Here is a 72,089-nt window from a genome sequence, read left to right as displayed (position 1 = left end):
ATGAGTTACCACATCTATCTATACTCCTTCAAGTGCTGATCCCCATAAGTTTCTGGCTGTACCCTAAGGTGTCTCCTCCTCTCAGTCTACCAACACCATGAGTAGGACTTTTTCTTATTTTGTCTTTCTGTAGTATTAGGAATCACCTGGGACCTCACACAAACTAAGGAAAGACTGCCACTGAGTTAGAAGTTCAGCCTTGAGTAGTTCTTAGCAAAAATTATAATAGTGCCATTTGTTGCATTTTGGCCTTTTAAAGGAATTCTTGCTTTATTTAGAATACAACTTCTCTTCCATTTTACCTGGATCATATCAACATGATGTACAAGACTCAAGCTAGAGATCCTTCTTAAAAATGAAGTGTGCCAGATCTGCTCATTTATAAATGCTGCTCTGGAAATTCAGCTCTGGCCCTTTTTTTCAGGGCCATTTCTGGCCTGTCTTACTTGTTTATTTACCTTTTCTATGTTATGTTTGACTTTATACTTCCATGACTTTTGTTTGCTTAATAATAAAATAAACTGAAGTTTGTTGTAAGTAAAAAAACTCTGCTAAGAATTTCCTTTGAAACTTTCTTTTCTTTGAGTTGTAAACTTAGCCACTTCAGTGTGTCCTGATCCTTTTTTCTCTTATTTTTCTAAAGAAAACAAAAATTATATATATTTAGTATATTTATATTATTTTAAATAACGTATACATCATGAAATAGATAAATTAAGCTAACATGCATTATCTTGTTTGTTTTTGTAGAGAACACTTAAGATCTATTCTTATAAATTGTCATGTAAATGATGTAGACAGCTTTGCAAGATGGAAATTGTTATCTATGTTGTTTTAACAGAAAATTGAACTCAAACCAGCTCAATACGATTTTGTCAAACAAGCTACCGCAATTTGCCCAAGTTACACATAAGCTAGAGCTTTCTAAATATGATAGCAAGTTATCAGTGTGACTCTTTAATTCATTAAAATATGTCAGAGGATGTGGCTCACTGCACTCATGGTACTGTAATCACGAGTCCATATCACAAACATGGAGTTCATTTGTAGAATTACAGGCAAACCTCAGATATTTCAGTGGCTTCATATTTCTGTGAAGTTTGTGTGTTTCTTGACACATATGTTATAAACCACTTACAATGTTCCATCTTATACTATTTTCTATACATTAATGTTCTTAAGCTTCACAAATAATGATACTTAAAGTACATCCATAGACATCATTGTAGAAGTGATTTTCTCATCAAAAGATGAGGCTCTGGTGGTGAATGGTGTGTGTGTGTGTGTGTGTGTGTGTGTGTGTGTGTGTGTGTGTGTGTTGTGTGTGGGGGGTGACAAGTATGAGAGAAAAGTTAGGTGCTATTGGCCTTGAAAAGGACCAATCTTGAGTGAGATACAGGGGATTTTGTGTTTAGCCAGTCTTTATTTGAAGTCTGTATTGCGTACTGCTGTGCAGGAACATGACATCCCCATGCTTCCCTCTCAGTGTTCTAAAATCCCCTCACTAGCATCTTATTCGGGCCCATTTTCTCCATAAATATCTCCAATCAAAATGTTCCAATAACATGTGATTCTCAGAAAATAACTTTTAATCTCTAGCAATGTGTTGGTATAATCCTGATGCACATATAAGAAGGTATAAAGAACACTTTTGATTAGTGCATTTATTTATGACCTGTATGATGTTATCTATGATTGATCTCTTTCCACTTACCTCCCCTTTCTTTAGTCTTCCCAGACATACAAGGGAACAGCAACAGCAGCAACAAAAACAACAAAAATTACCTCCGACCTGGAGAAATGGCTCAGTGTCAACAGCACTTGCTACTCAATTATGAGAACTTGAATTTGGATCTCAACATCCAAGTAACAAGTTGGACATCCCATAAATACCCTAAACATCAGTTTTGAAGGACCTGATGTCCTTTGTATACATAGGAATGACTGTGTGTGCACATTTACACTCTCACTCATTCTCAGGCACAGATAATAAATACAAATTAAAAGTAAAAATCAATCGAGTTAATTCCCTGGGTATACTGTTTCTTGTTTACTTCTACTCAGCTTTGGACACATGCTGTTCCAACAGCTTGGGAGATATAAGCCCCTCCCTCTACAGTCTTTAATGGCCCAACTCTCACATGTCTTCTAAGGCTGATTACTATGTCACTCCAAAGAAAGATTTCTTTATCCTTTCTTTCCTGAAATGTTATCTGATTGAAGATCATGTCTCTTTTCTGCTATCATTCTAATCACATTTTCTTTGAGCAACAAAATTAAAAACTGATCCCAAATTCGTGTCTTAAAAAATTCTTTTGTTTACTAACATGTATTAGAATTGGGCTCACAGTAGAATTGATTCCCTCACTGGTTGCCCACTGGAAAGGCTAGATAGATAAGGGCTCGGATAATCTGAATTATTTTTACTCACTGGTGTTGACGCTGACTTAACTAATGCTCTTATATGAGCTTTGTCTGTTGGATGGACCACCAACATGTGATCTCCCCATGGGATTTAGTCTTCTAGGTGTGGTATCTGGGTTCCACAAGAAGGCTGCAAGCAGAACATTTACAAATTAAGTTAGAAATCAATGAATAAGGATGTAGAAGAGTAGATTTCATTTCTTAATGTTAAGAAATTTCATTTATTGAGCTACATTTCTGCTGACATATTGGGGCAGTATAATTTACCATACCATTATGTATTATATCCATCAATATCCACCTGTAAAAAGATAATTATATGAGAGATGTGATTTATTCAACCTTCTATATTTATTGAGTAAACAAATACTTATCTTCTCTATTTCAAGCATTGGCAGAAATAGCAAATTTATGAACTGATCTAGTTACATAAGGCATGAGTTACCCTATCTCGGATCTGTTTGGTCTTCACACTGTAGACAATGGGGTTCATCACAGGAGGGAAAAGAAGGTACACAAAGCCCATGACCACTTGCACCAGATGGGGTGCCTGCTTCCCAAAACGGTGGATTACAGACAAGCCAATCATAGGAGTATAGAACAGAAGCACAGCACAGATGTGTGAAACACATGTGTTGAGAGCTTTGAGTCTCTCAGCCCGGGAGGCAATGGACAACACAGTGCGCAGGATGAGTGCATAGGAGAAAAGGATGAGCAGGGAGTCCACCCCCACTGTGGAAACAATGACAAACATGCCATAGATGCTGTTGGCCTTGATGTCTGCACAGGCCAATTTCATCACTTCTTGGTGCAGACAATAGGAATGTGAGAGGACTAGGGAGCCACAATAAGGAAATCGTTTGAGCATAAAAGGCAGTGGGAAAATGAGTGCAACACTACGGCCCAAAGAGGCCAGGCCTATTCTGCCAATCACTGTGTGAGTGAGAATGGAAGCATAGTGCAAAGGACGACAGATGGCCACAAAACGATCAAAGGCCATAGAGAGAAGCACAGAGGATTCTAAGAAGGACAAACAGTGGATGAAAAAGAGCTGGGTAAAGCAAGCATCATGACCAATGTCTCGTGCTCCTACCCAAAAGATGCCCAACACTGTAGGGAGGGTGCAAAGAGACAGACCCAGGTCAGTCAGAGCCAGCATGGACAGGAAGAGGTACATAGGCTCATGGAGGGAGGGCTCTGTCTTAATGATAAAAAGAATTGTACAGTTGCCCAAGATGGAAACCAGATACATGAGGCACAGTGGGAGGGAGATCCAGATGTGCATGTGCTCCAGCCCAGGGATGCCACTCAGCAAGAAGGTAGAGGACATGCTGCCATTTCCTAGGGGCCCTGGTGTCATTGTAAATGGAGAGAATGAATGAGCTGGACTCTGTCCAAAATCCTGAAATGAATTGGAGAAATGTCAGTGATGGATTGAAACTGGCAAAATTGAAATTCAAAACCAAAAAGATTAGAACCATATAATCCTAGAACTGTATAGTTTCCTCAAGAGATTATTTCTATCTTTTTCTGGTTCCCTCTTTTTATTAAGGCAGAGTCTCCTGTGTACCAGGCTGACCTCAAACTTGCTATGTAGCTGATGATGACCTTGAACTCTCCATCTTCCTGCCCATTCTCCCCAATATTGAAATTACAAGCCTGAAGCATCTTGCTGGTTTATCAATACCTTTTTGAAGAAAATATTTGCAGTCACAGTTTCAATGAGTAACAAAGACACAATAGTAAAGAGACTTGTTATTAACCTGTGCAACTTCTGAGAGCTGAAGTAGAGAAGTTTTTGTGTTGATGAAACTCCTCTCCCCTTTCTCTCTGCTCTGGCTTCCAGACCAGCTCTTTTAACCCATGGATTTTTAATTTTTGAATTATGACATTGCTATGTTCCCAGACTAGTTTGGTTCTTGAGTTGAAGCAATCCTCCTGCCTCAAGCTCTTGAGTATCTGGCCCTTCAGGACGTGGCACTATGCCTTTGGGATTTTTATTATGCTTTGTAGCGTTTCACCATGACGACCATGACTTTTTGGGAGGAGGGTCTTTTGCAGCAGCTCACCTCCTTGGCTTCTAGGAATTTCTCTGTTTGCTCTTCTAGAATAAGTGATGTTTTCTTCTTCACAACTCTGTTGAGCCTACATCTTATGAATGTATCATTAGTCAAAACTCCTCACATACCTTTTCTATCAGATCTTCTACTAAGGTTCCCGCTTCTTTTCTTTCATCTTCTGTTTCCTTTATTTATGCTACTGTGTTTCCTTTCCTGTACTTTGATTTTCTTACTTCCCTGTCTTTTCTGTGGCAATTTTAACCATTGTATAAAGGTTATGATACTTACAGTCCTTCACTTACTTCTGCTCTCTAATCTTGCAGACATGGAAGTCTCATCAGTTCTAGCTCATAGATCATGCCCAGTTCACAGGATTCTAGATAGACCTGGAGGGTGTGTCGCAGTGGTTTGCCAGACTATACCTGATTTCTACAGTGTGAAACCAAAGTCCTTCACTCAATCAGCAGCAGATTCACTAGAGGTCCAGGAATTTGAGTGATGTGAACCTAAGTGTTAGGATATGACTTCGTCCCCTCTTACACACTGAGTATTTGAAAGTCTATAGAATAAAATCCAATGATGCTGGTAGGCTCTATCTTTCTATAGATAGAAAAATAACCACATGCCAGTTGGTTCCTTGACTTCTACTGCAATGATGCCCCATTCCTAATATTGATAAAATATGAGCTTAGGCAGGGTGGGCTTTGCTTTATTCACCTCTGTAAAATATGACAAGTGATAAATATATTTTCCTTTCATGGTTGAAAGTTAATTTTTGCTTGGTTAATGATTAATAACTTGAAGAAAGTTACAATGATTTCTGAGACTACAGAGATAGTCAAAATGGAATGTAACAACACTTTCTCTTTGAGCGTAGGTTCTTGAATAGCTGCCACACTTTCTGTCACATAATGATAATTTAATGACAAACAGCAGCAGTTAGCATAAAACAAAAGGCCTAATAAACCTTTAAAAATATTGATTCCTTAATAAATTTAAGAACTTGCTGCTGGAGGTATCAGTTTGGGGGCCCTTGCTGAGTTCTCCAAACTTTTCTGCTCCATAATTAGTTTACATTATTCATCAAATTTAACCCAGAATAGTTGCTATATAAACTTACTTGTCAGGGACAATAAACATTCAATATTCAAAGCTTTGTCAGGTAAAGACTGTCGAGGTAGGGTGAGTCATTTTTCTTCAGGGAAATGGCTCCTGTTAGGTGGTCCATGCTCCAACAGATGGCTCTACATTTATGCATACAAAGACAGCATTGATTAGACTCAATAAACTATGATAAAAAAATCAAGAGGTTGGGAGAAGGACGTGGCTAGAGAAATTTGGAGTTGGAGGAGGAGTAGGGATTGACTTAAAGCCTTGAAGACTATTCCTACTTTTGCAAATTAAGGCAACAACACTAACATGCAAAACTTTATAAGATTCCAATAGGATTATTTGTAGACTGTTACTGGCAAAAATTAGATGTTCATCAGGAATTATATTTTTTCTTCTTCATGCTATTCCATTTAAACATCAAAAATCTATATTGTTTGGTTTTCTTTTTTTAGTTACAAGTTTTCTTCATTTAGAATTTTTAAGCCATTGATTTTTTGAAAATCACATATGTATTATGATCATATCAACTCCTACATCAAGTATTCACCCAGAAAAACAATGGAGCTTTAATTCAAACTTAAATCTTCAGAACTAAAATGTTCATAGTGAAAACTGAAAAAAAAATTGGCCAGTGAACATATCCAGGCAGACACTTAGCAGCGTGGAGTGTCTGGAGGCTAAATAACAAAGGACATAGAGATATATCAGGTTTTTCATTCCTACCTTCTATTTGTTAAAAGCTCAAGTCAGATACACTTTGGAATTGGAAATTGTCCTTTTCATTGTGAGAGGGTAGCACTGAATAGAAATCAGCAAACATAGTAAGGATAGGTTGGAGTAGGGGAAATAGAGATAAAATAAACCCAGAAAATGAAGCCAAGATACATTAACTTTAGAATGAACATCTTTTAGCTGGCTTGGGGTTTGGCAAGGATTGAGGCTTTAGTAAGATAACTATTAAGAGTCAATGGAACAACTGTCAGAGTGTACTTTTTCCATCTGAGGGAAGTTTTATTGCTCTTCGTTATTACTAAAATAGTTGTTATAAGTAAGGTTGGGAGTGGGGATAGATTTAAGTCATGATCTTTTCTATAGTTTTTCTGCTCGGAGATCTCTTTCTGAATGAAATTTAGCAACTTTGATGGTATCTATTATTGCTAATTCTGTGGTGGCTCAGGCAGTAATCATTTCATCTTACAGAAAAGATTTTCTTCCAGGAAGTCAGTTAGTTTCCTAGACACCTGAGTTTTTCTTTCTTAGAGAGTTCCCTCAGGTGTGTTAATCTTGTTTGTAGATGAAGTGGTGGATGCTGAACTCAGAATAGCTAGTCCATCTCATTTCAGCACTTCAGTTTTACTGTCTCAACTTGTCTGTCCACTTCTCATCAGTATTTCTGCTATTTCCATATAAAAGGCAACTTCCTGGGCAGGACACTGGGAAGTGGACAGTTATGAGGAAGCTGTAATTTGCTCTCTGAGCTAGCTCTGAGATCAGACCTGGGATTCCACACAGTCAGGAAGACCTGCTGCAGCAACTGTCATCTTCAGGAGACATCCTTGTTAATGTTTTGTGGTCAAAGTCAAGGTCCCTTTTCTGCCTCTCCAAAGCCAGGGTGAGTCTTCCAGGATTTCTTAGTGCTACAACTGAACATGAAACAATGGTCTATTGAACTGACTCATCACACACCAAGGTTCAATCCAGAGGCTGCAGACCTCAGGCAAGGAAGAACGAAGCTGAAGCTAGAGGCCATGAGCTTAGAGAGAGACTGGAGAATAGATATAGAAATCACTGATTTTAAGTAACTAAGGTGCCAGTGAGACATTTCCAATTGCTTTTAATCATCTCCCCTCTGAGACTGGGCTCTTGGGCCTCATTAGCTCAGACTTGGGAAGGGAAAGAAAAGAGAGTAGTGAGCTCTTGTGAGATGAGCATCTCAGTGTGTGCCAGGCACTTGGACCCAACCTGAAGGATATGGAGAAAGTTTTACACATTCTCCACAACTCCAACAAAGCAGAGTAGGTGATGTTGGTAATATTTTATGTATTATAGGGCACACTACCATTTGAGTACATTAAACATGGCAATATGAATGCTAAGAACAGATAATCACATATATTTGTAAATGAAAGATTTGCTATAAAGGGGGGAGGGGAAAATAGGAGAGGGACTTAACTGAAGATGGTGCAGAGTAACACAGAAGGAGAGTGAGGCAGCAGAGATAAGTAACATTAAGGATATTTGAAAAGGAAGAAACTATTTTACAAGATTATTTAAAATTATATTAAATATATAAAATTGAAGCTATTCCATACAGGGTAATAATGTTTCATCCAAGAGCCATAAACTAACAATACCCAGTGCTAAAAATGGAAAACCTCCCTCTAGTAGTTGGTCAGAGGGTTGCAAGGAACCCCAAACAATATTGCCTCCTAGAATGTGTCAGTAAGTCCCTATTGCTGAAGATACCACCAACATTGAACATAGGACTTGGAGGAATTGAGCTTGCATTGAACTGGAAGACTCTTCCTTGAGGGCTAGCTCTCATGTATGAGAAGACACTATATAAGCTGTCAAAGGAAAAAAGTAATCAATAGTCTTGTTCAGTGGTAAAGCCTATAAAGCACAACAATGACCACTCCCAGAAGATACTCAGAATGGTGCACTAGTGATTATCATATCCTGGGACTAACCAATAACTGTCTAGTTGGAATAAGGGTCTGATCAGTACTATAGTACTCATGCCTGGTACTGTAAAGCTAGCCAACTATCCATGCCTGGAGAGATCATAGACCCTTGAAGAGAACCTGCTACTGCTGTTTTCCCAAATAAATACAGCTTCTAACTGTATTCTAAATATATATCCTTATACCTATATATAAATGTGGCCCTCACCTCTCATCAAAGGAACTTCTTTTGAAGCAGTTGGAGGTGACTACAGAGATCTATAACTGGTCAAAATGCAAGAGTAAATGACTATGAAGTGTCTAGCCCCAACTGATACATGACCCCTACACCTAAGGCTCAGAGACATTGAGGAAAACAAGGATAGAACATTTCCAAGAGGTAAAGGATGCTTTTTGCTAGATTGTGTCTTCTAGACCTGTCAGGGATGTGGAACCCATGAAACATCAATGGTATGGTGGCCTAAAAAAGAGCTGACTACTAACCACATGAATTGACATGCCAATGTGTATGGGGATAGTCCACAAAGTCCCACCCTTAGAAGGAGAACTGCAGGAGGAAATCAATTACTTCTGGGGGAGGGAGAAAGTTTTCTCCATGTATGATCAACTTGATAAATTATCCAACTATAAGTGTTCAGCCCTAAACACATATACATATGAACAACATTGAATTGACTTAGTAGGGTATGTGTGTGTAGTAAAATAACAAAATAACACAATATATACTATAATAAAATTGATAATACAGTCAGAAAAAGAGGTCACAAACTTGGGAAGGAGTGAGGGGTTATATGGGAGGAGTTGGAGGTAGGAGAGTGAGGGATAGAAATGATGTAAATATAGTACTCATGTATGAAATTTTCAAAATACATAAATAAATACAATCACTTCTTTTAGTGAGGTAGCCCAGAGAGACCAATACCACCTGAAAGAACTCCTACACAGAATCTGAAAACTTGGTCTTGGCAGTGATGAGAGCATAGTAATCTCCAGAGGCTGATGAGTGTTATGTTGAATTAGATGGGGAAAGGCTAGCTAGTGAGATCAAACTATTGTGTGGGAGTAGACATGAGTTCTGGTGAGATATTGTGCAATAAGGTGATTATCTCAAAACTGAAAAGAAGTTGGAGGTGGTATCTCAGTCATAGAATTCATGTTTAACTTTTATGAGGGCCTGGATCCAATCTTGGGTATCAAATCCAAGCAAACGAAACCATTATTTTGATATGATGATACAGGGATATAAAGAAGTAATCCTTTATTTTCTGACTCTGGGAAAGATGATGAAGAAGCCATTATAGACAGAGAAGCAAATACCCTTTCAATGTTTAGTAATTACTAAACCAATTGTGAATATGAAGAAATTTCTGAGTCCCCAGCCCTGTTGCAGTTTATTCCTATCTGGTGATTTAGCTGATATTTTTGGGATGTAAATGGTTCCTCTGTGGCCACAATCCACTATACTTTTGGTTAAGCACACTATCTGCAGGAGGGTGTTGTGAAGCAGTGTTTATTCAAATCACAGTCCTCCAGGTAATCTGGACTGGACTAGAATGGACTGTCATGCTTGTGATCACACAAATGTCAGCCTCAACACAGTGCATCAGAAAATTTAACATTGAAGAACATTACAAAGACTTGAGTGTTTTTGTGCATGTTTGTATTTGTGATTTATTCCAATTCTGATTTAAAACTTTTATTATAAAATAATAATGAAATTATATTTATAAAAAATTAGTAGCTTCACATTTAGTTTGGAGTTGTTTCCAAACCCAAGAACCTGCTATATTAATTAAAGGATGACATAACTAAATACTATAGATTAGGGAGCTTTATAGCAGCAGTTTGTTTTTCCCACAGTCTGAAAGGTATCAAAATCCAAGAATAGGATGTATACAATTCTGATCTTCTCTTCTGGGTTTGCATGGGTCATCTTCAAACAATGGTCCTTACATATTTTACCCTGTGCAGATACAGCCCTGCCTTCTTTTTAAGTGTTAAAATCACTTCTTATAAGTACATCACTTATCAGGTGTTAGTTCTACTTTATTGACTCTGTTTTATCTCAGTTACCTGCTTCATGACCTTGTGTCTAAATATAGTTACAGTCTCAGTTCTTAGAAGTTAGAAATGATCTAACCTACAGCACTTATATATCCTCAATCCAGCCACCCTTTTATTAACATGTTTAACACATTTTATAGCAAAAATGTTTTGTATGCAATAAAATAATGCATTTTATTCTCTACTTCCTGTGATAATACTTCTTTAACATCTCTAAACCTGAGCTCTTGAATAATAAAACTAGTCTTAGAAATATTTTGGCTAAGTTTGAATGGCACATTATGAAGTGGGAGGGAAGGAGAAAAGAAAGGGAGATAGAGAGAGAGAGAGAGAAAGAAATGTGATTAATCTTTGATTCACCTTTAACAATTTTAATTAGAAATAACATAGAGAATGATTTATATCACAGACAAGTTTATCCTGTCAGCTTTTTTTTTTCTTTTTTCTTTTTGGTTTTTTCGAGGCAGGGTTTTGCTGTGTAGCTTTGCGCCTTTCCTGGAACTCACTTGGTAGTCCAGGCTGGCCTCGAACTCACAGAGATCCACCTGCCTCTGCCTCCCGAGTGCTGGGATTAAAGGCGTGCACCACCACCGCCCAGCTCCTGTCAGCTTTAAGACTCCATGAAGCTTTTGTAAAGAAAAATAGAATACAATGTGGAAAAACTAGAGTTCACTAAGCCTAAAGTACCCAGCTATAAGAAGTGCAGCTTTTTAAGTAAAGCAGATTTGGGTGTGGTTCTAGGCTCTCTTTTATTAGATATATATAATATTGGTTACAATAGTTAATTTTACTGTTTCTTGTCTCTAAAAGGCTTATGTGATAATTGGAGAGGAAATAATCCCTTTCATGGTTGTAGATGTTACCAAATAAAAATAATTTGAGAAAATTACAATAAAAATGATTGTTTTTTGACATTTTATTAGATGAACATTACAACTATTTTAAAATTACAAGCATATTTTTAGGTAATATTAATGTTAATAGCTTATACAGAGAGTGAAAAATCAGAGCCATTCAAAACAAGTTATGGTGAAAATAATAATAAATTAATTTGAGGAGTAAGAGTCCCCATATACTTCAAGAGCAGTGTAGAAGGAAGGATTAGATATGAAGATCAGTGCCAGAGGTTGTGCATAATATGCACATAGAGCTGAGTTAGTTCCATCTCCAGAATTATTAAAAAGAAGAAAAAGAGTAATCGAGGTTAAGGCAGAAGACACATTCATATGAAAGCAGCTACTAGAGTCTGTCCTGCAGGCCGCTCTGTGTAAGAATGAAGGAGGCGGGAATAAGAGTGGCAAACACAGCAAACATACAGTGACATTGCAATGCCTTTACTGGAGTTGACAGTTGGGTGAGAGCTTGCTAAGTTCATGAGAAATTGGTGTTGGCAGAGGCATGGGTGCTTGCATGCAAGACAGGCATTACTTTAGATAAGGAAGGGACAACACCAACTCCTGACTCATAGCAGTCCTCTCTCTGGAATTCTGATAACAATGAGCATGGAATATGTCTCAAATGGTAGGAAGTGATCACTGGATGGTCTTAGGCCATCACAAGAACTGAAGAAGCAGGCAACATAGACAAAGAAAAGCTGATTCATCAGGCATTTGCAGTAATCATATGATGATTGACCAAAAGGCAATTGGACCACACAAAGGGTGGAATACATTAGGATGCATGTTCATAGGAATCTATATATTTTAAGTGCTTAGGCTCTACCTTTGTCTTTATTGCTAGGCATGCCTATGTATGTTATGCAAGCATGATTACTTTCATAGTTTTATTTTTTGTTGCCTTCTCTACATGTGAAGGGCCAACACCTAAAACTGATCATGTGTAAATGTAGTAAACCTTGTAGCGTTGCTAGTTTTATCTTCTTTCTCCTCATAGTGAAATGTTACATCTTTTTGTTTCTCTTAAAATAGCTTCCTTCATTGTATCTGAAATTAGCCTGCTAGACAGAAAGAGATGGTTGAACCAAACCATTTTAGTTCTCATGACTCTAAAGGAAGTCATAGAAGATGATTGTTCTGTGTCTCAATATAAAATGTCATCGTTTGCTGTTTATGTATATAGACAATGTAATGATAGACAAACTGTTTCACACAAACTGGGCAACAGTGAAATAAGTACCAAATACAAACAATCAGAGAACAGCAAACATACTCACATAGAAAAAACAAGAACAGTAATGTGTGTGCGCAACAGTATGTATGGGTGTGTGCACATGCATGTTGTGTGCATATGTATGCATCATTGATTTGAGTAGACACAGAAGATAGGAATATTTTGCAAAGAACAACAATACTTTTATCTTTCAATTTCTCATCTGGGTTGTACCTACAGTAGGTAAAGGAAGAAGTCAAGTCCCTTGAGTACTTACTCAGTTCATGAGTGATAACCCCCTGCTTCCATGACCTCTCCTGAAGATTATCCATTATTAAATCTTATACTGGTTTAATTTGATATCTTTCTTCAAAATTTGAGGACATCTGTTCCCTTGGTGTACGTGTGTCTATGTGTGCGAGTTTGTGTGTTTGTGTGTGTGCACATGTACACATGTGTATGCCCATGTATATGCCTGTACATGTATGAATAAGAGGCATCCTCATGAAAATTCATTACTGTGAGTGTGGGTATGGATATGTGTAAATGAATAAAAACTGTTATGATAATAAGGCAATAAAATACATAAAAAGATAAATTAAAAAGAGAACCACTAATTAAATTTCACTGTCAAGAGAGGATTGAAAGAGGAAACGTGCCAGTTTGCACTTTCTCACATTATAAACATTGGTATACATGGAGAATTATATATTTGCCAGGCACTGTGTTAGAGATTTCTGTGAATTGCCTCATTTAATATTTGCAACATCCCCATGGGAAAGGAAGGTATTATATTTATTTCTATGTTCTTTCAATTGTGAAAACTAAAGAGTCAGAGAGGTAAGTAACTCCCTCAATGTTACACAGACTGTCAATTATATACCTACTATTTTTTATTTTTGTTAATAAGTGAGATCATGGTATTTTCCCACAACATAGATGAAACTATAATAAAGTGGCCTATATGGCCAATTTTTTTTTCTAATTCTACTGAAAACACCTAGGTGACTTTACAAACTCAAACTTCTTGACAATACGCTGGCGTATTTGCTTGGTCTTGATGCTGTAGACAATAGGGTTCATGAGGGGTGGTACCAACAGATACACATAAGACATCAGAAGGTGTACAATGCGGGGAAGATGCTCACCAAAACGATGCACAAGGGATAAGCCAATCATGGGGATGTAGAATAGCAGCACTGCACAGATATGGGAGATGCAGGTGTTGAGGGCACGGAGGCGTTCCTGGCGGGAGGCTTTGCCTAGTACAGCATGGAGGATAAGGGTATATGAAAGGAAGATGAGCAGGGAGTCCAAACCCACAGTGCAGGCCACAACAAAGAGTCCATAGATATGGTTGACAATGATGCTAGAGCAGGCCAGTTTCATGATCTCCAAATGCAGACAGTAGGCATGGGCTAGCACATGAGAGCGGCAATAATGGAAGCGCTTAAGGAGGAATGGTAATGGGAGAATAAGGAGTGCACTTCTCAGTACTGAGCTCAGCCCCATCTTCACAATTCTTCTGGGTGTCAGGATGGTAGAATAACGCAGTGGGTTGCAAATGGCCACATAGCGGTCAAAGGACATAGACAGTAGAACTGATGATTCCACTAAAGACAAGGTGTGGATGAAGAACAGCTGAGTAAAGCAGGCAGGGATGCCAATCTCTCTGGCATCAAACCAGAAGATTCCCAGCACAGTGGGCAGTGTGGAGAGGCAAAGGCCCAAGTCTGTGAGGGCCAGCATGGCCAAGAAATAGTACATGGGTTCATGGAGGGTGGCATCAGTTCGGATGACATGGAGAATGGTAAGGTTCCCTAAAATCACTGTCAAGTAGATGGAGCAGAAGGGAATGGAGATCCAGCCATGGAGCTCTTCCAGACCTTGGAAGCCTGTCAGGAAGAAAGTGGCTTTTTGGAGACTGCTGTTGTAAATGGTGACCATGGCTTTACAATCTTATATTCGCCAACCTAAGGCATAAGATATATTCCACATAAATGATTGAGAGAACTGAATCCACTGTCATCTAAATGACTATCAAGTCAGGAAGAATATGCAGATGGGGACTTCATCTAGTACCCTTTCTATAGCAGCAGGGTGGATGATCATAATGGATTGCTATAGCTTATGGATTCTATGAAACTTAGCCTTATGGTAGCATGTCTTCTAGTGCTGGTCTCTCTAATATTCAATGAGGCAACCTCATATATTACATTTTGGTGTGTTTATCCCTTAGAAATGTTGTCTATTTAATAACTGAAGCATTCACAATCACCTCATATGCACGATGAACTCAAACTAAAAAGTACAATGCAGAAATATCTACTAGGGTTAGCTGGACACAATATGCCTTCAAATATATTCACTTGCCTGAGTGTTTTGTTTCATTCCAAGTTTTCTAGACTACAGGGGGAGATCTAAAATAGTGTTCAGAAGTTGTTGGCTGGCATCCCAGAACTTATGAACAGAGTGGGATATTTCCTGAACCTATATAGTAGCTTTTTGATGTATTACATTAGTTTCCTAGGGAGATAATGAATAAAAGTTTATTAACCACTGATAAGGCAGCAAGGACCAAAGACATGATTTCAACCAAGTTTAGCTAAGTGAAACAATCAGTTTACTGAGTTCACATGCAGATGTGTTAATGAAGGGTTATTTTCAGGAGTGTGGGTGACTCTCAAACAGGTGTACATTGAAAATTCCCACCACAGCATGGGCAATGGCTCCTAAACTCCATAGTTCTTCAATTGGTATTCCATTAACTGTATTCTCTAGTACATCCCATGACCACATAAAATTGGACAGAATTACATGCACCTTAGGTCAGGAGAGTTCAGTCTTGATCTCAGGTGAGGTCCCAATGGCCTTATCCCCATTCTCTTCACAAGGAAATTTTAACAGGCCTGATCTTGTAAAGGTGTCTTGCAGGTAACTATAATATGCTGTGATTTCAAGAAGGTCATTGCTTATCATGCATGGTGACAGTTTTCCACAACATTGTGTGAGGAGGCTTATAGTATCTGAATCTTAGAATTGAATGACTCCTTAGTGCAGAGGTTCTCAACCTATGGGTCACAATCCCTTTGGCAAACCTCTATCTCCAAAAATATTTACATTATGACTCATAACAGTAGCAAAATTACAATTATGAAGGAGCAATAAAAATAATTTTATGTTTGGGGGATCACAACACAAGGAACTGTATTAAAGGGTTACAGTATTAGAAGGTTGAGAACCACTGACTTAGAGGAAGCTGAGTCCCCAAAAATTATCTTCAGAAAAACAGAGTTAATTCTGGGAGGTAGCAGTCTCCAGAATCAGAATGGATTAAAGTAGTCCTTGATGGAAAAATGGTGCAGAAGAGGTTAGCATCAACTCTGATGCACAAAGAACAAAGGAAAGACATCAGAAATGACCAGAGGGAGTCTCAAATCTATTGCCTAGAATTTACTGCCTAGAACTTAGCTCAGAGTGAGCTATGCCTCTCAGCTGGGATTGATATGACTTTTAGGCATAGTTGCCTGTAATATCTGAACAGGGTTGATTTTGCTTTTTCTTCAGAACCAATTACACCATAAAATGGTCAGTTGTGTCCTATGCATGCAGTGTAGAAGGACTAGTTATTATCCATCACGGACATAAAACGTTTGAAATAGTATTTGCTACATGTTATTATATTAGATGCATGCCATTCAGCGATGACACTAGTTCTACCACAGAAGTTCTATTCTTAGGAGCCAAATGAAGAAGATGGAACAGTGAGAAAGAGATCAAATGATCTGGTTAAGTTTACTAAGTAGGAATGAATTGAGATTAAAATCCAAACCACTCTAGATTACATCTAGAGTCAATATGGTCTTTTCACTGTATTAATACTGCTGTTGCACAGAAAATTAGTTGTTACAAGAATCAGGCAGTTTAAAATTAAATTTAGTACCCAGTAAATTCCTGTATTTGGAAATTTGCAATTTATATCATAATAGTAAATGAACCAAAACAGAAAATAATAGTGAATAAGCACATTTGTGAGATGCAGTTAAGTTTGGGGCATATTGAATGCAAGATTCAAAAGGGGCTCTGGAATTTCTAGAAGAATAGAAATTAATGGGGTATCTAGAAAAAAAAATATATATATATTATACATATATACATATATAGTGTGTGTGTTTGTTTGTTTGTTTGTTTTGAGTGAGAGTTTGTACTATAGGGCACCTGCCATCTGTATGGAAAAATTGCTATGCAATACAGTGTGGAAAGCAGAGTTTGGGGCTTAGATCATAGTTCTAGAAATGTTAAAATGAAGATAGGACATAAAATTAGATTAATAAGGGACATAGTAGAGAATCACAAGGAAAAATGACACAATATAAATAAGATCAGGTTACTATTGTTAATTGCATAAAGATGAAGACGAGTGGTTTAAAAAGTATTGCAATATGAGGACTTTAGTGATTCAGAGAAAGTTTTCATAAACTGGAGATAATTAAAGAACTTATTCCTTATGGACTTTGGAGAATAAGTGAAAAGTGAACATTCTTTAAGTTTTTTTCCTTAAAAGAAAATCTGTAGGTTGATGTGGATATCAGAAACATTTTAATGAAAAAGTTTAGGAAGTTAAGGATAGTCTTACGTTCTTTCAAAAGTCCTTTTTATAATGTAGAAGGACATAGAAAAACCATTAAAAACATACAATTCTCTCTCCAGCTTTGCCACCCATACTGTAAATTAAAATAAACTATAATGGAAAAGTTAATTTGATGATAACACCATTATTTTATGATTCTTAAAGAAAAACAAGAGATTGATATAAGGAAAGAAAGCTAGGATAAATAGCACGAATGCAAGAGAGAAGTGAAGGCTTGGGGATGGAGGAAGTGGGGAACAGACAAATGAAAAGGGATTTGGAGAGCATAGTGCCAGAAGCTGGGCAGTAGTGGGCAGTGGTGCAAGATCATCCTGAGGATGAGAATGCTGATCAGGAGAGAAAATGGCAAAATGGAGATCTGCCATCATTCAGAGAGAGATGTGCAGATTCCCAGTGAAGCTTGTCATCATGCACTCTGCTCTGCTTCATTTAAGAGTTGGAGAAATAGGGCTGGAGAGATGACTCAGCCGTTAAAGGCTAGGCTCACAACCAAAAATATAAGAGTTGGAGAAATAAGAGACATTAAGGGGTCATCTTTATTATCCCTCTATCTTTAAACACAGAGGGTTCATCCTGACTGATGAATGAAAAGTTTCACTCATGATTTTCTATTCTAGCTATGCTCTTGATTTCCAAACATTTTTCTTTTATTTTTGTTATTAGTTACATTCAATTATAGAAAGGGAGAGCAGGAAATCGAAAAAGGAGAGCAAATCTTGGCTTAGGCCAGGGGGACTGGTTGGCTTCATCACTGGAGCTCTTAACTCTGGCATAAGCAAGAAAACTAGTTACAGACTTGCTGCATAAATGTCTGAGTAAGTGGATAAGGAAGATGGGACACAGTAGAAATAAAGAATAATTCTTAGTGCTGGTCACTGTCACTTCAGATCAATGGATCAGCTGATTGCTCTAATTCACTCCTACAAAGGGATGTCATCCATGTCTGTAGCAGAGCCTGACTCCCTCTGAACTGAATTCTTAGTATCATTAAATGTAAACATACCAATTTTTAAATTAATGAAACACTTTGTCATTAATTATAGTACATATTTGTTGGCTTTTGCTTTTGTAATCGACCAGCTAGCTTTAGTTAGGTCACACAACAGAGTTCTCATTATTTTCCTTTGAATAGCACAATCCTCTCTGTTTTCCACCATCCTCCTTCCCTCTCATTGAATCTGAAGTGGAAGAAGCTGTTAACCAATGACATGCTTTCATCCTACCTAGATAGCTAGGTGAAAGCAGGAGTACGCGATGTGTGCAAGGTTGTCTGTGTTAGCTATTAGTCTCTTGTCTCTCTTTCTCCCCCTTGCCCTGCTCCTCTCCTATTCTGCTCTTCTTCTATCTCCCCTAATTTACTCCTTTTCATTCTTTCCTCGTTAGTATCTACCATTTGTAACACAAAAGAACTACAAAATTTCTCCCAAAGAAAACCATATCCTAGTGTTGAGCTTGAATGTTCCAAGTTGTAGAAAATTCACTATGGTAATTAAATATATAATACAAGTTTAAGTAAGAAAGGTATAGATTACACTTCCAGTTTTTTAAATCAAAGAACTACATTATGAGAAGAAAAGAGATGAGAGATTAAGTATAAAAATGAACATTACTTTTTATAAGAGCACACACAGTAATTAAGGTAGGATTATGCCTCTAAGTTTCCTGTCCCATGTCCACCATCTACCATTCAAAACCCTCTTGACTAACATGGTGTGGGGACATGGCTAGGAGGGAGAGCTCAGTATATGATCTAGTAGTCCAGTTTCCTCTTCTCCTAACTACTCTATTCAACTTTGTTTGTAACATACCTGAGCAATAACAGCTGGAGAGAAAAGGGTGTGGGTGGCATTCTTCAATTCAGAATTCAAATTCAATGGTAGATTAGGTACAAGAACAGTAAGCAGTTCCTGTTTGAAATGTCTGGTCCTTTTAAAGTGTCCAGAGCTTCTCAGGGGACTCAACTGTGAATGATAATTCCCCAAATAGTTCTCATGCTTTTAGCAGCATATTCAGGGAGGGGCTGGGATAAGTATCAAGGGAAGAGGTCAGTGTTGAAAGGATATGTCTGTCTTTTCTCTGGGCAAAGGTTAGGGTCATGTTAGGATGATTTCAAGGTTTGATACTGACTGTGAAAGCAAAACCTCCTGAGAGCAAGAGTCTCATATATGGACTATCTCTCCTCTTTTTGTTAGTGTATTTTTGGTCCCATCAAACATTCTTATTTGTTCTGGTACTGACTGGCAGAATTGTGAGTGATTCTAGGCTGAAGCCCACACTGCAGAGGCCATGTGCTGAGAGACACATTTGTGTCCCTCCTTTCTGATGCAAGGCCTCACTTCTGAAGATAACACCTCTACAATTCATTGAACATGGAGATGTCTAGCTGCTGCTTTCATCACTATGTTCTAGCATATTTAGTATAGGAAGGTACTCTGCACACTACCAAAAGAGAAATGTAAACACCAAGCCAACCACAAAACCTTTATCTATAATGGTGTCCTACCTGCAAGGTATGCTGAGGCAATGGTGGCACAGAAGCTTATATGAGTAACCAACAAATAACTAATTTGATGTAAGGCTCATTCCGTGAGATGGAACCCATGTTCAACACTGCTTGGGTGAGCAAGAAGCTGAGACATGATAGCCCGAAGACCTAGGGTAAAATCAAATAATACTGGTTTATAGAGAAGAAAAAATAGTGATAAAATGAATCCTAATGATTCCTAATAATAATCTGCTATACTCATAGATTGGTGTCCTGTTCAGCTATCATCAATATAGAGACCCACAGCCAGACATTATATAGAGAATGAGAGACCTCAGAACACTCAACCCTTCATCAAATCCCTCTGCTCAGAGTGCAGGGAACCCCCCAGAAGAGGAGGTGGAAAGAATGTAAGACCCAGAAGGGATGAAGGATACCCAAAAACAAGGCCCTCTAAATCAACATTGTCAAAGTTCATATGAATTCCCAGAGACTGAAGCAGTATGCACAGGACCTGCACAGGTCAATATCAGGTCCTCTGAGTTTATATTGTGGTTTCCAGTTTAGTATTTCTGTGGGATTCCTAACTCTGTGTGCAAACCAGTGGGTTTCTGATTCTTGTGCCTTCTCATGGGCTCTTTTCCTTCTATTGGTTTGTCTTGTCCAACTTCAGTGTTACAGCTTTTGTTTTATCTTATATTTTATCTTGTTAAAATTTTTTAAGAAAAAATGAATGAATGAATGAATGAATGAATGAAAACCTAGACGATACGGTAACGGTTAATAGCTGAACTGCCATTTATACCTGCTGAGAGAGGGAAAATCAGTTTTATCCAAAGGAGTGATACGGGGAAGGTCACCCACTCCAGGGCAGGCCTCATGTTCAGGAGTAGTGGACCAGCACACAATAGACTCCAGCTTATTATGTGTACATTTATTTGGTTACAGTGAGGTGTTTTGTTTTGTTTTTCTTTTTGAGTGGTATTTGCATAAGTGTCTGTGGAGAGCAAACTGTAGTCCTGGCAATAGCCTGGGTTGTTTGGGGATTCCTGTGGGGCCCCTTTGGCCAGGTGTTCCGAGCAGGAACAGTCTTAGTCAGAAAGAAAATGCAAAAAGAATGTCAGAGCCAAAGAAGTAGAAACAGTGGTATGGAACACTGACTTCTGGACCTGCTATTAGTGTTGCCCTCTTGAGCTCACAGTGGCTAAGATTACCCACACAATATTTGTCTGAGATTGAGGCCTTCAACTTCTTTTTTTTTTTTTTTTTTTTTTTTTTTTTTTTTTTTTTTGGTTTTTCGAGACAGGGTTTCTCTGTGTAGCTTTGCGCCTTTCCTGGAACTCACTTGGTAGTCCAGGCTGGCCTCGAACTCACAGAGATCCGACTGGCTCTGCCTCCCGAGTGCTGGGATTAAAGGCGTGCGCCACCACCGCCCGGCCACGGCCTTCAACTTCTTACCCTGGAGAGGGGAACATGCTCACAAGGCTTTATCCCTCCATGGGATTTACAGGTGGTTATTAGTTGATAGGTTAAGGAGAGACATTTGTGAAGAACTCTCATGAAACTGATCAAGTTACACATACATACATAAGTACACACTCATGAAAACACACACACACACACACAAACCAACAAAAATGGCATGAAAATGAAAAGAAAACATCTAGTTGGAGAAAAGAAAGGAGAGTTTCAGGAGTGGGAAGACAACAAGAGAGGATAATGAGGGTGAATATTATCAAAATATCATGTGAAATTATAAAATGTCGTAATGAAACCCATTATTAGATATGATAAATATTTGCTAATAAAACACTAAAAATACCATTAGAGACATCCTGGCACCTTTCTCCCAAGCAAAGGACCAATTATCCTGCCTAGTAGCAAATTTACGTATGTTTTAGCTTTTTCTCATGGCTTTCTCCAACTAGGAAAATGGTCAGAGAATAGCAACACCATGGGGTTGGAGGTTGGTAAGGAGGAAATGTTTTGCCAGGAATAAGTGGGACATGCCAAAGATGTGGGGGCAGAAGTATTTACCAGACCAGACCAAGCAGGGAAAATTCATGTTTTAAGAACACACTACAAGGGACATGGAAATGCAGAGAGCAAGTTATTATAGAGCAAACTGCTTCCTGAGAAGGGCTGGGAGCTCTTTTGTAATAATGAGAGGGAAGTGACTTGATCTTATCCCATGGTCTATTCCTGGGTGGGTAAGTGAGCATCTCACTGTCTTGTTAAGTATTAAATTTTATAGTGTCTGTTATCTTTCTTTCAATACACATAAATGCATATCACATGGTTTTTGCTTCATTCCTTCAATTTTTCTTTCCTCGTCTGTGCTGTCTAGAGATGAGTAAGCCACCTTATCTCTTCAAGTAACTAGTATTAAGAGGTAAGAAACTACTTTTAAAATGGGACAATGTAGGTGGGAATTCATCAATGTAGAAACAAATACTAATAGCTTCCTCAGGCCCTTGGCAAAGATGTTCAATATAGCCTTTGGTTGGGAACCCTTCTGGAATCATATCTTTGATATTTGTATTAAGAGATTTGTAGAGTAACACATTAGTTCATGAAATTCTTCATATTAAACAGTTTTTTGTTTCTCAAATAACTCAGGATCAAAGATCTATCTGTCTATCCCTGTAGCTGAAGTTTTCCTGGTCCTGCCCAGCTCCCTCAACCCTGAGACCGCTTGGACCCAAGTAAACACACAGAGGCTTATATTAATTAAAACTCCTTGGCCATTAGCTCAGACTAACTATTGACTAGCTCTTACACTTAAATTAACCCATAATTCTTATTTGTGTTTGGCCATGTGGCTTGGTACCTTTTCTCAGTTCTGCCTTTACATCTTGCTTCCTCTGTGTCTGGCTGGCAACTCCTGACTCAGTCTTCCTCTTCTCAGAATTCTCTCCTCTGCTTGTCCCGCCTATACTTCCTGCCTGGCTACTGGTCAATCAGCACTTTATTCATTAACCAATCAGAGCAACACATTCACAGCATACAGAGTGATATCCACAGCATCTGTCTTTCTCTCCAAACACTTTAATCTCTCCTTTGAGATTGTCTATTTGGCTTAAGGTACCATGCCATACAACATCATTTTTTGTCTCGTTGACATCTTTGCTTTATCTAGTACTCACTTTTATCAAAATAAATATCGTTAATACTACTTAACCATCTTTTAAATATTATTTTTAAAATGTGGGAGTTTGGTGACCAGTGGTTAAGAGTGTCTACTGATTTTGCAGAGGACACAAGTTCACTTCCTAGAACTTGCTTTCTGGGCACATAAGTGCCTGTAACTCCAGATTCAAGGGATTAATGACCCATTCTGGCCTCCTTGGGAACCACATTCACATACATCCTCACACAGACACAGCTAAACATACAATTTAAAAATATGAACTTTAAAGTAAATAAACAATGAGAAATGAAAGGATATTCTTGGTGACTGTCTGGAACAAACATGTAGATATTGAATAATGTGTTGGAAAAAGAAAATAAAAATATTAAAGAGTACATGAATGAACCTCAAGAAAAGTGTTTGTTTTTGTTTTAAAAATGTGTGTCTCTCTAACAAAATTACTGAACATTAAAAATGCCTATGCAGACTATTAGAAGGGGAAATATGAATATATATAGGGAAAAAGCTAAAAATTTGGAATGAGCATTTTAACATGGGTGTGAGTAATATACATATAATGTAAGGAGAGAGAGAGAGAGAGAGAGAGAGAGAGAGAGAGAGAGAGAGACAGAGAGAGAGACAGAGAGAGACAGAGAGAGAGACAGAGAGAGAGAGAACTTTGGGGGATTCAGTGAATGGTAGCCCAATGTGTATAAGTTTTCACTAATTTATTTATTCAAAAGTAATTTGAATATTTCATCTGGAACTCATAATCTGACAATGAATTATTTCAGATATTATAGAAAATAAGTTATGCCATCAAAGATAGTCATGGAAGACTTCACAGTGAAAATATCATCTTACCTAGATGAAAAATTGATAAAAAATTACAGTTGGATGGTGGTGGTGCATGCCTTTAATCCCAGCACTCAGGAGGCAGAGGCAGGCGGATCTCTGTGAGTGTGAGGCCAGCCTGGGCTACAGAGTGAGTTCCAGGAAAGGCACAAAACTACACAGAGAAACCCTGTCTTGAAAAACCAAAAAAAAAAAATTGCAATTTTTACTAATTTTCTTTTCAGTCAAAAAAAGGATATTCTTCAGATGTATGTTTACCAACTGGTATTAAAATACATAAGGAGAAAAAGTTGTAAAACATAGTGCATACATGTGTAAAGATAAATGAATTTTTAAACAGAGAGATTAAAATAAGCAATTGTAATATGGTCATTTGCTGTCCTTAGGATAACCAGGAAGCTGTAGATGATGGTGCCCAGCATCAGGGGCAAAAGATAGGGGAGGTTGAAGCCAGCTTGGCTACATAGGGAAACTCTGACTATTAAAATTATCTTTGTTAATGTCATTGAGTCATATATGACTCTAAAAGCAATAGTTCTTTTTTGATTTTTTTAATTAAAAAAATTTTATTCATTTTACATAACAACCACAGATCTCTCTCTCATCCCTCCTCCCACTTCCCCCACCTCCATCTCCCACCACCACCATCCCCTCCTCCAAAAAGGTAAGTCTTCCCATGGGAGGAGAGCAATGTCTGGTACATTCAAGGCAGGAGGACCAAGCCCCTCCTTGAAGAATCAAGGGTGAGCAGGGCGTCCAACCATAGGTAATGGGATCCAGAAAACCGGCTCATGCATCAGGGAAAGATCTTGATCACACAGCCAGGGGCCCCTCAAACAGACCCAGCTGTTAAAATATGTCTTCATTTGATTTTGGATAACCAGTTGATATGTTCTTCCCTAGGGAAGACCATTTCTCCTGCTGTTTGTGTGTATGTGTATGTGTATATATATAAACAACGATTAAAGAAAAAGAGACCATGAATTTGAAAAAGAACAAGGAGGGGTATAAGGGGGGTTAGAAAGGAGGAAAGGGAAGGGGTAATGATGAAATTATATTATAATCTCAAAAAATGTGTTGTGTGTGTGTGTGTGTGTGTGTGTGTGTGTGTGTGTGTGTGTGTGTGTGTGTGTGTGTTGGCAGTGTGTCCTGGAACAAAACAGATCAGCACAGCAGCACCAGCAACATTAAAGAAAAACCAAGAAGAAACCCTAGCCCTTCTCTTAGTTTTTATTTTCTCACAAAGTAAAGGAATATAGGAGAAGAATGATTTTAGGATAAGTACAAATATAGAGACTTTTCATATTATTTTATTGGTAAATATTTTTAATAGCAGGAACCACAATCTTTCAGTCTTCCTTTATGTTTCAGTTTTCAGATGTACAGTCTGAGAGTCTCAAGACAACTCTTTTATTAAGGACACTCAGCATGCTGAGCATCATGAGACATTTGCTCTATGCTCTATCTAATTGGGACACTAAGGATACCCACCATACTGAACACCATGAGACATTTGTTTTCTGCCCTCTGAACCAGGTAAAAATGATTCCAGGATGCTGAAAATCATCTGACTGAGGTACAAAGGGTATTTAGCTCATTAAGCATCATGAGACATTTATCCTCAGGACCCTATCTGATGGTCCTACCCAACATGGCTCCATGTATCATGCTTTTTCCCAACCAAACATCTGGTCTATTTAATTACTACATACACATTTGTTTCCTTTCTCATTCCTCAGATCAGCTTCTTTTTGCAAAGTTTCTTCAAAATCTTTATTCAGATTTGACAAGCTTTCACACCAAATACACAATGGGATTCATCACTGGTACTGTCAGGAGGAAAACATCAGTCACAAGAATGTGGGTCAGAGGAGACACCTTCTTGGCAAAGCAGTGGAGCATGGCTGTACTCAGTATGGGCACAGCACAGATGTGAGAAAGGCAAGTGTTGAGAGCCTTGAACTGATCTCTTGGGGTTCCAATCTCCAGTACTGTCTTTAAGATCATTATGTAGGAAAAGGTAGTAAATACCAAATTCAACATAGCAGAAAGTACAGCACACAGTCCATAGACTATATTGAGTGTATTGTCAGAACAGGCCAGCTTCATGACATCCCGGTGAAGTCAGTAAGAGTGGGAAAGAAGGTTTTGGTGATGGTACCTCAGTCTGCCTGAGAAAGGGCAGTGGAAGGATCAAAATAACATTCTTGGAAGTTAGAAAGTCCCAGATTCTGATAACTCTGAAGATGGTTAGGATTGTGTTGTATTTCAAAGGGCTGTGAATCGCCACATATCAGTCAAATGTCATTACAGACAGCATAAAGGCTTCAGTGACTGTGAAGAGGTGGATGAAAAGCTCCTGAGCAAAGCATGCAGCTGCATGAATTCCATGAATTCCAAGCAAGAATAGTCCCAAGGGTGTGAGTAAGTAAGAGAGGAACAGCTCCAGGTCAGAGATGGAGAGCAAGGAAAGGAAGAAATACATGGGCTTGTGGAGGCTTTGCTCTGTCTTGATAAAAAAGAGGACTGTAAAGTTACCCAGGAAAGAGAGAAGGTACACAGATGAGAAAGGGATGGACACCCAGATGTGACTCTCCTCCAGTCCAGGGATCCCAATAAGGAGGAATCTAAAGAGTCTGTGTCATTGAGAGGGAGACATGCCTCTGGAAAGATACTACTTAGGGGATTAGCTTGAGGCAGGTAGGGAACTCTTAAGTGATGCTAGGGCAGAAGATACTCTTTCTCTGCTGCAGTACACCACAGATTCTGAGAGGACTAGCAGATACTTCTAAGGTCAACCATCAATGCATGCTGTCAGCTTATACTGTGAAAGCAAGACAAAAACAAATGAGAGGGATGTGGCTGGCATCTTCATCAGTTATCTTGTTTCATTCTGTTGTCAACTACCTTGGATCTAGTCTCTTTAACAATCTAGATAATCCTTTGACCTCATGGAAAACTCCTGGGAGAGCATACAACTGCACAGGTTCCACTGATTCCAAGGAAGAATAGTTACCATTCTTATGCCCCATTTCTCATGAAATATCTTAAATCTCGTGCTTATATTTTAGTTTAATAAAAAATAGTAAGGAAAGCAAAGTTTTTGGAGAAAGGGAAAATTTTGCTAGGTTAGATTTCATATTCAAAAATTATTTTATGCCTTTATATTCATGCTCATGTGTATCTATCAGAATAACAGCTTAAATAGTGTCAAAACGGGTTGCAGAATCTGGGGGTTCAGAATGGTAGTGCAGAATAGCATATAGCCTTACAGACAACAGGAACTTTCAGGAAATGGGTAGGTTTATCCTATGCATACATAGGATGTTTTAAATTAGCTAACACCTCATAAAAATTCTCAATATCATCATATAAAATACTATTCAAAACAGATATTTTCCCCCTTTGAATTGAGTTGATATACACTTCAAAAAATGCATCTTATTTTCTCTTGCATGCAAACTGGTTTCAGAAAATAGCTTATTTACAGTATGCCTTTCTTTTTAGCTGATCAATGTCTGTCCTCTCTCAGTACTAGAACAACAGGAGCATAACATGACAGTACTGTTAATGGCCAGATTTCCACCATTCAGAAGAGTTGGTAGAGTCTAGTTATAGTTTCACATTTCTTTATTGAATTAAACATAATGTTAATATAAAATGACAGTCATAATCAAATCTGTTGCTATTTATGCCAAATTTCGTCTATTCTATTAAAAAATGAGAAATGAGATCTGTGCTTTGTTGCTAGAGTTTTCCTGCCTGGCCCACAGTCAGGACAAATCTCTCTCACCCGCCAGTCCCAAGCCGCTCAAACCTGATCAAGTAAACACAGACACTTATATTGGTTTCAAACTGTATGGCCGTGGCAGGCTTCTTGCTAACTGTTTTTGCATCTTAAATTAATCCATTTCTATTAATCTATACCTTGCCACGTGGCTTGTGGCTTACCGGTACTTTACATCTTCCTTGTCCTGATGGCGGCTGGCAGTGTCCCTCTCACCCAGCTTCCTGTTCTCTCAATTCTCCTCTGTTAGTCCCGCCTATACTTCCTGCCTGGCCACTGCCAATCAGTGATTTATTCATTGACCAATCAGCAACACATTTGACATACAGACCATCCCACAGCAGTGCTTGTTTCAAGACTATTCTGAATTCCCCAATCAACAATAATATTCTTCCCTTTTAACAAAGCAGACTACATCTCCTTTACTGTTTCTTCAGAATGTGACTATATTTTCCAAACTCATCCTTTCTATGGGCTTTGTTTTTTGTTTTCATGGAGATATATACCACTTTATAAATTTATATTTCTTCTAGTACTCCTTATTTGAACATGATTCTCTTCATAACACTCTACTAGTTATAATTAAAATAATTTTATGTAGGAAGACTTTGGCAACTAATATTGTGTAATTTGATTCATTGTTGTCTTCAAAACTGCATATTTTTAGGTAGTTTCCATTAAGGTTCAATTTTAAGGTACAAGATAAATATCACGAATTAACTATCATTAGCGTTATTTAACTCAAGTTAAATTAAAATATTTTATAAGTGGCTATCAATTTTCTCATTTTTGTTCTTATGCTATTAGTTATTCTCATGCATACATAAAATAAAGTCTTAAAAAGTGGTACAATTAATTTTCCAAGGACACGTGTCTTCCAACAGAAAGACAGAAGATTACCATGTGATAGTTCACGTACCCTTCACATACACATCATCTAGATTCTAAAACTTTTAGAGTTACACTCCTATTGTCCCATGTCCTTTGTATCTCTTTGTAAGTTCTTCAGTAGTCTCAATTTCCATGGAAATCTGGTTTATGGTTACTAACATCACATTTAGTGTAATCTCTCAGAATCCAGATCGAAAATGGAGTGCAAATTATGTCAGATAGTCTGGGAATTTTATCTTACCTTTAAAAAAATGCAATGTGATATTCCATCATGAAGTTAACAGGGGGGTGGGAGGGTGAAATTGGAAGCAGAGAATTCTTTAAGCTTTCACTTTCTACTGGGATATACAGGCTTTGGAAGCCAGGAAAGTATGTCTACATGCAAAAACTGTTTCAAGAATTGCTTCATGCAAATCTAGGACTTGAGTCCAGGGACATAAATGAAGAGCTGAATAGAACGTAGACTTAGATGAAAGAAAGAGTTATTGTTAGGTGTCTGGTGGACATCTTCAGGTTCAATCTCTACTTCTCTGCTCTCTGTCTTAGCTGCTGTTTTTTCCTAGGTATGATTTTTCCGGCATAAAGAGGCAGGAAAGTTAGTTGTCCTGGTTGTTCATTTGTTTGTTTTTGTCCATTTGACACAGCTAGAGTTATCTGGGAAGAGGAAACTTAGCTGAGTAAATACCTTTATTAGATTGTTTGTAGGCAAGTTCTTAGTACATTATCATGATTAATGATTGCTGTGGGTAGATCCAGACCATGGGGGTAGGGTGGGAGGGCAGTGACACCCCTGGACAGGTGGTCTTGACCTGTATAAGAAATCAGGATGAGAAAGTCATAAGGAACAATACAAGGCCTCTGCTTCAGTTTCTGGTTCCAGGTCTCTGCCCTGATTTCACTTGGTGATGAAGTGTGATCCGAAAGTTGTAAGCAGAAATAAATCTTTTACTATGCAAGTTGCTTTTTGTCATGTTTTTTCATTACAGCAACAAAAACCTTAAGTAAGACTATTTCTTTAGAGTAACATGGTCTTAGACCATCAATATTCCTTGCTAATTTTCTTCCAACTTCAAATTATGCTCTCATTTATGTACTTATTAAACATTTTGATTTTTTTCTTTGTGAAATACTAATATAAATATAAATATTTGTATTAGTCAGTGTTCTCTAGAGGAACAGAACTTATAGAATATATATATATATATATTCATTATTTATTTAATTACATAATTCCAATAAATCACTTTCTCTCTCTCTCTCTCTCTCTCTCTCTCTCTCTCTCTCTCTCTCTCTATATATATATATATATATATATATATATTTATGAACATATATATATATAGAGAGTGATTTATTGGATATATGTATATATGTAAAGGGATTTATTAGAATGACTTACAGGCTATGGTCCAGCTACTCCTACATTGGCTGTCTACCAATGGAAGGTCCATGAATCCAGTAGTTTAGTCCACGAAGCTGGATATCTCAGATGGTCTTCAGTATACACCAGAATCCTAAAGAAGTAAGCTCTAATGCCAGTGAAGGAATGGACTTGCTAGCAAGAAACAAGCAGAGAGAACAAACTCCTGCTTCCATGTCCCATTTATAGGCTGTATATGTCTCATATGTAGGCTGCCAGCAGAAGGTGTGGCCCAGATTAAGGGTGAATCTTGCCACCACAAAAGGTCTGGATTAAAGAGGTATTTTCCTACCACAAACATCCAGATTAAAAGTAGATCTTCTCACTTCAAATGGTTTAATAAGAAAAATTCCCTCATAGGTATGCCCAGCAATTTGGGTTTTAGTTAATTCCAGATGTAGTCAAGTTGACCACCAAGAACAGCTGTCACAGCATTTTATCTATTTTATGTTGAAATAAGTGTTTTTCCACATTTATTTGCAATAATATAAGCATGTATGGTACATTATTTATCTCTGATAAGTTATTTATGGGTCACATACAGTATCTATTCTCCCACCTTATTACTGCCTTTTCAGTCCCTTAATCAGTCCTGTTTATTCAATCAATGGAATAATCAATAACAGATACATAAGTTTATATTGAAATGACAGGGAAATCTGAAACAAATATGAGCAAAACAAAGGCCAGCATCCACAGGAAGCCAGTCTGACTTTGTATTGTAAACCATATATAATTTATCAGTCATATTAAATTCATAATTTGAATAGAGATATGGAAAGTACAAGGAAAACATTTTATAATGGCTTTCATGTTTTGCCTATAATCCTTTTGTGTCCTCCTATCTTCACTAACACACAAACACCTTCAAGTTCTGACACCCCCAGCAATAATGGAATATGCCATAGTTCAGTGCACAAAGTAATTCTTTGGAAGGTTGGTTAAGAAAAATATTTTTAGTCAGTTATTTTTAAACGTGTCATAAGTCACTATATTTTAGCAAGATTCAGGGTAATATTTATGCTGGTAGAACAGATAAGCACATTTAAAGATTTCCTGCTTAAGCACTATATCCTATGGTTCTTATAGGTGGAAGGAACCCAGCATATTTATTTGATTGTCAACATGGTTTATTTTATTAGAGAAGAAAAAACATCAACAAAATGTGTGTTTGCTTCAATTATGTTAAAAATGAAATCCTGATAAGACTGCCATAAATAATGGGAGTTATCACTGGTGAAATTTCATTGGTAAAAATGGTCTCCCTGCCTAATTTATACATTCTGTACACCTAAGAAATAATGCTCATTTTTGTCACTGTACATTCAATAATATTCTATCCTTTGCAGTATTTTCTGTTTATTCTTCACACATGACTGATGAATGTCCAACAGAATTTTAAAACGAAACATGGAAAATAACAGAAAATCTTGCCAATCTCTAAAATGAAACAAACAAATGAGAAATACACAAAACAATTATCTCCTGGTAACATACATTATCATTTTTCAAAATTTCTTGAGTGGAATCTTTTCCAGACTTAAAATTGTGCATTAATTTCTTGTCTTTGTAAGGAACTCTGATGGCAGATTGCCCTGAGGTTCTTTGTAGCCTAGATCAAGGTCATCCAGGTAAATATTTGTTATTTGATCACTATATTTAAACTCTAGTTAGCTTCAACATTATTGACTTGATAGCTCTGTGGGTGGATGTGTAATCCTGAATCTGACAGCTAAAACATAGTCAGCATACTCCAGGATATGGGAAATAATGTTTGCACCCTAGCTCTTGACTAACTTTCTGCACGAAGTTCATGAAATCAGTCCTTACAATTTTAGTCTTTTTAACTGACTAAATGTAGAGGAATGCTTTTTGAAAAGCTGATTCATTGTGAGAATCAAAGAAAAATGTGCACAAAAAACCTAAAATATATTTTGCATGTATTAGAAATTCACAAAGCAATGCTCATATGTATGAAAAATCTGATTATTAAATACAGATTACTAGCTGGTTCCAGACTGATTATTATCCTTTAAGCATTGGGCATTTTTGGAAAGTATCTCTTGATTTACTTGAGGATAAAACTGTAGGGAATGATAACTGATAAAATTGGTAGAAAAGACTTACTTGCAGGAGGCATACAAAAATTCTAACATTTCAATGATATGTAAGATTTTGAGGTTATATAAGCAAAAAATGAGAATATTTGCTGTATATTTTAAAAGACAATAGAGTTCTTTTAACCATTGTATCTCAACTTCCCATTCCCCAAACTTTGGGTACCTGTAATATCTTAATGATTTAAACAGCATCTAACAAATCATATCTCATTGTGATTGGATATTGCAATACTTTCAAACAAACAATTATTTTTTAAACATACCTTGTTTGAATTAATTAGCAATTATTTATTGATACACACTTTGCATCAAAAATGTCCTAGTCATTAGTTTTTGTTAGAGTCTTTTAAATATTTGATTTTTTTGTATTTATTTGTTTTACATACGTGAGCCTAGAGCTCTTGAACACTTTTGCCAGAGTTACACATGATTGATACACACACAATAGGTGATAAAAATTGTGACTCTATGGCTAAACGTATATGATAACTTTTAGAAGCACAAATAAGTCACTGTTGAGTTAGAGTCATGATAGCTTTTTACGTTAACATGCAAATATATTATTTAAAAATTTAGTTGTATAATTCATTGAAAAAAATCCCTTTATTGTATTTGACACTTGACGAAATTTTTTTTTTATAATTGGTTGCACAGAAAGACTAGAGTGAGAAAGAAGGAAGGAAGTTTAACTAGTTCTAACCTGATTGTAACCTCTAGACTAATTCCATAGATATTTAACATAGAGTGCTTGTCCCTTTTAATAAAATAAATAGGTTGGCTTACTGGAAATATGCAGTGTACCTTTGTGTTCAGGAAGTATTTCTTTCGATGTGACTTTTCAATGTATTCAGATATAGTGATGTAACCCGGGCTTTCATGGAAGCTGGAATTTCCCACCAATGATGTTTCTCACATAACTTGTTTTGGATCAGATTTCTAATCTGCTGACTTTTCACAGAATATACAATGGGATTCATTAGAGGTGGAGCCAGAAGGAAGATGTCAGCTATTATGACTCCAATAACTGGAGAAACGTTTTTAGCAAAACGGTGAAGGGCTGCCAGGGTGATAATAGGCGTATAGAAGATGAACACAGCACAGATATGAGAGATGCAAGTGTTAAAGAACTTGAGGCGACCCTTGTGTGAAGCAATCCCCAGGACAATTTTAAGGATCAGCATGTAAGACACAGAAATGCACACCAAGTATAACAGAGATAAAACAGCCACAAAAAATTCGTAGATCATATTGATCCTATTGTCAGAACAGGCTACTTTCATAACATCCTGGTGAATGCAGTAAGAATGAGATAAGAGACGTTTCTTGCAGAATTTCAACCTCTTTAGTGTAAAGGGAAATGGCAGAATAAGTGTAATACACAATGCAGCAAATATTAGGCCAATTTTAAAGACCTTGCTGCCTGTAAGGATGGAGGTGTATCTCAAAGGGTTGTAGACAGCTACAAAGCTATCAATGGACATGATGAAAAGCACTGATGATTCCATAGCTGAGAATATGTGAATGAAAAACTCTTGAGCAAAGCAGGCATCTAAGGAAATCTCTGTGGCATTGAGCAAGAAAGTTCTCAGCATGGTTGGAAGGGAAGAAATGGACAGTCCTAGGTCAGAAAATGCCAGCATAGAGAGAAAGTAATAATACATAGGCTCATGCAGAGAAGTCTCTGTCTTTATGAGAAAGAGGATGATGCAGTTCCCCATGATGGCCACAAGGTACATTAGACAAATTGGGATGGAGAGCCAAATATGAGCATGCTCCAACCCTGGGATCCCAATCAGAAAGAAGGTAGAGATTTCTATGACAGAGGCATTGTAGACTGACATCACAGGAATATCAGGTGCTTAGGACCTGGATTTCAGAAGACTGCTCCTGTAGTGGCATAAATGAATTGTCTTAAATGAATATGCTTAAGTTTGAGCTAGTACAAATATTGACATTCTAGACATTCTTCTGCAATAATTTTAGATCTTTAAAAATAACCAGCAAATAAGATTAACATCAGGAATTATATCATCAGAATTCAATGAGGTAAATCAAAATACACCTTCACACATAATCACCAACACAGAAACTTTCAAATACTTGTCTTAGACGCAGAGTACATGCAGCAACAAGTTTCCCAGATTTAATTACCTCTGACATATTTATTAGGATAACAGCGATATGAGCTTAGAGATCATGTGAATAAGTTTAGGATAAGATAAAAATAATCATTCACTATGATTTCATTTGTAAGTATTCAAGAACATTAATCCATACTATTGCTTCAGGAGATGGCTTATTTTTCAATGACAGATATTTCTAAGTATTATAGATTTTTTTCCTTTAATATGAGGGGAAACCTAGGACATATTTTCCAGACAACCTTATTCTTCTTGGAGTACTGTGTTTGTTTCTTTTTTATCCTGTCTATAAAGTAAAAAACCCAGGCTTATTCTTAAATTCATCCCATGATCAAACTCAGTGAAGACAGAGCAGCACTTCATGTTCAGTCATTGCCTACATACATTGTGCTTTTCTCTACCTGCTCTGTATTGACAGCCTCCAATAAAAACACACATTTTTTTTATATGCACTAGCAGTGAATGAAAGAAATTATAGTTTCAGTTTGGTAGCCTCTATGTTTAAATCAAATGATGGTGTAGAGTTTGCACAAAACCTTATTCTCAAAATGTTGCTCAAATACCATGAGTTCATAAACATATTTTTGCTGACATTGTAGAATTGCTTTCTCATTTATCAAAAGACAGAAATTGGGAGGCAAAGACTTGAAGTTAATGAGAAGCATGAGCACAGGCTACAGAGGCCAGAGACTCTTAGTCATTCTTGTTGCTTTCTCACCAAAGCAACCCTGATGCTTTATAATCCATATTCTAAATAACGTATTAACATGTGAATCAATGGCTATCCCTTAGCAGTTGTTTCCTGAGAATGGTCTACATACCTGGCTTTAAATTTCTTTCTGTGCTTCTCGGTGATTTGGGGGTAGCACGTGGTTGATTTCCATGGCTTGGTAGAACTCTGGGCTTCTATCAGACACTTAAAAACACTGTTAGATTTTTTGAAAAGGTTGAGGTTCTAGCCTTTAGACCAATAACTTTGAAACCTGAATCGGCCAAAATGACAAGCTGTTTGCTTGAGGTGGTACAAAGGAAATTCAGAACGGTGTTCATGAGGAAGCTTACTAGTAAGTTGGTAGATAGTTGGATCTAGAAGGAAGGGGAAACTGGTATGCTACAGAGAGAGTTACTGCTGTGCAAGACCAGCAGTTTATCTTCTCTTCAGTGTCTAGTCCTGCCTCCCTAAGGATTCCAAATTAATCCTCAGAGCTCTGGGGATTCTAACTCAGGGAAACATAATTAGAAGAAATGAAAACTCCCTACAGGTAAACCCTAAAATGGCACTGGAACCAAGGGGTTTCACACAACCTCATGCCATTGGAAATAGTTAACCTTTATTAGCGAGAACCCATTAAGCCTCCTCTGCCCTGACTCATAATTCTGTTTCTCTGTTCCACAACCCCAGTGTGCCATGTAAGACCACTAAAACAGCCCCTTGATGTACAACTATGTATTTACATGTCTGCTTTTGCCACTGACTTCAATGTCTTAAAAATCACTGGGTTTTCATTTACAAATCAAGAAGATTTTGAAATCCACCACCTCCCCCGAGATGTTATTCCTTTTAATCACTCACTAAGTAGTGCAGTGCACTTTTTATGAATTTACTTACATGATGTTTAAATTCTGTTTAAAAGCTCATACTTTCTTTAGAACAACTTAGAAGGGTTTAGACTATACCTAAGTGTGGTCTATTTTTTATTTTATTTATTCTTCTCTCATATGTTACATCCTGACCACAGTTTCTTCTCTCTCCTCTCCTTCCAGTTCCTCCACTAACCTCTCTCTCCCAGATTGAATATTACTCCATTTCCCTTCAGAAAAGGGCAGGTCTCCCAGGGATATCAACCAATGATGGCCTAACAAGATACAATATATATCAAGGATGTGATATCCTTAATGGATGAGACACCCCAGTGGGAGGAAAAAGGTTCTAAGCACAGCAAAAGAATCAGAGACAGCCTCCATTCCCATGTTGGGAGTCCTACAAGAACAGAATCTTGAATACACAAATGAAAAAAAAAAAAACTATGCATTTACCTCCGGTATGATTTTCGTTGATTTTCAGTAAGAGGAGGATATTAGACTTCAATATGGAATTTTATAAAAAAAATGATATGTAAACCTTATTCCATATTCACTGGATATATTCAATTAACATTTGTGATAAATTCTTGCTAATTTTTAGTCTGTATGTATATTTTTCTAATCATTCTTATGTTATATCTCTAAATCGTTACTATTGTTAAAATGATGTTTCTTTCTCAATTTTTAGCTATCAGAAATAACATACACCACTTTGTGATTATTCTAAAAGTATTTTGTTTAAAATGTCTTTTTTATAACTTTATTATATTTTTGTAAGCATGGGAATATTTTTTCTCTGTTGCAGTATTTAGAATTTTACCTTAAAACTTCTTGATAGTATATTAACTTTATGTTTTTGTTCCTTAGTGTATCTTTTCAAAAGACTTTTTTTGCTAATTTAAATTTGTTCTTTGACCATTTCATAGACTGTGTAATGCATTCTGATTACTCCCATACTCCTGCTGCATGTGTTAGCTCCTTTCTATCCTGTCAGCTCCTTCCTTCTTTCCTACACGTCTTCCTCACATTCGTGTCTTTGTGTTGTTGTCTTGTGTTTTGTGACTCACCGATTGTGACCCCCAATGGAAGTTTCCAAACCCAGGATAAAACTATTGTCTCTTGAAGACATGTTTGACTCTTTAATGTAAGCATAATTATCTTAAAATTTTAGTTGGTTTGTTTTCACTGTGGTATAATCCTGAGGCTGTATAACCAGCATCAGGTCACTATTACATTTTCAACAATAGAAGAGGACTGCATTCGTTTTCTCAAAATTCATGGGCCACAGCAACTTATTTATTAACCAATGGGAGCAATATATATTCACAGCGTACAGAAAGACATCCCTCAACACTTTCCCTTTTCTATCTAATAAAAAGGAAGGTTTTGGCTTTAATATAGTAAAATTACATATAACAGTTATCAAGCAAGAATTATAGTTACAATATCTGATCTATTTGTACTTGGCAAAATTAAAGAAAATATTTTATCATCTATCCTATATTTGTGCATCTAAAGTTTCATATCTAATTTGTCCTTTATCATAACCAAGGAAAGTTATAACTATCTAGTCTTCAACTACATCAAAGACCCCAGGAGGACATAATATTACCTAATATTACCTAAGTAAACAGGAAGAGCATTGTAAGCAATTTTTAAAAATCTAGAATGACAGAAACAGCTGACTGCCTGGACAGTCACCCAAAGTTCCTCTGTAATGTTGCGGCATCCATCTTTAGCCTATAGATCTAGAGTCTCTTAGTTGCTTCTCCTTCTGTTCTGCAGAATGTCTGACAGTCTCCTCTGTGAAGCAGGAACCTGAAGGACCATCTTGCCTTGTTTTGGCAAAATTTAGTGGTCATTTTTCCATGGGTCCTGTATGTCCATTCGATACAACATTTTGCCAAGCAGTCCAAGCAAGAACAGTTCTTTGTCCAGCAGTCCATTTTGTACAAATAAGATAAACTCCATATGGAGTGTCTTTAATGCCTGTCTTCCTCTTTGAAATAAATAGGTGCTGCCAGGAGCAGATGTGTCTCACTGTCCAGAAAAATCTAAGTTTTTATAATATTTTAAATGCCATATTCTGTAAGTCTTTGAAGTGTTTGAAGATTACCTACCTAATTGAAATATATCTATGTATACCTAGAAAGCCTACTAATATGACTGCAAGTTTGATTATCATACATGACTAATTATTAATCTGTATTTCTTAATTATACATTACAATTACAAACATAATACCTTAAACAAAAGTAGAAATATATATATATAGTATAACAAAATTAACTTTAAATTTGTGTCAATAAACTAAAATCCATAGCAATGTAAAAAATTTTAAACAAGTTGTTTCTCTTTAAAAGTAGATTCAATAACCCATCCTTTTATCCTATGATATCTATACTATCCCCTTTTCTTTTTAGAGACTGTATTTATAATCAACTCCCTTTAAATAAAAATAACCATTTATTAACAATATTTTGGGAATTTGGTCATGGCTTTTCATACATACTACTTCCTGCTGATTATGGGCATTGGTAATCTTATGGGGATCCTGAGAAAATTAAGAATTATAGTTAAATCTTGGCTGTAGTAGTCTATGAGGCTGTATCGACCTTTCAGGTGGTCTTGGTTGATCAAACCATATTAGTCTGGAAGCAATCCATAGGTTCTCATCTTCTGTGGAAATAAAAGCAGAACCTTTTTTCCAAAGCAATGTGTCCTTAGACATGAATTTTGAAGTCAAGATACCTTTAAAATATACATATTAGTTTAACTGAATAGTCCCTAGAATCAGATGTGTCTCTGCAGTTAAAAATCCGAGGGACAATATAATAATATGCAGTATCCAGAATTTTTGTGTAATTTTCAACTTTATGTGGCTTAACTTTTATATTACTTTTACTGTCTCTTTAAAGACTTTATTTTTAAAAAACTATTTCTTTATATAACTGCATGTATTCCTTTTCCTGTCTCTTCCAACTCTACATACATTTTTACACACACTGTAAACTGTTGATGACTTTGTCTGTTGACTCCATGCCCCTCAGCTTCCTAACATGGTGGAGGTATATTTACTGCCAGCTCTGGGATCCATGTTTATCACCAAGTCTGGGAAGCAGTGGGTCTATACCTCTATTCAGCAACATGTAGCTCAGAAACTTTTTTTTGTCTGTACTAGCCAAAGGTAAATCCACCATGCAGTGAGCTGCATGGCTTGGAAACACCTCTGTGTACTATGACAGGAATCTGTCATGCTGCAGGTCAAGCCCACATGTCACAAACCTGCTCAAGCCTGCGGGCCATGGCATCTCTGTATCAAGGCTTGCCTGAAAGACACAACTAGGAAGCTGTTTTTAGCACCTAATTAGAATCTTTTTTTAAAGCTTTCTCAGGTTTTGGGTGGAAATTCTAGAGCCACGTTGGGTGCCAAATGTCTGTGAGGATGAATCATCTCAGCCAGTTGCTTTGAAGCTGATTTTGGATGTTAGAACATCTGGAGACCTCTCAAGGGGTCTTCCTTGATAAAATAATATTAATTTGGAAGCAATCCATAGGTTCTCATCTTCTGTGGAAACAAAAGCAGAACCTCTTTCCCACAGCAATGTATTCTTAGACATAAATTTTGGGTCAAGATACCATTAAAATATATAAAAGGGTTAACTCAACAATCAAATGTCTTTCTGCAGTTAAAAATCCCAAAGATAACATAATCCAGACTCTCTGTGTGATTTCCATCTTTATGTGGCTTACTTTTTATATTACTTTTACTGTTTCTTTAAAGATTTCATTTTTTGAAACTATCATTTCTTTATGTAACTATCTATCCTCTTTTTCCTCTCTCTTCAAAGCCTACATACATTTTCCCACATAGTGTAAACCATTTAGAGGTTTATTCCATCTGAATCTGTCTTTTGTGTATCTGTAATCATTTTTTGACCATTGCTTTAAACTGTAGTGTGGCTAGGACTGAAGTGACAGCCCTGGCTGTTGGCTCCACCCACCTCAACTTCCCAACATGGAGGAGGTACCCAGGAGAGTCATGCTTACCCCATCAACTCTGGGGTCCACACTGCTGTCAGGTAGTATGCGGCTAGCCCACAAACCTTTTTTGTCTGTGTGAGTAAAAGCTAAATCTTCCATGCAGTGTGCTGTGCAGCTTGGAGACACTTCTGTGTACTGAGGGAGGAATCCGCCATGCTGTAGGTCAAGCCTACATGCCATGGCTTGCCTGAGAGACACAATTAGGAAGCTGCTTTTAGCTCTATTTTTGAATCTTTTTTTAAAGCTTTCTCAGGTTTTGGGTAGAAATTCTTGCTACCATGTTTGGAACCCAAATGTAGTCAAAAGTTTCTCTGTGTCCTGCCTGGTCCTACAGTCCCCCCGCCTGGCCCCCCAGTCCCACATTTCATTTTTCTTCTTTACTTCAAATGAGATCATACTCTCCTTGCATGTTTTTGTTTTACTTTAAAATGTTTTTAACTAAAATAAAATTACATCACTCCCACATTCTTTTTACCATCCCCTCCCAGAGACCATCCCTTGAATTCCTTCCTTACCCTGTCCCTAGTCCATTCCTTTTGGCTTTTGTGGCAGGGTCTCCTGTATCCACTCATACTGTCCTTGAACTTACTATGTGGAGAAAGATGGCCCTTAACTACTCCTGATCTTCCCACTCCACCTCCTGAGTGGAAGTACTGGGACACCAGGTGTACACCACCACTCCAGGTTAATGTGGTACAGGGGATCAAACTCAGGGCTTCTTACAGGTTACACAAGAACAATACTAAGTGAGATACATGGACAGGGCCCCTTGTGTACAGAATTATTATGTTACTATTTTTGCTAGTTCCCTTTCTATACATTGATTATAGTTCTTAATAATCAAAAACCACTCTTTTACAGAGAAACATAGGAAGAAGATAATAGGAATTCTCATAAATTAGCATTTTATAATGCCTTAGAAAATTCATTATTGATCATTTTACAATTGATAGAAACCTCTGATTCTTCTTACCATGATTTTTAAGTGAGACATAAAAATATTTTACTTATGTAGTATTGTCTACCATATATAAAAGTAAGTTGGCTCAAAGTACATAAAATTAAAGTAACACAGTGTGTAATGTGTTCCTATCTAGATATTTAGTAAATATCTATTTATTTGACACATAATTTGAAGGTTGTAAGACACCTAAAAGCATTTGGAACTATTTTAGTCATGTAAATTATGATACTAAACCTAGCCATGATCTTGGGTAATTTTCTGTCATCGGCTTTTATTGTACATACATGTCAGGCAAACAGTAAAAACCAAAAGTAGTTAAATGCATAGGTTTTTGATTGGTATGAGGCTTGGGGTTCATGGTTAATATTAGATAATAACTAGTATTAAGCAGTCCCTTTACTGCTCTTATATTCATACATTCACTTTAGGTTGAATTACTAGTGCTATGTATATTATTGTCTTTCTCAATTTGTATAGACCTTCTACTTCTAAGTCAACAGGAATAGAACTCATTTTTTGTATTTGGATTAATTTTGTAATGCTGGCCAGAGGTAGAAAATATATATATATATATATATATATATATATATATATATATATATATATATATATATATATATATATATAAAAAAATTTACATAGCCACAGAAGGAAATCTTATAAATTTTTATTCTGAGTAAAAAATATTGTAATATAAAACTTACTAGTTTATATTAAATATCCTATGTTTACTCTACTTTATACTTGAATCCAAATTGTGTTTCTGACAAAAATGGAACAAAATGAGTTTACAGACTTATAAAAGAGTAAAATATAGATTTTACATTTTACAAAAAAACAGGGTTTTATGTAATCTAGGCTGGCTTTGAAGATACTGTGTGATGAGGATGACCTTGAACTCTTGGTCCTTCTTCTTCTCCTGAGTGCTGAGATTATAGGTGTGAAGCTGTAATGCTTGGCTGTAATGATACTGTTTAATCCAGCTTGTGGAGAACACTTTTAAGGTTTTGTCTCTAAAGCATAATAAAATGGAGATTTGAACTACCTTTAGGTGATGTTGGGGAAGACATCTGACAGCTGTTTGATTGCTTCTAAAGCTAATATGGATAAATATTCAGTTTCAATTAACCAGTGTCTTTCATAATCAGATGGGCACTTTTATTTTGGTTGTAGGGAGGCATGAGTCTCCTGAGGTTTCTGATGATTTTAGAATTCTGATATCCTAGTAGTGGCAGGGGCCTTATGGGCCAAGGTGGGGAGGAAAATGTGTCAGAGGTGGACAAAGGGGAGGATGGTGTCAGAATCAAGAGCAGCAGTGGAAGGACAAAAGGGAATTGGAGGGGAAACTGAAAGCTAAAGGAGGAAGGAAGAGTCGACACAGTGGGAAGGAGTGTCATAGAAGTGACAATGTAGACAGCGATAAGAGTTCCTCCTAAGGAGGCCATTGAAGTTCCAGATTATTCCCCATGATTGCATGAAAATGAAAATAGAGCCAGCAGAGTTGGGAAATACATTGTGAAGAAAGGGTCAAGAAGATGTTTAAACAGAGCCTATCTAACTTGCCCTGGGTAGATAAGAGTCAATTGGAGAGAAAGGAAGATCCTTACAAGATGTAGGGGAAATAATCCCCATCCTCATGGTTAGAGAACAGATATCACTCAAAACAAGGATCCAGGAATAACACTCCAGCCTGGAGGTAGACGTTCTTGCTCAAGTCAGAGTCAGGAAGAAAGACTTCCAGCTCCGTATGGAACTTCTGAGAAGAAAGTCCATGCTTTTAGTTCAACTGTGTGTGTTTGGGTTCTTAGCACAACTTATGCACTGTACTCAAATCTCAAGAACAAAGAGCTGTCATTCCTGTGATTCAATTGATTTTCCCTCAGTGCAATGGTTCAGAAATCTGACTTATCAATGGATCTCTAGACAAGAGTGACAACAAGGGGCTAGAAAATGTGACACAGAGTCATTGGTAGGTGATTTTCAGTCCAATTATCATTTAGTTGCTAAGTTGTGGCATCATGAAACTTGTAAAAGATGTGCAAAAAGGACTTTATCCAGGGGAGCTCTCATGTTGGTATAGGGCACTCATGGGTCTTTTTAGTAGGGGAGAGCAATTAGGCTTAAGTCATAATAACAGAATAAAAGTAGAATTAATGGACTGAGAATGTATGGACAAGTTGGTTGATGAATAAGAAATGTCTAATAGTAAATATCAAGGTACAGGACAGTTTAGGGTTGCTGATGCTGCTCGCTGAATGTAGGTCAAGATGATAAATTACCAAACACGCAATTGCAGAATATAAGGAACTCACTTATGTATTTAAGGTTATCTAATATGAGCAATGGAGAGATTTGGTTAAACTAATTTAGTAAAACACTTACTAAAGTTGTAGAATGTAAAGATGAGAAAGGGAGTAGAAAGTTGAAGCTTGATTGAGAAGAGAGTTTAAGTGAAACTGAGCCATCTGCTCAAGATTCTTTTTCATTGTGTGTAACTGGCATAGAGAACCGAAAGACAGATGTCTGTATGTAGCATGGACCAGATGACTATATTTGAATGCTGAGGAAGGAAATGTTTAAGAAAGTAAAATAAGTGAAAAAAAAATATTTCTTCTATTGAAAAAATTACTCTTAATGTTTGCTTTAGTGGCTTCATATGTAAACTTGTCATTTTCCATATTAATTTTGGTTTATGACCAGTATAGTTATATTTTTAGTTGTCAAGACTGTGTCTTGAAGGTGACTAGTTTAAATGAAAAAACTATTTTCAGTCATGTTTTATCAGTAATTCATTTTTCTTAGGAATATATATTGTCAATTTTCAAATAAACATATAGAATATTTCTTTCAGAATGAAGACTTTTGTAATACAATAATCTTAAGACTGATAATGCCACCTTAGCAAAACTAGAAAGACATTCTATGCTTACATTAATGTCTTAGTTTTAAATATTCAACCAAGAAATTTGCAAGGCTGATTCTTCGATCTTGGTGAATATGTACAAAGATGATACTGAGGAGTTAATACAGTGTGGGGCCTCACTGATTCATTCTTCTTGATTTTCTAACATCACTGGTTTGATTTTCATGAGATTATACGTTTTGTCAACTTTGTTTTTGACACAGTTTCTCTAGTATCAGATTTCTTATCTGTTGGCTTTTTACACAGTATATAATGGGATTCATCACTGGAGGCACAAGCAGAAAAATGTCAGCCATGAGGATCTTAGTTACAGGGGAACTGTGTTTGGCAAAGCGGTAAATAACAGAGAGGGAGATGACAGGGACATAGAAGATGAGCACAGCACAGATGTGGGAGACACAGGTACTGAGGACCTTGAGCCTTTCCCTTTGGGAGGCAATGCCCAACACTGCTTTCAGAATCAGTGCATAGGACAAGAAAATAAAAGTTATGTCCAGGATACCTGAGAGAGCCACAAATAAACCATAGATGACATTGACCTTATTGTCTGAGCAGGCCAGCTTCATGACATCCTGGTGGAGGCAGTAGGAATGTGACAACAGATTCTTCTTGCAGTATCTTAGATGCTTTAGAGTTACAGGGAAAGGCAGGATCAACAAAACATTCTTGAGAGCAAAAACAAGCCCAATTTGAAGGACCCTAGCACTGGTAAGGATGGAAGTGTATCTCAGGGGGTTACAGATGGCAATAAAGCGATCAAAGGACATAATGAGAAGTACAGATGACTCCATAGCTGAGAATTCATGAATGAAAAACTCCTGGACAAAACATGCATTAGGAGAAATTTCTGGAGAATTAAACAAGAAAACCTTGAGCATGGTAGGGAGAGAAGAAATGGATAGTCCTAGGTCAGAGAGAGCCAACATGGAGAGGAAATAATACATGGGTTCATGCAGAGAAGGCTCTGATTTTATAAAAAAGAGGATAGTGCAGTTGCCCAGGATGGCAACAGTGTACAGGAGACATATGGGGATGGAGATCCAAATGTGGGCAGATTCCATCCCTGGAAACCCAACCAAATAGAAAGTAGAAATTTCAGTAATGGAGATGTTGAGAATGGACATACCAGCATGTGTGGGCCTCAAGATGAATGGCTCCAAAGAGGTGTGTTGTGGTGCTGAGCATAGAAGAGCTTAAATGCCTGACTTTGTCCTATTGAAACTCTTAAGGTGCTGTCAAACCAAGAGATATAGGAATTATTCTTAGAAATGTACCCAATATGGCAGAAAATAGATCAGGAAAACTATAACAGTATGTATCAATATCCAAATATGCAATGCGTAACAGTATCTATATGAAGGCATAACAGAACATGTCAATTGGCAAAGCTTAATGATTATTCAATGAAGGAATATTCTTAATTTTTTTTCTTGTTTGGGCCTATTATTTTTCTCTATTCTTTTCTCTTTTATATCATTAATTTCTGGGATATATTCTTGAGTGATTCTCTGCTTATTTTTGTCTACTAACACACATGTAGTTTTACAAAACAATCTTCCAATAGACATGTCTCAATTGATTCTCTGTGTACTTGTGTTCCTTTACTGTTGTGACTGTTTACTAGTACCCAAATCAGCATAGTCTCTTTACAATTGGTATTCTGCACTTTAGTATGCAGTACTTAGTTGGAGATGTATAACTCATTTCATTTTTTTTTTGATGCTGAACATTTTCAATTAACAGTCTTGTGTTCTTCAATTTTTAATGTTGTCATTCATCATATTAAACACACACTCTCTCTCTTTTTGAGACAAGATTTTTCTGCATAGTTTGATGCTTGTGCTGGATCTCGCTCTGTAGACCAAGCTGGCCTTGAACTTATAGAGATCCGCCTAGTTCTGCCTCCTGAGTGTTGGGATTAAAGGCATGCGCCACTGCTGCCTGGCACACTCTCTTTTAAAATGTTTATTTAATTGAATTTTGTTATACATTTCATTTTAATTCCTGGTTATATTTTTCTTTTTAAGGATTATATATTTGTGTATATTAGCTGTATAAAATATTGAGTCTCATTGTAACATTACAATGCATATTTGTAAATTCTCATTCATTCTTGTTGAATTTTTTGTTACTTTTTGAAGTTTAAGTGTTTGATATAATATAGTTACAGCATATTTTCATTCCTCCAAACCCTTCCTTACTCACTTTAAAATTCATGGGCTTTTATTTTCATTAATTATTATTACATACATAAACATTTTGGTAGTTTTTCATATTTACCAATTCTTTTAAAATTTGTGTTTGGTCTCTAATTTATCATAGTTATTAATCAGTTTGACAAACACTCTTGTTTTCCTTTAAAAGTTAATTATTTTTAATCACCATGCATTTCTGTTTACATTTACTAATCTATTATTTTCCATTCAATTTATTGTCATGTTTTCATGCTATTTATAACATTTTTATTTTAATTGCTAAATAACAGTTATATATGTTTATAAGACAATATGATATTTTGGTCTACATACACAATGTGTAATTATTGTTTCTTCAAATAAATTACATAAAAGAAAAATTGAGTTGTTGCAATTAAATCTTTGTGTCTACCTTATTCAAGAACCCAGATCCATTAAATATCTTAGTTCTTAATAAAGAAATGTCTGTTTTGGCTGGTGTGCTCCAACTCCCAAGACATGCTTCTGATACTGACCTGAATCAAGAAGAATGTTCAATGGAAAGCTGAAGATGTAGTGCAACAGGATCCTGCAAGAGATGGTTTTTGTTTACTTAGTCCATATGGCTAAGTAGAGTTATTTGAAATTTTGGTTCGTTATTATTGTTATTTTGATTTGTTTGTTTTCTGAAGCACAGAGCCCTTCAAGGTTGTTAAATGCTAATCTTGTTGAGTAAATGAAATATTAAGAGGAATGTAGTGTGTTTACTGCTTAGAGTCCCTCTCCTGGCAAGCTCATCTACAGACAGGCCAGGCCTCACTTCTGTAGCCTTTTTTTTTTTTTTTTTTGCCACTAACTGTACTCATCATTCCTGTAGAAAAAGAGATCTTGTTCCTTCTCAGTACCTTTCAGTTGTTCTCTAGAAAACTGTACTCCCAAAGTTAATAGCTGGCTTAGTTAGATACTGATATTCTTTGGGGCATGTAGTGACTGACTTGCAAGGTCTTAATCTTTTAACCTTTAAATCTTTTAATGTTGTTTAAGGTCTGGCTTTAAATTTATCTGCAAGATACCTGACTAGAAACTTAGTTTATATCAGCTATCTTAATACAATAAGACTACATGTTTAGTAATCAATCTAGAAAAAAAGAGTAAGAATATTTTTACTTGTTATTATCAGTGTCCATTTATTCTAAATGACAAAACCCTATTTTTCTGCTTCCTTGGTTCAGATGGCTAAGTTTCACACAGTGAAAAAATTCTGAATTTCATTAGAATATGTTTTATGTTTCCAGAAAGTCTATTTTATATTGCTGTAAAAGGTGTAATATTTAGAGAATCTAGAGGAAGCTAAAATGCTTCATAGAAAGTTTTCTAATTCTAATCTGTAGTTCAGAAGAGCTTTTAGAAGTCAACTCTTTAGTTTGTGGTACTGTAGGGAAAACAGTGACAGTAGGGACATAGAAGGTTTTCAAAGAATAATGTTACCATGAAGTTCAGTACTAAATTTAAGTTTAACATGAGAAAATTTTATCATTTCTTTATAATAATAATGGAACGATGTTTAATGAGATTGATTCTGTAGTATGGAGGATGTTTTTCAAATCTTGTGTATACTTGCTTCCATATGGAAGTGAGGATTAAATGGTAAAAGTCATAGCTGGATAAGGGTAAGCTGCTCCCATAGTGCTCCTGACTGATGAGGTTTACAAAAGGAACATTAGGGTTTTCAGGCACTTACCGAGGTGTGAAACCATCTGTTCTGCTCTTCAAGACTAACCGGTGATGACCCAGGATAAAGTTACCTCAGCTTTGATTGTTGGTCACATTCTGAAAGGCTGTTTGTACTTCTTCCCCTCTGATGCCATTTTAGTAGATCAAAGGCCCTAGGGATGATGATGCACTCCTCTATTTTCAGAGGGACTAAAGTGCCCATCAGTCTCTCATGCGGGTGAAAGTCCATTGAAAAAAGGTTCAGGCTCAATTCCCAGTGTGAATGTAATTTGGATGTTTATGATTAAATATCTGGGAAGCCATCCTTGCCTCCTTGAACAAAATTAATTTCTTTTTTTGTCTGCACTTTCAGATGTTTCTGGAGAACTGGCCACATTATATTTCTCAGATACTTTTATTTGTGTGACTCTAACTGAGTTAATTCATGTTTGCTTCTTTCTGATTAATGTAACTTTCTCTTAAAATACCAAATACTGGCTTTCTTTAAATCCAAAAGGGCCTTTGAATTTCTTTTGAAGACCAGCCTATATATATCATTGTTCAATTGTATTTTATATGTTTGTGGGAGTGTATTTAAAATTTTTGTGTATGTGCATGTGGGTGTGCACTCATGTGTGTGTGTGTGTGTGTGTCTGTCGGTGTGTGCATATGTGTGTCCACTGAGGCCAGAAGAAGGATTCATATCTTTACTGGTGGGTTTGTGAGCTTCCCATGTGAGTGCTATGAACCAAACTCTGGTCCTCTGCTATAGCAGCAACTGCTCTTAATCAATGAGCTGCCTTTCTAGCCTTCGTTTCAAAAATACTTTTTAAATTTTATTTTCTGTTCATGGAAATGTTTTACATATTTTTAATAAATTAACATTTTATTATGATTTGATCATCAAAGATTTTTTTCCTTTGTTACCTTGATAATGATATTCTCATCCCAGGTTTGACTTCCTGTGAATTGAGAAGTGGAATTACTGAGTGTAGAAGTTGATTGGGAGTGTTCTTTTAAGCTTACATGCCATGTTCTTAATTAAGAAGGAAATAGAAATACCTGACAAACTGAACTTATTCAGTTACAACAAAGAACACATTCAACACTGCAGAGATCTTTGGTGCTAATAAGAACCTCCTTCAGCATAGTCTGGAACTGAAGAAAATCCCTAGAGATTTTTAATGACCGTTGACAGGTCATTGGATTTGGTTTTCCTTCAGAAAAGGTGTATGATCTTGGATTTGGTGGTTCAATGTGGACAAAAGAAGCCCTCATCAATGTTTTGAATAAGACTTGTCTCCTATAATCCCCACTGGAGAACTGACTCAAACCTGGCATAGCAGGGAGACAGATGTAGGTGATACACTAATTATTATGCAGTAACTAGTCCATGCTTCAGTTTAGGAGTTACATAAAATCTCCCGGCAGTGAAGGTGAAAGAGGGCTGTTAGTACAGCCATCTACAGTACCCTGTGCTTCAGTTGTCCTGAGGCTTTATCACATACCACCTGAGTCTTCTCATCGCTTTGAACAGCCCTTAAACAGTAGTTCACATTGGCCATCACACACTTTACAAACTGAAACTTTGCCTTTGTCCATTTACTGCCAATACTGAGTAAGGGCATTGGATGAATAAGAATTAAGTAACAACAATGTATCCTGACTTGCCCACAGTGCCACAATTATTATCAGTGACTAGTGGAATCTAAGTTTAGAGACATTTAACTCTTCTTTTTTGCTTGCTGACATATCAGAAAGAAACAATTAGATATCTACTTGAAAGTTTAAAAGGACTATTTGACCTCTCTTGGAATGTCTACACCCCTCTCAGCAGAACCACTAAACACACAACGACATACAGTGTAAGAATGGAGAGCATATATTCTCCACATGGTAATGAGAGGTGAAGCTTAGTAAGGACAGCATGGGTTCCATTGCAGATTGCAGTGGATTTTGATTTATGTTGGATATTATATTCTGGAAGGTATCATATCATCCTTTCAGGAACCATGAAAGAATCAATGATTCTGCTGTAGCATCACATTCCATTACTCTGTCAGACCAGAGGCGTCTAGCTACCAGTTGCTAAATTCTAGTACTCTTGTCATGCTGCACAGCCACATGTGAGGATTGAAGAAAATGGCAATAGCAAAGATTTCTGAACATTCAATAGTCAAATCATAATTTAAAATAAAATTCAGAATGAACCTGTAGGCATTTCAGTAGTAATTACTGTGTTGCAGCATGTGACTTCACTGCAGCCTTGATTCTCAACACTCAATGCTCACACTTGGCACTGGGAATTCTGTTCTGCTTACAATTCCAACAACACTACAGGACCTCAGCTCAGATTTGAGCTCTATGTGTTTATTCCTGTGTAAAGTTTTCTACTCTTAAGGAAACACAGTGGTTTAATGATAGAAAATAAAGATTCTCATATTTTTCTAACATTATTCTTCAGCATTATGAAGTGATTATATATATGGATCACATTTTGTTAGACTATCTGGTAAACTGCTGTTTGAATTTATGATGAGTTTCAAATTTTTTTCACATTAATTTGGCTTCAGATTAAGGCATAATTTTGAAATTTAAGAATCATTCTAACTATATTTCTAATTATTACTGTGTATGTAAAATATTATACTCAACATTAATGATTATGAAATAAAATACTCACCAACTATTAAAAATATTGAGTATTCTCCATGTCTTATAGCATCACTCACTCAAGAGTTAATTCTTCATATAAAATTAAATGAGCTCATTGCATATATATTTTCTTTCATTTTTTAATACACAGTGAACTTGTATATATATATATAAAATTAAAAATAAACTTTATGGTTTACTATTTGGTAAATTTTAATTTTTATGTTTATTTTATATGCCTAGACACATAGCATCACATTAAAATTTTTCAGGTTAAATGAGGTTTCAAGTAGAAAAGTTGAAGGCATTCTGTTCTAGGTAAACAAGTTGGAAGCATCCATCCATTACACTTTCTTTGCTGAAACTTAGACACTTTGGTCAGATTTGATGCTGTGTGGAATACTCTATTAGTTTCAGTCATGCTTCATGGACAGATAGCTGACAGTTAGGTATGAGTAACTTACAATTGCACAGCATATATGAAACCCTTTCACTTCCTGAAGGGCAGCCTCCAGCAGTGCAGGGCTCAAAGGAAATCCACAGAGTTGGCATACTAAGACTTTTTTATCTGAGAGGGTAAAGAAAAAGACACTCACACACTCTCTTGATGGTTTCCTTTTTTATTCTTTTGTATTCTCCCTCTGGTGTATTCTTTCTCTACAGCTTATATACCCCAACAAAATCTTTCAGGCAATATATGAGTACAATGTGGTTACATTCTGTTTTTCAAGTGAATGATTATAATGAATATAGGTAAAAACATGTTTTTCATCTTCCTTACATGATTACAACAAAATCATCCCAAGAAACCATTCACATTTACATCTAAGTAACTTGGTACAGATTAACAGAGTATGAGCAAGCAGGATATTCTTCTCAGCCATTTCTTTTGCTGGCAGGCTGCATATTATGGTTACAAAGAAAGAACCGATCACTTACTACTTATCTTGAAAGGTAATCTTATAAGGAATCTTAAAGGGATCACAAACCTAAACTCTTATACATGAAAAAATAATGAGTCAGCTCTACTTTAAATCTTTAGGGTGCATATTCACTCATCAATAGTTTTTTGTATCAGGAGACTGAGGGTAAAATTGATACAAGGAATTAATCGTCACCTTTGATCACCAGCCAATCCTAGCAAGGAAAGTAGGTCAGTTAGTAACAATTGAACTGCTTTGCAATTTTCACTCTAACCTAATGAATCTATAACTCAGCTATATGTTCTTGTGATTGCTTTCTAGAGTTTTTCATCTCAAAGCTGTTATCAAAACATCTAATCTAACTTGAAGCTATTTTAAGGCTTTGTTTCAGCTATGATACATAACAAAACTAGTGAATCCATCTTTCAACATTTAGATTAAAAGAAGTTGAGTCAGTCTCCTTGGACTCAGTTGTTTTCCTTAGTCATTAACCTGAGTCACAGTCTATGTGGCTCCTTAATAGAAGCTCATGTCTTCTAGTTGTGTGACACTTCCTTGTTTTACTTTTTTATCATCAAAACTCCATTTAAACTAACATTATTATTATCAATTAGACAGTACAGCTTAGGAAGAAATCATCATAATAGTTCACAGGTAGTAATGCCCAATAGAACGGGATGTTTCCATGAGATAAACACACTACATTATAGGGAGCGGGAATCTCCCCACATCCATTCACACAATTCCAGATATCAGAGAAAGATGGCAGCGTCAAACATGTGAAGGTACAGCAGAAGCAAAAGACATTCTGGAGTCTGTGGTCTTGGGGACCTGCCTAACTGAAGTTCACCCATCAGGGATTTTCTTCCTGGTGGACTGATACCTTGAACTTCAATAGCTACCTGCTGCTCCTCTGACATGTCCACCAGCAAAAGCTGGTGTCTGTTTGCGAATGCACACGCTTCCATTTCACTTGAGGCTAGAAATAGCTGATAACTAATCCCAGCTAATATATTTATTGCCAGAGAGGTTGAATTGTAGGCATAGGTAAATGTCCAGATAACACAAGTTTACTATGCTAAGATCAGGATGTCAGGAAGGAAAATCTAGGATTCAGATACATGAGAGAAAATCTTCTGTGGAAATATTTCATGTTTCCAAACTCATTAGTACGAGTTAGTCCTTCTTTTTTCCCTCAGTTCTGGGAAATGATACATGCTTCCCAGTGTATCAAGTCAGTATGTATTCTTCTTAGGGTTTCTTTCCTGAGGATTTCATGTTACAATCACTATAATTAGAAATAACTGTAGTGGTTAATAAAGAGACATGCAACTAGTCAAGGTACTGGGCATAAGTGTTTCTACAGTTCTTAGCCAAGAATAAGAAATCTTTCTCATGTATCCTCCCTCTGTGGGTTTAGAGAACACTGAAGAAGAGGGGGGCAGAAAGATTGTAAAAGACAGAGGTCTGGGAGGATGGGGTAAGGCTGACTTTAAGACCTTTGTGCTCATGTGCTTATAAGAGCTGTGGTTATCTGTCTAAGATCTGTACTGTAGGAATTCAGGCATGGAGGAAGAGGAGCTCATTAGCTTCCATTCCTAGCCGAGGAGCTATTAACTTTTGATGCCTCCTACGGATGAGCAGTCAGTTTTCTTCAGGGGTATGTGCCCTGCTATGTTGACAGCATTCCAAACCTGTGTGCATATAGGCAGCACTAATTAGACTTAATGGGTTATAAATAAAAATGACAAAACAAACCAACATGAAGCTGGAAGGGGACATGGGTAGATATGGGAGGATTTGGATGGGGGATGGCAAATGAATATGATCAAAATACATTGTGGACATGAACAAAATTCTCAAGGTATATGTTTATATATTATATTATATTAATTATATTATATTTATTATATTTATTATATTATATTATATTATATTATATTATATTATTATATTAAAAACAGAGAGAATGTATACAAAAACCACTACTTGTTATGGAAAAATAAGATATCTTGATACTACTTTGGATAGTAAAATGTCCTGAGGGTGCCAAATAAATACTAAAATGAATATACAAACATGTATTCCTGGACAATCAAGATTTAAAAATAGGCAAGGCTATAAACTGAAAATCCAAATAGCTCTATGATGTTTACACTACAACCTTTAAATATATATTTTTATAAATAGTTAGAAAACCAACAAAAAGGAAACCTGGCTTATGGATAATGATTAAATATCAAAGTTAGAATGAAGATATTTTAGATAGTTGTTTAATAAAGAAGTGACAAAAATATTGTAAAATATTGTGAGCTGGGGATAGAAATGCCACTTAAGTTATTTTGAGCTCAATGTGATTTAAAACAGAACACAGCAAGCTAGTGGTATATTTGGTACTATCATTATCCTAGGACTCCTATGATAAAGACTCACAAACTTAGTGGCTTAATCAGAGAAATCCCTCTGTCATATATCCAAGGGCCTCAAATCCATTTATCAGTGTGTTAGTAGATGTAGTTCATTTTCTTGATATTGTGGGAGAATCTCTTGTGTCCTTCTAGCTTCTGATAGTTTGATGGAAACATGCATTTATAGGGGCAACACCTTGATCTCTGCTTTCTTGTTCATGGGGTCTCTCTCTCTGTCTCTCTGTCTCTCTGTCTCTCTCTCTCTCTCTGTATATGTGTGTGTGTGTGTGTGTGTGTGTGTGTGTGTGTGTGTGCGTGCGCGCACTCATGTGCATGGTTTTGTGTTCAGATAAGGACTTTAGTATTATTGGAGTAGGACTTTATCATTCTTTGCTAGGGTCTTACCTAATCACCATCATCATTTTGGCCCTATCTCAAAATACTGCCATATACTTAAGTCCATCATATGTATGCATCATTATATGCAATTTCACACTATTAGAAATGTAACCAGGCATGTATTTTCACAAATTCTGCGCATTCTGTAACCATGAACACATAAAATGAGAGCATTCCATTAATTACACACATACTTAATACAAATAATTTTCAACACTTTCACATGTATACATATATGCATACATACACCCAATGCCTTTCATGTTTATAGGCAACCTCTCACAGTCATACATAAGCAGATGTGAAATATCAATGAGCTGTCATGCTGTATATAATATGCTTTAAATGAGAACTATAAATACTTTAACAGAAAATGTAAGCATAAGCATAAGCTCATTCACATAATCCCAACAACACACTTTCTTGTGCATTCATTTAAAGTGTCTCTGTTTCCTGTACACAGACAAGAGAGGAAAGTTAGGGGTTAATGCTTCCACTTTTAGTTTCTAGTCTCAGAGGGAGTCATTGTGAATATGAGGCAGTGGATATAGAAAGAGGGAAAGAACCAGTGCTTTGGGGAAGAGATAGACCACACAGCTCTTTAAATAGACACTGACCTGAGGTCTCTATCCAAGGCTGAATCCCAGGGGCTTGTCAGAACTTCTTTAGTCATAGTCAGCTTGTTCAAAGATATAGCAGATCTCAGGGGGAGTTATTCCTTTTGCCTCAGGCATCCATTCCTTCTCAAAAATCAGTGGGAAATGTGGACTTTTCAAGAATGTTGAAGGCAAAGTCATGTATTATATAGAAAGTCCTGACTTGTTGGGAACAACCCATCTAGAAACCCAAGTCCACTGAGCCACACCCTGAGATGGGGAGAAGAATCATGGCTTCCACTGTGTCAGACCTAGAAAGGTAGGAAGATGCCCTCCAGACAGAAGCTCTCCAGGAACAGACTGATTCTGAATCTCACATGCTCTACACTTAGGTTCAGATATTCCACAGTCAGAGTCAAAATTTCATTACCCTTTCTGTAATGTTTGACAAGAAGTAACTTTATTTCACCTTCTATTGTATAGTACTATATAGTATGCTAATACTAGTTACATCATATAAAAATAAGCATAATACATGTTATAGATGAATAGAAGAACATGGAGTATTGGTCAAGAGAGAAATTGTGTGTTCATTTCCTCTTGTCTAAGGACTGCACAGCTCCATCTTTCAAACCAAAGCAGCCGATAAAATGTTCTCTTCATAGTGAAATTCTTTCTCATGCATCAAAAATAACAAAGAGTCAGCAAACTTCCTGTCCATTAAGCATAGCTTGTGCTCATAAATCTTCATGTGTTCAGTTGGTGAGAATGAAAAGGAAATAGAGGGGAATTTCTAAATGTGAGAACAATAGATTCCATAGAATATGAAGGAAAATTTCAGGGAGAAACAGACATCTGTTGAGGAACACAGCTCCATCTCAAATGTAGCTCTCAGGTCATTTCTTTTATTCTGTTGTTTCTACACGCAGTGAACACTGAGAGTATAAAGTCAGGCCAAACAGAATAGAATGAGAAAGACCAAGACATGTCTCTTATCATGAGTGTTCTGGGTCTGTAAAAAAATTCAGATAGAGGGGAAGAGGAAAACTGGATTTCCATTTAAGCCACGCAACATGGGGGGCGTTCTACTTCCTAACTGTGTAAAATAAGTGAGTCCTCTACTTATGGGAAGAAACCAATAAGAATGTCATCTCAAGCCTTGCATGGTCGTATATTCCTAAATTCCCAATATTCTGGCATAGGAGGCCAGCTATGCTATGTAGTATATATCAAGACCCTGCTGAGACAGACAGAAGGGAGAGTGGAGAGAGAGAGGAGATGAAGAGAAGGAAGAAAGGAAGGAAGGAAAGAAGGGAGGAAGGAAATGAAGGGCGGAAAGAATCTAGAGAAAGTAATACATTCCTAGAGACACTAAAAGCCCAACCTAGATCCTGGTCCAGGAAAATAGTAAGAATCCTGAGTCCCAATTCTCTATTTAAGTATGTTGTCTAAGATCCCTGAATATCATCCTTTGTCATAACAGGTCAACGATTTGCTTGACTCATCTGGGGCAGGATTCTCAACTACCAACAAAGACAGTACTGTGTGCCTCTAGAATCCCTGGTCCAAGAGTCATGTACTCTGACAATAATTTTACAATGTGACCATTGACAGATCATTTTGTTTAGTGACTCTGGGCTCTTATTGTTTGTCATGGTAAATAATGACACAGAAATAAATTTTAAGGGGTTTTAGTGAAAGGTCTCAAAATTCAATAATCTCTCCCCCACAGTTAATCAGAAGTAATTGTGCATGTTAGAAAGCTATGTCTTTAGCACCTAGTCCAGTATATGGGGGTGAGAATAATGATTATATAAGTATGCTTGTTTAAATCACTCTTAATTTTGGTGACTGTCCCCACAAAGCAAGAGTGACATACTGGGCAGGTAAGGCTGAAGCCTCTGGTTTAAACAGAAAATACAATACTGTTTCAGTTGATTGAATCTGGTAAAAAGAAGCAAGGCAGAGGTCCTCAGTTCCAGACAATGTGAATATTTGAATTGTTACTGGAGATTTTATAGGAATATTAGTTTGGGCAATCTCACAATTATTGGAAAGTTGGTACACTTACTAGTGTAGAGAAGACTTCTAAAATCCGAGCACCATTGCTTTCAACCATTATAAATGAATGGGACAAAGAAGGTATGAGGTCCATTTGAAATTTTGAATAAACCTATTTAGAATCCTAGAGACCTATAAAATGAAACATTTGTTAGTTTGCAAAGATTTGTTAAGGGAGCCTATAAGGATATTCTTTTCTCTTGAAGGTTTCTGTTATGAAAGAGGTAAAAAACAAGACTCTCAAACCCAAGAACAAGGCAGCAAAGACTTAGAGAAAAGATGTTTGTTAAGAACCAAGTCACCTGTCACCCATGTCTTACAGTTTTGTTTTGTTTTTTATTGGAGTGGGGTGGGGCAAGTTACATTCTTCAGAGAGCTCGGACATCATAAAACAAGCAACATTAAAGCAAGTACAGATACGAGCTGCCACTCAGTAACTTCCTCCATAACTTCTAGTATGAGAAATGACAATAACTCTAAGGAACAACTCTCAAGTAGGGTTTGGGGGATTCCATCAGGAAAGTTTCCAGTTGGGGATATTGTTAGTCAGTTAGTGAGTCTGTTGTATCTGAATAATGGCCTTCACTAGATATTTCTCTCACCATACATTTACCCAACTTCTCTTTATCAAGAACAGAGGAGCTAGGCTCAGTGTCAGATTCAAAGCCATCTTCATGAATAATTTACCATCCAGGACATCCCCGAATAAACTACAGTCTTACAATCAAACACAGGTTGCAGTTTGTATTAGCAAGTCTGTGTTGGAATATAACTGCAGATGTGCACTAAGATGTGGCCTGTGCCTACTTTTACACTGTACCAGAGAAAGACACTGATTTAAAGAGAGACCAAATCAATCACAAAGCATAAGATATTCATGTTCTAAGATTTTCATTAAATATAATATGTATAATTGCAAACTCATAGATGGTTTATAGTTTTCTTTGGGCTAGAATCAAGAAGATAATTGTCTTCAATAATCAAATATAGTAGGAGAATAAATTACTATGCTCCTTTAATCCATGCTTCCTTCCTACTATAAGCTACTGCTGTTCAAATGGCCTAATACAGAGATAAATGGACCTGTGTTAAAGGTAGACCAAGTAATTTGTTAAATAGAAAATGGCAAGGTTTAATGTAACTAATTTGTCACAGGAGTTTGCCCTTGGCATAGTCTACTTCCAAGAATATATTTTCTTTAGGAAATAATTACCCCAGATCCTGACATGTTCTAATATCATTTTGAATGTTACAAATACTAATAAAATACTAAGTAACATCATTTTATATTACAAAATAATAGTTATTATAAAGGATGATTTTACAACAATTTATTATTGAATTCAATCATAATATTACACAGTGCAAATAATCGTCCATGCCTTGGCTGTTATTATCCTCAGAGAGCCAATTAATTTTACTACACAGAAAATATAACCAATTCTTTCATGTTGGCTTCAAGGAACAGCTCTTCTCATTCTACGTTTTTCATCTTGCTTGGAATACCAGGACTGGAGGATTATCAGTTTTGGGTTGCCTTTCCATTCTGCATCATGTATATTGTGGCAGTGACTGGAAATATCATTATCCTACACATAATCCGGATTGACCACACACTGCATGAGCCAATGTACCTCTTTCTGGCTATGTTGGCTACCACTGACCTCGTCCTGTCCACCTCCACACAACCTAAAATGCTGGCCATACTCTGGTTTCACGATCACAAGATTGAATACCTGGCCTGCCTCATCCAGGTGTTCTTTATACATGCCTTTTCTTCTGTGGAATCAGGGGTGCTCATGGCTATGGCCTTGGACCGCTATGTGGCTATCTGCTTCCCACTCCGACATTCCAGCATCCTGACCACATCTGTAGTCATCAAACTTGGGGCAGCTGTGATGGTCAGAGGGCTGCTGTGGGTGAGCCCCTTCTGCTTCATGATCTCCAGGATGCCCTTCTGCCCCAACAAGGTCATTCCCCAGTCCTACTGTGAGCACATGGCTGTACTCAAGTTGGTGTGTGCTGATACCAAAGTCAATCGTGGATATGGGCTCTTTGTGGCTTTTTCTGTGGTTGGCTTTGATATAATTGTCATCAGTGTATCTTATGTGATGATTCTGAGAGCTGTGCTGAGGTTGCCCTCAGGTGAAGCCCGTCTCAAAGCTTTTGGTACATGTGCTTCTCATATTGGTGTCATTTTAGCCTTATATATTCCAGCCCTTTTCACCTTCCTCACCCACCGCTTTGGCCACCATGTACCCCGTGTTGTGCACATTATGTTTGCTAATGTCTATCTACTAGTTCCTCCCATGCTCAACCCCATCATATATGGCGTTAGAACCAAACAGATCAGGGACAGGGTTATCCAAGGATGTTGTGGAAAAGGCCCTTGAACCAGGGATCACAGCATCCCATGCTTCAGTTACCCACACTGATGTACCCACACAGATGATGAACAGTTCCCAGGCTCTTACCTACCATTGTAAAGTCATCACTATGAGAAAAGCTAGCCTATAGGCTGGAAATCTTCCAGAACAAGGAAGAATGAATTTCATGGTATCCACAGCTAGAGATCTTAGAGATGTGATGTATTATACAAAATTAGTTAGTGTATATTCTTCATGAAAGAAAAAAAAACTCTTTTTAAACAAAATTTATTTATTGGTATCTTCAGTTCTGTGTTCAAGTTGATATTAAACCAAATATCTCAATGTTATTTGGAAAAGACAAAAGTCACTGTGGATTTTTATGGCAAAATTTAATTGTAGTTATTCTTATAATGATTTCTTTATCCAGGTCTTTATTCATATCAGAACTTTTGCTTCTTAAATTATGTTATTAACTTCAAAATCTGGAAACTTTTCATCCATTAAATCAGTAAATATTTTACTAGATTGTCGTGGATCAAATAGACAGTCATACAATTTTTAAAAACCTAATCATTTCATCAAACAGTTAAAAATATGCACCTTTCTTCCATCTGGTAATTTTTTTATTAAAATATATCCTTTTTGAAACAGACATATGTTTAAGTCCTGCCTGAATCTTGATATATAAAATAAATAGAAAACATACAACTCATCCTGTAGGAACTGAGTGTGGTGGTAAATGCCGATAATCACAGCATCAGGGAACCTGAGGCAGGAACATTGTGAGTTTGAGGCCAGTCTGGACTATATAGAAAAACTTTATCTCAATAAATTAAAACAAAAGAAGAGAGGAAGGGAAGAGGGAGGTAAGGAAGGAGGAAAGGAGCAGGGGAGAAGAGAAGGGGGAAGTGGAAGAAAGGCAGACTGGGAAGGAAGGAGAGAAGAAAATGAGGGGAAACGGGTAGGAGGGAGAGAGGAAAATAAATAAAACCAAATGAAGAAATGTGATTGAATACTAGGTGATATTTTATTTGTAGTAAAGATGTTAAGAATTATTGATATGCTCTTAAGTTTTAGAGAAAATAACTTTAATTCCCATAATTCTCAATGCTAATTATAAAATGAATACACATGTATAGGAGCTATTTAACAGACATCTAAATGCTAATAATACCCACTGTTGTTAATAAGGCTTAGGGCCTTCTTGTTTTCTTTTTCACAATTGTATTTTTCAAAACTTATCTTTAGTTGCTGAAGTTTAATTTTACTATTTAAATAATAATTAAGATTTACATGACCCTGGTACATAGATATATAAAATAGGCATATAAAACAAACATTTCACTAATAATAAATGACAAAAATATTTATTTTAAGACAGTTCTTTGGTACACATACAATTTTGCTACTGATTAAACACAAGAGAATTTTGCAAACTAATGAAGGACACATGCTTTAAGGCTTTGGCAGTACTGGAAGGCAATGGAAACTGATGCGACCCACAAAAGAACATTATGTCATTGGGTATAATATTTCAGGGGCATTAGGAATCCCAGTTCATTATTTCTCGTGGCCTCCAAGCTGGCATGAGGTAAACAGGCCTCTAGCAGACCCTCCTGCCATGATGAATTAGCTCAAAGCAACACAACCAAGTGAGCAGGACCTGACTTCTGTATCCACTTGCCAAAGTAGGATTTTCTTCCTTTTTAATTGTATCTCAGGTAACTTGTTACAATGATGAAAAACTAGGTGTGTATTATTTCTCTAATCCCCATTGCCTGAAGTCTAGGGGACAGGGATTCATTCACAAGTGGCTTGAAATATCTGAGTGACTATTCCAAAGCAAGGATATTATACTGAGCAGTGATAATGTATTGAGACTCCATAGCCATGAGGGAATATAGACAATACATTGGCTCAGATTTTATTTTCTAGTCAGGAGAAATAGATATGAAAAACAATACAAATGCAATACATGTGATCCAACTGATGTAGTGAGTGCATTTTTACCCCTTGGCCTCATCCCTCCTGTGCCCATCCTTACCTGCCCCAGTCCACCTGAAAAATATGTTCTATTTCTTTTAGGACAATGTATAGAAGAATGCACAATCTAGATTTTCCAATGACTACATTAACATATTAAATTGAATAGGACAAAACTTAAAAGTACACTACTATTTATTACTTTGAATCAATATACAAAAGACAGAAATATTAGTTTGTATTAGAAAGTAAAGCATTGCAAAGTTCATTTTGCTTCTGTATTTCACAGTGACATTTGCATCTGAGTGTCAGATAGTAAGCACACCACATAATTTCAATTGATACTATTGGTCAAGTAAGAAGATCTCACTTCAATACCCGTATCTACAAAGTATAACATTTATATCTGTATTAAAGAGTCACTGCAAAATTAAATGAAATGATTTTTGTAAAAGTATGAATATAAGTAGTCTTATCCTGCATACTATCCCTACAAACTTTAGCCCATAGAAATGTGTTGGTTATCAGGAAGATTTATAATTTAAATCTAGCTCTGTTTCATTTTGGAGAATTACTCCATTTCTGTTATTCTGTTCCTGAGGCGGGTAAGGCCAAAAGCACTGGGCCATGCCTTAAGCAAACAAAGAGCTCTGACATGTGCAGTAGTATCCTGACCCAGAGGACCCTGAAACTGGACCCTCAAGATGACCACTGCTGACATACGACCCAGAGACAACCAGGAAACACCATGCAGCTGGAAGCAGAGCCTGCTAAAACCTACACACATAAATGCCTCAGTCCTTTGTTTAATAAACGAGATTACTTGAAGTCTATCAGAGCCTGTGCCATTAGTTCTGCATCTATTCACCCACTGCCCCTGGGATTAGAGACAGCAGGATCCCAGCTGCAGAGCCAGCAACATATGCCATTGTTTCTACTGATATTAAGATAACACAATACACTAATTTTATAGTATTATAATGAAATGAAATACAAGTCAGTTGGCCCATAGCAGTCAGCAAGCAAATTTCCATAGGATAGAGCAATATATAGAGCAATACATATTCACAGTGTACAGAAGGATTATTCCATAACACAAATGCATCTTGTTTTCATAGACAAACAATTTACAAAGAAAATACAGACAACAAATAAAAATAACTGTGGAATTATGTCCTGGAGTGACAGTTTTTCTCTTAGATAGGAAGAGTTAAAAGGGAAGAGTTATAAATAGTTATAAAGTTATAAAGAAAGGAAGAGTTATAAAGTTACAACACTACCCTACTGCTTTAGTCCTTCATTAATTGTCAGCCATATAATTAAGATAAACTATTTTAAAACATTTTCACAGTCAGTTTCCAGGAAGAATTGGTTTCTACAATGCTTTGTTGGCTAATCTTAACTGATCTTGGGGTTTGGATAGAAACTGATCTGCTTGTGCATTTTATCTGTTATACTAAGGGAAGAATGAAGAAGAAATGAACACTCTCACTCCTTGTGGTCAGAGATGGTTATGATAAGAAAATAGTCTTCAGTAAAGTGGACTACCTGTCACTAGAACACAGGGCATCAGAAAACATAAGAAAATGAAATGTAGTTTAACTTTCCAACAAGCTGCATGAGCATTAATGTTCCACAACAGTGACACAATGTTTTTATGAAAAGAAAACACCTTAAGTTAGTAAGGATTTATTTGGTTCATGCTCAGTTGGTTCCATTGCTGAGGATCTAGAGTGAGGCTGAAATATGGAAGTGGCATTTGGTGGGGAATAGCATCTTACCAAATGGTGAGCAGCAAGCAGGGAAAGACAGGAAGGGATCATGGAAGAGCATTAGCTCCAAGGACAGAATCCCAGTGACTGACTTCATCCAGAACAGTTCTGCCTCCAAAGTAGTCCTACTAATGGAGAACAAGACTTGGACCCATGAGTCCATGGGAGACATTTCATGTTCAAACCATATCTGGAACGGGTGATCATTAACTGACTAAGCTGGGACTCTAGGTTTTTAGTTCAATATGCACAGAAAAGCATCATTGTGGAGATTATCTGTGTTGTTTATTCTATGGTTAAAAGGTTAAAAAAAAACCCAACAGGCCAGTAGCTGGGCAGGAAGCACAGGCTGGATAGCCAGACACAGAGGACTCTGGGAGTTGGAAGGGTGGAGTCAGGAGAGATGCCAGACAACCACTGAGCAAGCAGGATGTGTAGAGAATGAGGTAGCAACCCATAAGTCATTCGAGTCATGTGGCAAAGCATAAATAGAGTTAGCTAGTTCTCATTTCCCATCCCATCCCCTCTATTGCACCCCTCACCCACAATTTACTGATTGGGTTGGAGGGAAGGCTGGAGGGGGAGTAGGAGGAGGGATGAGAGGGAGATCCGTGGTTGGTATGTAAAATGAATAAAAAAAATTATTATTAAAGAAAAAATAGTTAGCTAATAACAAGCCTGAGCTATTGGCCGAGTATAAATAATATTATGACTCCATGTTGTAATTTGAAAGCAGTTGCTAGGGTGGGTAGTGGGCAGTCAGGGCAGGAAAACATCCAACTACACATTTGTATATAAGTATGTACACAGTTTAAAAAGCACAGGCATATGAATGAATTCACTGTCATGCTTTAGTCTCAGATTCAAGAGATTTCTTCTATTTTATTCTTATTCTTTAATCAAAAACACAAAACATCAAAATACATAGAAAAGCTTTTATACAGAGAAATGATAAATGCCCAGGGCTATGAATATACTAATTACCCTGATCTGATAATGACACCTTGTATACCTGTGTTTAAGTATTACATTGTGTATCTTAGTTAAGTTTGGCTATAATCTATCATGCTCTATTGCTGAAGACACCACATATCTGAGTCATAAAACAGAGAGAAATCAATGTCATATTGATCTGAAAGCTTCATTACTTCTGGTTACCTTGCATTGATGTAGAAGATGCTAGGCACAACTTTACTCATCTTTGAACTCCATGAGCTACAACAGTAATTGTCTTGGCAAGAAATGCCTACTGGTACAATAGCAGCTTGAACATTATGGGAGTAAGTGATCACTTTCTGATCAGATTTAAGATCCTCTCAACTAGATAGAACTCATACCTGGCAACATTACTGAAGACAAGAACTTGTGTCTAGATATGTCCTAGGCCCTAGGGGAGAACCCACTGTTATTTTGCTAAGTGGGTATAGTATTAAAATGACTTCCGAAGCTTATTGCTATCCCTGTAGATTAGTGCATCCATCAGCTCACATGAGAGAAGTTTCTACCTGAATTAGATGGCAATTAATACAAAGACCCATAACTGGTCAGCATTCCAAGAATAAGAAATTTTGGAATACTAAGTCCTAAATGGGACAGCTAGAGAAGAGAGCCTTTCCCACAAGACTCAGGAATCAACACAGAAGAGAGTGTGGGAACATTGCATGAGCCAGAGGTGATAATGGATAACTACAAGAAAACAGTGTTTTTTTTTTTTCTTTTTCAGACACAACAGTGCACATGTGAACTCACAGTGAGTGTGACAGAATGCACAAGAAACAGAGCACATCAATATGGAGAGTCAACTATTTATGAGTGCTTTGTTTATGATTCAGTACTCCTGGGAACCGCTGTTCATTTGAGATAGTAGCTTAAAACCTTCTGGGAGTCAGTGGTAGTATCTTGTGTTTTTATTCATGTTGTTTCTTCTTTGTAAGGTTCTCCAGAGAGATACACATCTTACATATAATCTCACAGTTCAGTTCAAATTTACTAAGAAGTCCATAGGTCCCAGCACAATAGCCTGTTCTATGTCTGATAGCAAAGACATAGAAAGTTCCTGTTTCCACACGACCCTGGTAAGATAGATAAGAATGTTCACTGTGTTGTCTTTAATTTTATTTATTATCTACACATAAATATTCAAACAGTCTTACAGAAAATTCATGTGATAGCATACACTACTCTACCCTTTGGGATCCATATAATATTATAAAGCAGTCTGTAGATGTATATTGTAATTATTCTTCTCAGATAGTTGAAACTCATGAAATTAGAGATTAAACAAAAAGAAAAACAGCATTAGAAGAATGATAAATTAAAAACACATTACAAGATATTTATTAGTGTAAAGCAAATTTCATGCTAAATTTGACTGAAAACCTTAACTAGGTAAGTAATAGTGCTATAATTTGATTTTTAGTAATCCTATAAATGAATTATGTGATTTATAAATTTAAATGAACAGGGATCCATAACACTTATGCCTGTAGAATCATCTGCCTGTCTAATTCTATCTTCTACCTTGTCCTTAAGCTAATATCTATCACTCCATATTTTTGGGAAAGGAGACAATGTAACCATCATAATTCCCTGAGAAAACACCCTGGCATGATTTTTTCCATCAATCTATCTACTTGACACACCCTAGCAATGAAAATGCTAACCTCATCTTCCTGGAATCTAATTACTCTCTTGTACTGTTTTCAATCATATGATGCTTTCAGATTTTTATGTATCAACTGAATTTGCTCATTCTTTATGTAAAATGCATCATTGTCTATTGTATCTATAACCACAGTTTATAAATTTGTATGTTTATCTAAATTCTCCCTTTTTCATAACACATTCATATCCTTTTCAGCCTCCATTAGTAACAATCTGTTTCTGGCAATGCCTTAACTGTTACGTTTCTAAAAATGAAATTAACTGTACCAACACATTTCTACACCCACTCTCTAAGCCACTGCTGTAGAGTGTCAGTTTCAGTTAGCAAGTGCACCTGCTTTTTTCAAGATCACTAACATACTCTGAACTGCATTTGAATATTTTAATACTCACTAAACTTGGCTGCTCAAACAGTTCATCTCTGTTATCATCATATACATGGGGAAACAGGGTCTCTTTGTTTTTATGGTTTTCATAAAGCATTCAGGCTTCCCATGACTTAGGAGAGATAATCCTTCCCTTAAACTTCCACAACACTCTGTCTTCATTATTTTTCTTTTAGTAGCCCACTCTTTTTGCCTGCTCATCTATTCTGTGGGATTAAAATGATCTATTTCTAGAGATCTATTTCTGGAGTGTCACACATGCATTCCAAATGTATGAACATCTTTAAGTAGGTTTCTCTTGATCACTTTAAACAGAATATTCAAAGTCCAATGCATTTGTTTTACTGTGTTCTAGGAACTGAGTCTCCCACATTGAAACATTCCAATTTCCTACATTCTTAGAAGTGACTGTCTATGCACATAATCTGTTGGGACTTAAAATCTATGAACACAAAAATAAATATATAAATGTGCAAAATTATGTGAACATATTTTCTTGACTTAAGGATAAAACATCATTGTTTTTCCTAAATACCTCTACAATTGTAGATTAATAAGTTTTAGTTTTCTGGATGAAGTAATTTATTTCCTAGAATAGTTATTTTTACCAGAATATTGTTTAAATACTTTTTTATGACAATACCATTTATTGCTTCTTAGGATGTGAGCGTTGTAAAGGCAAATGCTACAAATGCAGGACAACACAGAATTCCTGAGCAACTTCACATCGAAATTACCAACCTTCTTGTTGACTGGTATCCCAGGTCTAGAGTCTGCTCATGCCTGGATCTCCATCCCCTTCTGTTGTCTTTATGCCACTGCCCTCTCTGGGAACAGCATGATCCTCTTTATCATTGTGACTCAGCACAGTCTGCATGAACCTATGTACTATTTCCTCTCCATGCTCTCAGCCACTGACCTGGGTTTGACTATTTCTACAATGACAACCACCTTGAGGATCCTGTGGTTTCATGCAAATGAAATCAGTCTAGATTTGTGCATTGTTCAGATGTTTTTTCTTCATGGGTTCACTTGTATAGAATCTGGGGTGCTAGTGGCTATGGCTTTTGACCGTTATGTAGCAATCTGTAATCCCCTTAGATACACTACAATTCTTACTAATTCTAGAATCATTCAGATGGGTTTCCTAGTGATTATGCGCACTGTAGTATTAATAATTCCCCTACTTTTGCTCCTTAAGCCTGTTTCTTTCTGTAAAGTGAAGACCCTCGCCCATTCCTACTGTTATCATCCAGATGTAATTAAGTTAGCATGTTCAGACACTCGGGCCAACAGCATATGTGGATTAGTTGATCTCATTCTGACCACAGGGGCAGATACTCCATGCATTGTCTTGTCTTATATATTGATCATTCGCTCTGTCCTCACTATTGCCTCCTCTGTAGAACGGTACAAGGTCTTCAGCACCTGTGTGTCCCACATTGGAGCAGTGGCGATTTTCTACATCCCCATGTTTAGCCTGTCCCTAGTGCATCGCTATGGTCAGTCAGCCCCCAAAGTAGTTCATTCACTGATGGCCAACGTTTACCTTCTTTTACCCCCTGTGCTCAACCCCATCATCTATAGTGTAAAGACAAAACAAATCAGAAAGGCTATCCTTAATTTGCTCCTTCCAAAATAAACAGAGATTACCCTTTACTTCTGAAAAACCTGGTGCTATTTTCTTACCGCAAAAACAACTGTGGTTGGAGATTCTCCATTACATATGTGAGTTTTCAAGATTTTAATTTATTTAGCAATGCTTAGTGAATATTTAGGTGTTTTATGTTTAAAATACAAGTTTTACTTTATTGCATTCACAGAAATATAAAATATAAATGATGAGAATAAATAGTTCAGACAAGTCATTATCAAGTGACAGTCAAAAGAAAAGTTTGGGGAATTGGGCATACATAATTCTTTATTTGATAAATGAAATAGAAATCAGTGTCTAGAAGAGATCATCAAGTAAAATGCAAGGAATCTTAGAACAGAGGTTGTTGCTTTGTTTCTCAATGATTTATTAAGAAATTTATGTTATGAAAATTTATATAATAACAATAGTTCATTAAAAATTTAGTTTAATTCATATTATCTGGATCATAAGAAAATCAAAGCAAAGTGAACATACTCATACTAAACTCAATAAAATTTCATGGTCTATGAATGTCATAAATGACTTATGTGACTTCCTTACCAACCAACAAGCTAACGTCGAGGTTGATTCTCTGCTGATAAGTAATTTATACAAAGTCAGACACAGCATATTTGTTTCCTAAAAACTGATTCAGTAAACTTTTTTTATTTAGGAGACAGCAAAAAGCCTAAACTCTCTGTTTTATGGAGGAAATTAGAGATGCAAACAACATAATTGACATATACGATGGATGTCACACGCATCTCACAAAAACTTTGACACCAGTGTGATGGATCCAGTGCACATTAGCTTGCAAACCCATTTTGTATATCCAACTATGGACTGATTAAAAAATGACTTTCCCTCAAGATACTTGGATCATCAGCACACATGTGGTATAGGTATACTTTACTGTGTTAGCCCTTGCATGGAGTAATAGAAATTAAAGGATTAATAAGCATATACCTTTTGTTTAATAAAGTTTTTTAATATATGTGAAACACGAACATATGCAAGAAATTAAAATAATGCATTTAATGGTATTGTGGCTGATAACTCAAAAGTAGTATTCCACCCAGTTTGCCTTGCAATCTGAAATTTAAGGATTTCTAAGGATGGATCAGGAAGATATTTTGGAAGCAATTCTGTGGAAGAATGTAAGAAGGGTTACATGTTCAATATTCACGGGAGAATATAAACTTTAAAATCATAGTCCTTATTGAAATAGGCCTTATGATAAAGAAAACACAGATATTATTCTGAACTCAGTGAAATATAATTGGATTTTAAATGTCCACTATTATTGTTTATGTCTTGCACTGTTCTAAAATTGTAGCCACAGAAAAAGTAGAAAGCTTTACTCCTACAAAACTCACAGGAGAAATAAAATGTTAAAAATATAAGAGAAATATCTGGTACATGTAACACAGCAAAAACTAGTTGTTATATATATATATATCCACATATAAAATTAAAAATTCCATTTTTTCTTAAAAATAATCAACTCAAAATTTAATATAAAATCTGAAATGTTGAAATTGATAGAGAAAATACATCAAGATAAAGGCATCAATTGTCCTGAAAAAGAATCCACTGTAACAGTAAATATAAATATTGAGGAACATGATCACACAATGTTAATAAGCTTCTCCACAGCGAACTAAATGATTGCAAGAATGATTAGACATGAAAAATATTACAAACTACACAATAACACAGGGATTGATAACTAGTATATATGAAGAAGTGCAAATATTAAACATTCCCCCCAAATTATGAATGAGCTAATCAAGCAAACAGCTCTCAAAATAAGCACAAATGTAAAATAAATGTCTGCTAGTGTTCTGCATCTGTAGCCATCAGGGAGACACCAATTAAAACTGCCTTCAGATTCCATCTTAAGAGATTCAGATGGTGACCAAGAAAAGAAGCAAACAAATCCTAGTTAAAATTTGGGGAAGGATGAACTCATATGCAATACTGTGGCTAATGTGACATGGTACAGCTACTGTGGAAATCAGTGAGGATGTTCCTCAAAGAACTAAAACTTTCAGTACCATGTGATCCTTCTATGGCATCTCATTCATATCACCTGAAAACTCTTATTTAATATACTACAGGCATATTTACATGTCCATGTTTATTGCTACACTGTTCATAATAGCTAAAAATTAAGATAAGCTTAGATGTCAATCAACAAATTAATCGATAAATGTTAATTGAGAAATTAACTCATAAATTAATATTAAATACTTAATGATGAACCTAGTGTACAATATGCAAATTTTATGCACAAAAATATAAAAATCGCTGAGAAAAATTGGATACCTTTAATACTTTGAAGTCCATGTTTTTGTTTTGGAATATCCGATCTATATATGACATTTCTCCATATTTACATGTATTCTTAATAAAATTATCCATAAATCTTGATATGAATCACAAGTTATTTCTGGGATTTATAAAGACATAAAGAATTAGGAGTCAGAGAGGATAGAGGACATCAGGAGAACATGGTCCACCAAATCAACTAAGTAGAGCTCACTCACATGGGCTCACATAAACTGAAATGGCAAGAATGTACTGCATGGGTCTGCATCAGGTCCTCTGCATATATGTTATGGCTATTAGCTTGGGGTTTGGGGAAATCCTAACAGTGGTAGCAGGTGTATTTCTGACTCTTACCTGCTCTTGAGACCCTTTTCCTCCTACCGGGTTGCCTTGTCCTGCCTCAATATGAAAGCTTTTGACTTAACTTATTCAGAAAATAACCCCTAAAACAAAAAACCAAAACTTGGCATATAAAGGAAATGAAAATGCTCTGGCGTGTAATACAATAGCTTCTATTGCATACAACATAATGACATGGACTGATCTCAAATGTATTACATTCAAAAAAGATAGTCATTGTAGGTGATTTAGGTGAAAACTGTAGAAATTTTTAATGAAAATAATGGTACATATTTTAAAGACTAATCAAAAAAACAACTGAAATTAGATAATTGTAAAATATATGAATTATCATGGTTCTAAAAGTTATGTATATTTTGATTAGATAAGGTGACAAAATCATCATACACACACACACACACAATCATGTTCAAAGATAAAAACTGTGTGTATCTAAAAAAGTAGACATTTACCCATCAAATATATCTTCAATATCCTCTATATGTTTGTTGTAAGCAATAAATTTTATTTTGTGTTATTCTTTCTTTAATAAAACCATAGTTTTCAAAAGAAAAATTAGGATAAGAATGTATAAAGAACAAGAATGTATTGAGAGCTCATGATCTGAAATAAGCATAGTCAAGGCCAAAGATGAGCCTTTGCCCCTTTATACTTGGCTTTTAAACACATGGTCAGCAAGGAGACCTAGCATCAGGCTTCACTACCATGATTTCAAAAAGAATTTTAAATATTTTTGATTGAAATATAATTTTTTCCTCCCTCTAGGACCTCTGAAATCCACCTTGAACCCCTCCCATGCCCCTTCCATTCTCAAATTGATAGCTTTTCTTTGATTATATTTGTTACACACTGTGTGTGTATGTGTGTACAGAAGTATATCTAAATATAAATATAATCACCTGAGTCTGCTTTGATGTTTTGTGTATTTCGATTCTTTATCACAGCCAGAGGTTCAGGAAGATTGTATTTTCCAAGATTATATCTGCAAGATTATATTTTCTAGATAAGATGAAAAGTTCTATTGAGAAATCTCAACAATATGTATGCCCAAACAAGACCGAACAATGATCAACACCAAATAACCTGCCAGTGTAGATCTCTAGATGAAGAGCTGTACCTATACCAAGACCCCTCCCTTAGATGAAGAGAAATATGCAAATAATTACTGCTGGTGAGGAATACAGATAGAGGACTAACTAAAGCCTCAAGTCTTCCAGAATCAAAGGGTATCTGTAATAAGTACAGACTGAACTCTACTCAGGTGAGGGATAAAAGCCAAAGAAAGCAAGAGCTAAATCAGAAATATTAGGAAAAATGAGGAGACAAAGGTAAAGAAGAAATGGAAACAGAATTACAAACTGAAAAGACATAAATCTAGATAAAGACCCGGATAGAAATAGCAATAGGAAACAGAACAGAGATGAATAGGACAGTCAAAATGTAAATGAAAAGAGACAACAGAAAAGGAAGACACATAGTTGAAACAGAAAGAGAATATAACTTTATCTACAGTGGAAAGTTTCATCAGAAAGAAACAAATGCAACTGTTAGTTATTTGGGAAATGGGCTAATGGTGGCTTACTAAAGTGTCCTGATGGTGCAGTTGTCTTATTCATAAACCTCAGGTAAACATTGATTCTCAACACAAAAAAGTGGATAGAATTTTATTATATTATCTATTAACATACACTTCAAGTGATAAAAATCACTATAAAGTAACTAGTAAATGTATAATTTAGGCAGTCTTATTAATTTGTTCACAATGAGGGACACATTATAATGTCCCCTAATCTATTTTCCCAGCAATTTTTAGATAAACTTGCCATCAGGAACCATGTCTATATCTAAGATGATGGCAAAACATCATCTTGTCCTTGGGAAATTTTCTTGACTTATGTGATGAGGTGAGTGTGTGGCATGAGTCTTTTCTCTTTCAGCTCTATCCTTAGCAGCAGTTGTTACTTGCAGTGCTTTGCTGATATTTCTCTCTTAATCTCCATGTTAAGAACTTATGCCTCAACCCTAAAATGAACCAAAGCAATGACCTACAGTAGCATAAAAGACGCCTAGAAAGAATAACAGTAGAGGGATCAAGGCACTAGTAAATTGCGTAACAAGTGGTGCACTGAGAGATGGATGGATAATAAGTCAAAAGTATACATGCAAGCCGGGTGGTGGTGGCGCACGCCTTTAATCCCAGCACTTGGGAG

General features: G+C 36.5%; 6 protein-coding genes across 6 annotated transcripts; 2 read left to right on the top strand and 4 right to left on the bottom strand.

Annotated features, from left to right (window-relative positions):
• Positions 1–2,845: 2,845 nt before the first annotated feature.
• On the bottom strand, positions 2,846–3,784 carry LOC128094143 (olfactory receptor 51G2). The gene has a single exon (XM_052712275.1). It carries the CDS (start codon positions 3,782–3,784, stop codon positions 2,846–2,848), a length of 939 nt encoding a protein of 312 aa, XP_052568235.1.
• A 9,657-nt stretch (positions 3,785–13,441) lies between these two features.
• On the bottom strand, positions 13,442–14,401 carry LOC128123903 (olfactory receptor 51G1). Its single transcript, XM_052760180.1, has one exon. It carries the CDS (start codon positions 14,399–14,401, stop codon positions 13,442–13,444), a length of 960 nt encoding a protein of 319 aa, XP_052616140.1.
• An 18,201-nt stretch (positions 14,402–32,602) lies between these two features.
• On the bottom strand, positions 32,603–33,634 carry LOC128123902 (olfactory receptor 51A4-like). Its single transcript, XM_052760178.1, has one exon. The coding sequence runs from the start codon at positions 33,632–33,634 to the stop codon at positions 32,603–32,605; it is 1,032 nt and encodes a 343-aa protein (XP_052616138.1).
• A 9,997-nt stretch (positions 33,635–43,631) lies between these two features.
• Positions 43,632–44,573, bottom strand: LOC128095299 (olfactory receptor 51A4-like). The gene has a single exon (XM_052714152.1). It carries the CDS (start codon positions 44,571–44,573, stop codon positions 43,632–43,634), a length of 942 nt encoding a protein of 313 aa, XP_052570112.1.
• Positions 44,574–57,817: 13,244 nt separating this feature from the next.
• Positions 57,818–58,771, top strand: LOC128095244 (olfactory receptor 52R1-like). The gene has a single exon (XM_052714062.1). It carries the CDS (start codon positions 57,827–57,829, stop codon positions 58,769–58,771), a length of 945 nt encoding a protein of 314 aa, XP_052570022.1. The 5' UTR covers positions 57,818–57,826.
• Positions 58,772–66,234: 7,463 nt separating this feature from the next.
• On the top strand, positions 66,235–67,194 carry LOC128095197 (olfactory receptor 51F1-like). The gene has a single exon (XM_052713988.1). The coding sequence runs from the start codon at positions 66,235–66,237 to the stop codon at positions 67,192–67,194; it is 960 nt and encodes a 319-aa protein (XP_052569948.1).
• The last annotated feature ends 4,895 nt before the right edge of the window (positions 67,195–72,089 follow it).

This window comes from Peromyscus californicus, unplaced genomic scaffold (assembly GCF_007827085.1).
Source record: "Peromyscus californicus insignis strain IS unplaced genomic scaffold, ASM782708v3 Scaffold_4__1_contigs__length_199733344, whole genome shotgun sequence".
Taxonomy (NCBI): Eukaryota; Metazoa; Chordata; class Mammalia; order Rodentia; family Cricetidae; genus Peromyscus; species Peromyscus californicus.
This window is presented reverse-complemented; position numbering and strand designations above follow the sequence as displayed.

Bases quoted from the DNA above. Each gene is read 5' to 3' on its own strand.
- LOC128095244 (XM_052714062.1), top strand. From the start codon at position 57,827: ATGTTGGCTTCAAGGAACAGCTCTTCTCATTCTACGTTTTTCATCTTG.
- LOC128094143 (XM_052712275.1), bottom strand. From the start codon at position 3,784: ATGACACCAGGGCCCCTAGGAAATGGCAGCATGTCCTCTACCTTCTTG.
- LOC128123903 (XM_052760180.1), bottom strand. From the start codon at position 14,401: ATGGTCACCATTTACAACAGCAGTCTCCAAAAAGCCACTTTCTTCCTG.
- LOC128123902 (XM_052760178.1), bottom strand. From the start codon at position 33,634: ATGTCAGTCTACAATGCCTCTGTCATAGAAATCTCTACCTTCTTTCTG.
- LOC128095299 (XM_052714152.1), bottom strand. From the start codon at position 44,573: ATGTCCATTCTCAACATCTCCATTACTGAAATTTCTACTTTCTATTTG.
- LOC128095197 (XM_052713988.1), top strand. From the start codon at position 66,235: ATGCTACAAATGCAGGACAACACAGAATTCCTGAGCAACTTCACATCG.